The sequence below is a fragment of the Stegostoma tigrinum genome, chromosome 40 (assembly GCF_030684315.1).
Source record: "Stegostoma tigrinum isolate sSteTig4 chromosome 40, sSteTig4.hap1, whole genome shotgun sequence".
Classification (NCBI taxonomy): domain Eukaryota; kingdom Metazoa; phylum Chordata; class Chondrichthyes; order Orectolobiformes; family Stegostomatidae; genus Stegostoma; species Stegostoma tigrinum.
This window is the reverse complement of record NC_081393.1, coordinates 10,055,744-10,119,913: the sequence shown is the minus strand read 5'-3', so window position 1 is coordinate 10,119,913 and position 64,170 is coordinate 10,055,744. Positions and strand designations below refer to the sequence as shown.

The window sequence follows — 64,170 nt, the reverse complement described above, 5'->3', positions numbered from 1 at the left end:
CCATCATAGAGCATCTTCTTAACACTAAAAAGGTAAACAAATTATTGGACTGAGTTCATTTGTCTTGATTTTTAATTGTGAAAGAGTTGTAAATGTGATGAATTTGATGTTTTTTTGGGAGCAATCTTGGGATTGGTTCATGTGATATTTACAGAAGCTGGGCTCAGACTTCTCAGGTGAGGATGTAAACAGAACTGCAGAATGTACTTACACCAAAATGATCTTTCGTTCCTTCTTTCATTTGGAAATTCCTGAGCCTATCCTTAGTATTGAGATCAAGAAGTTACCTTGGAAATTGCCAGAATGCTCTGTGTCTCAACAACAGTTGAGAATCCCTAGGCTGGGGATTTCAAGACCATGGGACCTATTTTTATGGTGAGACGACAAATATTTTAAAAGAAATGAGGGGCAGTTTTTTCACACAGTGATTCATGTGTGGAATGAACTTCGAGGGAATGTGGTGGACGCAAGTAGAGTTAAAATGATTATAAGACTTTAAGCTTGGTGTATGAATCAGAAATGTTCAGAGATGCACTGGCAAATGGGACGAGGTTAGTTTGGGATGATGTTCAGCATCGACTTGTCAGACCGAAGCGTCTGTTTTCGTGCTGCAATGACTGACTCTGTGTCAGCCACGTGTAGCTAATGATGGTGTTTGCGTCTGCCTTCATTTACTCTCTGTGTTACAAACAGCTCATTATCAGCTGTGTACAGGTTAGGGAAGTACCTTTTACTACCACAGGGTAGCACAGGCTGCATGAATTGTTGACGTTGCAGAATAAAGTCAGCAGAAAACTTTGATTTTTTAAATAAAAACCAAAACTGATTTTTTTAAAACTGTTTTTGTCATTGCTTAGTCAGTCTGTGAACAAGCAGTGCGAGCTCTCGTGTTGGTACCTACAAAGGAATTAGGTCAACAGGTGCAGCAGATGATCCGACAACTCACTTCGTATTGTGTTCGAGATGTTCAAGCGGCTGATGTCTCGGGGCAGGTGGATATATCAGCACAAAGGTATGAAATATGAGTGCGTGATCTTGGGGCACTGTTGTCTTCAGCATTACAGCTTGTGCACCTTCTCAGTTATAACACTCTTTCAGGCCTATATTAATGGAGAAACCTGACATAGTAATTGGCACACCCTCCCGAATTCTGCTACATCTGGAACAACACACTCTGAACCTCTCCACCTCACTGGCGATGCTCGTGATTGATGAGGCTGATCTCCTCTTCTCGTTTGGATTTGAAAATGACCTAAAAAACCTGCTGGGGTAAGTTTTTTTTTGCACCTAGAGACATTAACGAGTGAGGAATTGTTGCTATATTTGCAAAGGCTCAGAGTAGGAGGGCATGATTTTGAGGTATAGGCAAAACAATCCAAAATGAAGAGATTTTTTTTACATGTATCGTGAGGCACTGAAATGCATTGCTTGAGACAGTGTGCAATTGAGACTTTGAACATGATGTTCAAAAAGGGAAAAAGAATAAGTGGAGAAAGGGGGGCTTGAGATTCATCAAGTTCCTCTTGTGAGGAGCTAACAAGAGTGTAATGGCCCAAATGGCCTTTTTTTGAAAATTTAAACCAGTGTGCTTGATGAGCTGAGTGGCACTGTGCTAATTGCATTGATCCCACTCCTGTTTCACCGGAGCCTATACTTGCCTGCTGAATTTGTGCAATTCTTATGAGGTCACTCGCTGACCTGTAATTCTTTTTGTTGCAGCATGTGTAACACTGAGGCCTCTTGGGGCTATAGTTGTGCAAAATGGAGTGCTTGTCTTCAAGGCTCATTCTGTCTATTTGCAGGCACCTTCCAAAGATTTACCAGGCGTTCTTGATGTCAGCCACATTTAATGAGGATGTTCAGACACTTAAGGAGTTGGTGCTTCACAATCCAGTAAGAAATATTTTCAATTGTGACAGAGGACTGTATAGCTCATTCATCTCAAACACAAAATTGTTGGTTCCATCTCCAGACGAGATACTGAGCACATACCCTATGCACAGCACAGGATGGAGAGCAGATTGTTCACAGCTCTGATTCACACTTTCACCTGAAGATGTATTTATCTGTTTACCATGTGTATGAAAAGGTTCAATTTTACTTTGTGGTAATCGAATGGGGATTCCTGCTGGTGTCTTGGTCAGCATTCTCCCTTGAGTAATATAAATTTTGACGAGTTAGCCTACTTTAGCAGCCAAGACAAACGAGAGTCATGTCCTCTCTGAAAGCCGTGACTGTTTCTGAGGAAGTAATTCATTTTCTGTGAGCTTGAGGAAACAAAAGCTGTTCTGTGAATCCAATATTTTTTTTGTTGTGTCGATTGTATGATATTCATGTTGTAGAAAGACAGTTTGGCCATGAGCACTGAAGCAACCGTGTTGGGAATGCAACTGGTTTTTCATTCCAATGTGCAATGAGACAGACATTATAAGATTATTATTTTTATGGTTAGTATTTCATTATTTTTACATTGAATGGTATAATATCAGCCATTATCTTGTTGAAATGTGGAGAAGGCATGAGAGGCTGAATGTGGTAATTTCCATGTTACTGGTGTAAACCTAGATGCAAGTGCTTGAATCTGGAATAGGGCATGGCCAGACAGGCAGACCGGTGCCTGTCCTGGTTAATATCCTTGGTGTGTCACTGTCATCTCATATATCCTTTATTCTTTCAGGTGATTCTGAAGTTGAAGGAGTCGCAGCTTCCAGATAGCTCACAGCTGATCCAATACCACATTAAATGCGAGGAGGAGGAGAAATTCCTTCTGATTTACACATTACTCAAACTCTCCCTTGTCCGTGGCAAGACCATAATTTTTGTGAATTCCATTGATAGATGCTACCGGCTGAAACTATTCTTGGAACAGTTCAGCATTTTGTCATGCGTGCTAAACTCGGAATTACCAGTACACTCAAGGTAGTACAATGTTTGGTAGCTGCTGTCAGCTCTATTTCTCTTGTGTACTCATACTCTTTGTCCCATAGTCGCCATAGTTTAATGTTCCTTTCAGTGGTCACAGAAAGAACTGTCAGTTTGAGGGGTAAAAAACATTTGCTCACATCAACATGTGTGAAATGTTAAAAAGAAATAGGTTTTAAAAGGGAAGCTCCTCACTGTCCAATTACGCTTTTTTCATCTGATGAACTCAGAAATAAGTATTTTGAATTGTACACTTAGAAGGTGTGGAACACCACTGCAGACAATTTCTGTGACAGGTATATTTAGGATAGTGGTTGAAAATGGGATTGGATTGAAATGGCCTCAATGCTACCAGCTTAGATTTAGTGAAAAAGATGGTTCTCTGTGCTGAAATGTGGAGAGCTAGGCAAATAATTTTCATTTTTGGTGTGCCTTATTTCCTGTCAGGTGTCATATCATCAGTCAGTTTAATCGGAGTTTGTATGATTATATCATTGCCACGGATGAACATTTTCTCACAGATGCAACTAGCTCAGAGAAGCAAAAGACAAAAAGGCAACGTAGTAAAAAAGCAAAGTAAGTGTGATCAATTTCATTTAACCTTATGAATGGAAGATTATAATCTTCAAAATGATGTGAAATTGTTGTTTACAAGTCTGGATTTCTCACTGTGTTACTTCAGTTTGCTTGAGGCTGTTTGAGCTTGTCTTTTCTCTCTGGGCTTGAAATTTGCTGATTGCATGAGTTTGGCCATCTTCTGGGCATATGTACCTTTGATTTGCGGCCAACTTCAGGATGTTACATATCAGGGTGTTGAAAAATTAAGTGGACTTTGTCTCCAGTGTCCGCTCAGAATCTCTGGCTAGCCCTTACCTAGTCCCAGAACCATGTCAGTATGCTCCATACCCAAGGAAAGGAAGTGATTGGGATTGTGTACCCTTGTCTCCAACTTGATATATAAAAGACACTTTGTTCTTCCCTCTAAGTGGGAGTTCATTCAATGTGTTCAAATGGTCAGAATGTTTATGAACTTGATATTGACCAGGTCCTTCTCTTGTTTCAGAGCCAAGGATCGTGAATATGGGGTTTCACGAGGCGTGGATTTTTATAACGTATCGAATGTTATTAACTTTGACTTCCCACCTTCAGTGGAGTCCTATATACATCGTGTTGGCAGGTGAGATGTAATGTGCACTGAAACGCCAAGCAGCTCTCCCATGCCTCGTGGTCATGTTTGTTCTCTCTTTGCTGCATTGTTTTTGTCTCATCTACTGACAACTTCTCCTTAGATGCAGTTTATCAGTGTCTGGTATCATAGACATGGCTCACCTGGATGGATCAATCCTACTGGCATCATGCTGGCTGTGTTTATTTTAGCTATGATGAGATGCAAAATGATTTAGATCTTTTTTAGTTAAATGCTGTCTCCGTTTGTTCTCATAGGACAGCCCGTGCGGATAATCAGGGAACAGCATTGACATTTGTATCTCATACAGAGTTGCCATTGCTACAGAATGTGGAGGATGCACTTGCTGGAGGTTTGTACAAGTGATACTTATCCCCTGTCTGGCCTGTGTTGCTGCCGTAGATGCTTTGAATGCAATTTGGTCTTGTTTGGGTTCCCTTGGTTTGGTTTGTCCTGTACAAAGTGGTAATGTGAGTCTGTCTTGAGAATTTCCTTGTGAGGTTTTCGCACAAAAGACCAGTGAAACCCATGTAAAAAGGCTGATGCGAAACCTCGAGGCCTTCATGAGGACAGAACTGTTGACTGCATTGATGATCTCGCAGATTGCTGGTATTTCAAGTAGAGAACTGTTTTGTATTTCCAGAGTTGAGTCACAGCTGAAAGGAATTGCATTATGCTGGTATGGTAATGTACTGGTCATAACTGTGGACAAGAAATCCAGAGGCACAAATGCTCTGGATACCAGAGTTCAAATGGCAGGCAACAAGTTACATGTTACCCAGCAACATGTGAGATTTAGGTTCAAGGAAAAATTTTTTAGAGCTGAGTGAGTTCCGGAGGGGAGAAGTGTTAAGAGCAATGAATGCTCTCAGCGCAACCTTGCAAAGTCTACCCTACTGAGTGGTCAGCTTGCCCTCTTAATTGGCACTCCTTCTGCCACCTTCAGTACTCAATCCCTCCTTGACGGGTGCACAGTGGTATTAACATGTGCCACATACAAGATGCACTGCAAGCAACTTTGAATGTCTGAATTGACAGCATCTACCGACAAGACCAGCTTGTGCTGTCTGCCTAAAAGGATCAATAGAAGATAGAAGGCAACATTGTAACCTATACAGTTCCATTCAAGCTGACCCTCAGTTGGAATGAGATCAACTTTGCTGAAGGATCAAAATCCTAGAACCTTCTGTCTAACATAATTCTGGGTGAACTGGCACTGTGGACTGCAGAGTCTCAGGAAGGCAGCTCCTATTACCTTTTGGGGCTGATCAGCAAATCTCAGCATTGAAAGTGAGATTTGCAAAACATCAGAAATATTTTCTGTGTTTCTTGAAAGTGCTCAGCAAAGCCATTGTGACAGTAAAAGATGGAGGGTGTATGGTGCAAGTGTGTTGCTGTGTATCCAACTGTGTTAAAAGCATATTTACCATCCTGGATGATGGCAGGATTTGCAGGAAATTGTAGTGCATGTTGTACCAAAGATGCAACATCATCCTTGTTTTCCCTCGCAAATGCATCTCATGCTTTAATCCACAGTGATAGAGACAAGCTTCTCTCAATATTCAGTAACCCAGTGTGTGTGATGTTTCATATCCTGTCATTGCATTAATGTCCAGTGCTTTGTATTGACAGACAATTTGGATTGTGTTCTGAAGCCATACCAATTTCGCATTGAGGAGATTGAGGGCTTCCGCTATCGGTGTAAGGTATGGTCATCAGAGAGAATATGAAACTTGTTGTGCTACCTCTCCCAGACACACTATGATTTTTGTTGATGACAGCACAGAATTACCCAGTTTGGTCTAAATCTGCTTTCTGCAACACCTTGTCCGAAGACTTCTATTTTTACCATTGTGCCTTTCATCACTATAACATCATCTATAGGCATTTAGACGTGAAAAAGACAATCTTATTTTAAAGCAGTACGATAAATGGATACAGTGCTGTTATGTTCTGAAAGGCATTTCTTGCTCATGAAGTAAATACTGAATGCAAGGTGTCATCACTTCTCAGTATAAAAACATTATCACAGCCTGGAATCTAGTTTCTGACATTTGTACTGTGTTGTTTGATATAAAATGCCAATAATTTGTTCAGATTTTTGTGTTAAAGGCACTGCGCAAATAATGAAGATATCCTTGAGAAAATGATGCTACTGTTGATGTTGAAATTTGTTTTCAGAGTATTGTGTTTGTCCTTGCAGTTAACTTCAGTATATTTTTTTTCTTTGTAGGATGCTATGCGTTCAGTTACAAAACAATCGATTAAAGAGGCTCGCATCAAGGAAATCAAACAGGAACTGCTCAACTCTGAGAAACTGAAGGTGAGAAACTGTGGAGCTCTGTTGTTCCTCATGAGATATTTGAAATAGCATTCTGATATATTGAGAGTTAGCTCCAGGCAAATTAAAATTAAGTGTTAAAATAATTTAATAAAAATAACTTCATGCCTAAGTCATGTTTTGCAGTGAGCATGGTGTTCTTTTCCTGTAGACCTATTTTGAGGACAATCCTCGGGACTTCAATTTGTTGCGACATGATAAACCTCTGCATCCTGCTATTGTGAAGCCACATTTGAAGAATGTACCAGATTACTTGAGTGAGTAGCCTGTCCAGTGACTCCCGGTAGATTGAAATATGCCCGTCCCGCCCTATGTAGATTACTGATCCACCAGAAGAAAGATATTGCCATTCCAACACAGAGACCTGGTGACAGTGATCTGTGCTGGAAGCATGTCATTCAGTGCTTTACTGTAAAAATGTTCTTTGTAAATCAGGTGAATTGAAATTAAGGTACAGGAGCTGCAATGTTCAGATGATAAGCAGAAAGGGTTATGACAGTATTTTAAGAACAGATTTTCTCCCTGTCTGAGGTCAGTGCACACTGGTGATGTGAACTGTAAAGTTACAATGACTTTGGTGATTTATTTTTATTTCATTAAATCCTGGCCAGGAGGATCCCCAAAATTTGAATGGTGCAAAAGCAGTGGGAAACATGTTGAAAGCAAGCCAATGGTCTGAATTTTCATGCTTCAGAAACATTGGTGAACTGATGCCAAGACAGTTTCTTCTTTGGCCAGAATACTATTGTCACACTTAAATAGCAAGGAGATTATTTCTGTCCTTTCAATAGCCAGCTTTGTCTTCAACGGCATGATGTTTCCTTCACAGATGATTCTCAAATGAGCGAAGTCCAGTTTTACACAAAATTAGTCTCAGCAGGACACTGAACATTGTGACTTTCAAGGCACATCTTAGATAGACAATAAATGTAAGGACAGAAAGCAAGTGCAACATGCTATTTACAAAACACCTCACAATATAATTAAAATAACAAGGAAAAAGAAGGATGTTGATATGAAAGATGGGAGAAAAAGAGATAACCTTGGTGTTACTCATCCGTCACATTTCATGTATTTCACTGATGTCGCAAAATCTCAATAGTTGCAATATTAACCTGTACTTAATCGTGCATTGCTTTGAATTGGTCAAATATGCTTTGTTTCCCCCACCAGATTACATGGAATTTTATTCCATGATATTTTGGAAAATAAATTAGAAGAAAGGATGATAAGAAGTGGAATTGTAGAAAAAGAAGTGCTTATTGGTTATACAGCCCAAAGAGGTATTAGTCATCAGTTAGATCTAAGAATTAGTTATACAAATGGCAAATGAATTTTTGTGAAGTACAAAGATTTTAAGTAACTGCAGTATGCACAAAAATCTACAAGGAGGGTTTGAATTCAGTTGTTTGCTGACATTGAGAAAGTGTTTAAAAGTGGATCAATGATAGTGTATAGTTCAATTAAAGTCAAAGGTAAATTTGGGAAAGAATCAGTTTGTATTGAGTAACAGTTATTGGTCAGCGAACCTAAATCTCCCTAAAATGTCAAAGTGGACCTTAACTTGTGTTCGTCGCAAAAATAGGCAGGGCTTACACCTTTTCTCTCTCACTTTGTAATCCTGACAAACTTAGCACACCAGTACCCTGCTCCCTTAAGTTAATTCAGTCTTGCTTTAAATAATGTTATCTGTATAGCTTTTTAGCTGCATGTGTATTCGGTTTGCACTTCATATTGCAACAGTGAAGCAGGCAAGCAATATTTTAATGGAATACAAATGGTGCTGGAGAAACTCAGTATTGCAGAGAGGGGCAGAGTTTGCGAGTTTCCTCATGGTAGTCTGATTAGCAAGGATAGATTACATAGAATGCAAGGAGAACTCCACAGATTCTGAAGCAGTCCGTGTTCACGTTCAACAGTGGGAGTTACCTTTGACCAGAAACTCAACAAGACTCACCACATTAACAGAGTGGCCACAAGACCAGGCCAGAAGCTGGAAATACTGCAGTAAGCAACTCACCTCCTGACTACTTAAAACCTGTTGACCATCTGGAACGCACAAATCAGGAGTGTGATGGAATACTCCCCAATTTCCTGGATGAGTGCAGCCCCAATAACATTCAACAAGCTTGAGACCATCCAGGACAAAGCAGCCCACTTGATTGGCACTACGTCTACAAGCATTCACTCCCTCCACCACTGACGCTCAGGAGCAGCAGTGTGTACTACCTACAAGATGCACTGCAGGAATTCACCAAAGATCCTCAGACAGCACCTTCCAAACCCACGGCCACTTCCATTTAGGAGGACAAGGACAGCAGATATATGGCAACACCATCATCTTCAAGTTCCTCTCCAAGTCACTCACCATCCTGATTTGGAAATATATCAGTGTTCCTTCACTGTCGCTGGATCAAAATCCTGGAATTCCCTCCCTAAGAGCATTGTGGGTCAACAACAGGAGGACTGCAATTCACCATCACCGTCTCAAGGGCAACTAGGGATGGGCAAGAAATACTGGCTAGCCAGTGAAGCCCACATTCCACAAATGAATTTAAATGAAACTATTTGGATATAGAACTGGCTCCAAGGTAGAAGCGAGGTTGGCGGATGGTTGTATTTCAGACTGGAGGCCTGTGACCAGCACTGTGCCACAACGATTGATGCTGGGTCCACTGCTTTGCGTCATTTAAACAAATTATTTGGATTTGAACAAAGTAGGTATGCTTAGTAAGTTTGCAGGTGACACCAAAATTGGAGGTGTAGTGAACAGCAAAGAAGGTTAGCTCAGAGTTCAACGGGATCGTGATCAGGTGGGCCGAGGAGTGGCACATGGAGTTTACTTTAGATAAATGTGAGGTGTTGTGCTTCGGAAAGGCAAATCAGGGCAGGACTTGTACACTTAATAGTAAGGCCCTCCTGAGTGTTACTAAACAAAGAGACCTTGGAGTACAGAACATACTCCCTTGAAAGTGGAGTCGCAGATATATAGGATAGTGAAGAAGGTGTTTGGTATGCGTGTCTTTGTTGGTCAGCGCATTGAGTAAAGGAGTTGGGAGGACGTGTTGCAACTGTACAGGACATTGCTTACGTAATGGTGGAATCCTGCATGCAGTTCTTGTGACCCTGCTATTGGAAGGATATTGTGAAACTTGAAAGGTTTCAGAAAAGATTTACAAGGATGTCTCCTCGGTTGGAGGGTTTGAGCTATAGGGACCTGAATAGCCTGGGGCTGTTTTCCCTGGTGCATTAAAGGCTGAAGAATGACTTTATTGAGGCTTGTGAAATCATGTGGGGCATAGATCGACTAAATAGACAAGGTCTTTTCCCTTGGAGTGGAGGGGAGTCCAAAACTAGAGGACATAGGTTGAAGGTGAGAGGGTAAAGATTTAAAAAGGACCTAAGGGGCAATGTTTTCATGCAGAGGGAATGGTGGACGTGGGTACAGTGAGAACCTTTAAAAGACATCTGGATGGGTACATGAATGGGAAGGGTTTGGAGGGATATTGGCCAATGCTAGCAGATAGCACTAGATTAATGTAAAATATCTTGTCAGCGTGGATGAGGTGGTCTGAAGGGTCTGTTTCTGTGCTGTACATCTCTGCGACTCTCCTGAGTATGGGTTATCCAGGACTTAAACTTTAACTCTGTTTCTTTTTCCACCGATGCTGCCAGAGTTTCTCCAGCAGTTTGTTATTTCATATTCTCAGCATCTGTACTGCTTTGTTTTATTTTACTAAATTCAGGTGTCTGTTTTTGATAGTTGAGTATCTTGTACTTTAATCCTGCCAGTTCCACAAACCCTCAAAGGAATCGCGAACCCCCTCATCAGTAAAAGAAAAAGGTGGAGAAGAAAGGTCACAGGAATATCAACTCAAAAAGGCAGAAAGGTGAGAGACTACAATAGAACCAAACTTCTACTTTTTGCTCACTGAGCAAAACATTTGGCCGTTAATCACTTACCCTGTTATGTTGTGCTATAATCTATCAGGGTTCATTGTCACAACTATTACCTGTAAGATGTAGCTGAAGTGTGTTGGATGCAAATGCGGCATTGCTGTGTTGTGAATTTTTTGTCACAAATGTTGCAGTTGCCCATGATGCTTTGTTGCTGTTGAGGCATTGTTGAGCGTGATGCAGGTGAAGTGGGTGGGTTTGAGAAAGTAATGTGAAGAGCTTGCAGATGCATTCCATGGGGAACGTTGCCAACGCTTGAAATCTGAAATGAAAGAGCAAATGCTGAAGATATTTCAATCGCTGTGGTCACAAATAACTGTCTTTCATGCATCAGGAAGGCATGCCATACTTAACTGATCAGTCACCAGTGTTTCAGCTGTGTCTGTATAGCACGTTCCTCGTGAGAATCGTTTCTGCTTTAACCATAAGACATAGGAGTGGAAGTGAGGTCATTTGGCCCATCGAGTCCTTTCTGCTGTTTAATCATGGCTGATGGGCATTTCAACTCCACATACCTGCACTCTCCCCATAGCCCTTAATTCCTTGCGAGTTCAAGAAATTATCAATCTCTGCCTTGAAGACATTTAACGTCCTGGCCTCCACTGCACTCTGTGGCAATGAATTCCACAGGCCCACCACTCTCTGGCTGAAGAAATGTCTCCTCATTTCCGTTTTAATTTTACCCCCTCTAATTCTAAGGCTGTGCCCACTGGTCCTAGTCTTCCCGCCTTACGGAAACAACCTCCCAGCGTCCACCTTTTCTAAGCCATCTGACTAACGCTGACTAGAGATAATGGGAACTGCAGATGCTGGAGAATCCGAGATAACAAAGCGTAGGACTGGATGAACACAGCAGTCAAGCAGCATCTTAGGAGCACAAAAGCTGACGTTTCGGGCCTAGACCCTTCTCAGCCCGAAACGTCTGCGTTTGTGCTCCTGAAATGCTGCTTGGCCTGCTGTGTTCATCCAGCCCCACACTTTGTTATCTTAACTAAGGCTGACTATATTGTTAGTTCTTGACAGATCTGACTTCATCCAGTCATACTTGAGGAAAAGTCTAAAGAGGATGAATTCTGCTCTTGGTGTTGTGCAAGTTACATACTAACGTTGGCTGTTTTTCCTTTTTTAGCCAAACATGAAGCGCAATCCGCTCAAGCATTTCACATCTCAAGGGAAGAAGCCAAAGGCAAAAAGTGCAAGTTAAAACAGAGCTTGCAGAGGCCATCAAGAACAGCATGTGACTTGGCAGAATTTAAAACTGTTGTGTCTGTGTGCCTTCATTTCAGGCCCAGCTGAATGCAGGAGTATGACTTTGACACCAAAGTTGTTTTGGAGGTGACCGCATGGTGTGTGTTTCTAGTTTGATATCATTGGTAGTAGGCATTAACACTGAAATATTTATCAATTTGGGTGGAGTTACAAGCTTTCTGTATATCATGAATTTTTAAAATTTTATTTTGGTGAGGCATTTTTGAAATGAACATGGTAGTTTAACCCTAACTCAGTTTATTGGAACTGTTGTCCCCTGCAAGTCCAAGAGATTGAAAATGCCATTTGCAAGCATGTCTCTCCTGTTCTCAGCCAGTGCCACTATGCTGCACAGACACTGTGATTGTGCATCGATGCCACATGTGCAATTGGGTGTTCCAGACTGCATAGCAGAAGCAATTTTCTCCCTTGATATCAAATGAGATCACCACACTGATCCCTGGTTTTCACATATAGGTGTACAAACTTGTTAATATGTCAGCTCAAGTTTACGATAAAACCACAGCAAAGATGATTTCTTTGGTTAAATCATATGAAGAGGACCAACGAGCGAGTGTCTTGACATAAATTCTAAAATTTTATGACTGGATTTGTCTTCCTGCTCGATGATTGTCTCAGGCTGAAGAATCTTGCATCTTCCTGCTCTGCTGAATGACAAGTATTCATATTATGTTGGATAATTCTTGACTCTTGGTGGATGGGAGTTTGTGGAGTTGTTCGATGCAATATGACTGAATGGCACTGCCATGGAGTGCCAAGTAGTCAGTTTTTCTTCATTTAAAATGTTTGGATGTTTTGGTTTCTTTCTCTGCTCTGTATCTTCCTACTGAGCATATGTTTTGTTATTTACAGATATTGACTGATGTTCTCTGTGTTTCAAGCAATTGAAATTTTCCAAGATTTTCTAATTTTAACTTGAAAGAGACTTAATATTATTTCAGATTTCTTTTTGTAGAGATGATTGCACTTTCAATCACAGGACAGTATGCAAGGTGGTCTTGAAGCTGGGAAGAGATAAATTGCAAGTTGTAAGCAATGTGAAATTGTAATAAAAGACCATCTGAAAAGTGGTTATTACTCTCTCAGTGCTAAAGGAATCATGTTCAGTAAGGTCAGATGAGACCATCTCTGTTGAAAATACAAGGGAAATGTGAATTTTATGCACGACCTTTATAAAAAATTTTAGTTGTAATTTGTTGATCAACATTGCCCTGTCATGTATTACAAAAGCCATTGCTGGCTATGGTCAGCTAAGAGAACTAATCTATATTTTATGTGAAGCCATGTCTACCTCTGTTGATGAAAGATGGAATTACCAGAGATGTCAGTGTGGTTTTTCCATGTTCTCTACAACAGATGGCATTGTATGCCCCATAGATAAATTTCAGTCATTTGTGGTATTGTATTGAATAGTAAGAATCGTTGCATTCCTAATACCCTCTATCAATTTCTTAGCTGCAGTTGTGAAAATCAGTTAGCTATTTATTGTAAAAGTGTGACTGAGCTTTCCTCGAAGAATAGTTCAGTCAGTGTAAATTAATTCAGTAGCCGGAGCGGCATCTTGCTTTCTTTGAACAGATGTTACAGGTTCTCAGAGAATCTGACAGAAGTCAGAGTTACATGGGCCTATTGGTCCAACTGTCTACACCAACTAGATTTCCTCTTCCCATCCAATCGCATATGCCAGCATTTGGCCTGTTTCCCTCAAAACCCTTCCTATTCACATACCACCCAGATGCTTTTTAAATGTTAAGTGTACGAGCCAAATCCACTTCCTTTGGCAGGTGATTCCATACATGGAGCACCCTCTCCTTGAAAAAGTTGCTGCTCGGGTTCTTTTTTACATCTTTTCCCCTTTTACCTTAAACCTATACGTTTTAGACTACCCCTCTCCAGGGAAAGGACCATGTCTGTTCACCCTATCCATGCCCCACATTATTTTATAAACCTCTAAGGTCACCCTTCAGCCTCTGATTCTTAAGGGGAAAATAGCACTAGTGAGTTCAGCCTCTTCCTGTAGCTCAAACCTTGCAGTGCTGGCAACATCCTCATAAATTCTTTAAAGTTTAATAATTTCTTTTCTATAAAAGGGAAACGAGAACCAAATACATTATTCAAAATGTGGCTTCAATATTGCACTGTATCGTGGCAACATACCATATGAACTATGAACTCTTGTACTGCAATCACAATACTTATACAGAAATTCACAATACATATTAATAATTTGGATGAGGGAACAAAATGTAACATGTCCAAGTTTGCAGATGATACCAAGTTGGTTGGGAGGGTGAACTGTGGTGAGTATGCAGAGATCCTTCATCACGATCTCAACAGTTTGGGTGAGTGGCTAAATCCAATGGCGGATGCAGTATAATTTGGATAAATGTGAGGTTGTTCACTTTGGAAGCAAAAACAAGAAGGCAGATTATTACCTGAATGCCTGTAAATTGGGAGAGGGGAGTGTGCACCAATTTCTGAAGGTAAGCATGTCAATGCAGCGGGCTGTAAAGAATGCAAATGGTATGTTGGCCATCATTTGTGAGAGGTTTTGAGTACAGGAGCTGGCATGTGTTGTTGCAGCTGTACAGGGCCTTGGTAAGACCATACTTCCAGTATTGGGTGCAGTTTTGGTCTTCTTTTCTGCAGAAGGATGCTTTTGCTCTGGAGGGAGTGCTGAAGGTTTACCAGGCTGATTCTGGGAATGGTGGGTCGGATGTATGAGGAGAGATTGACTTGGTTGGGATCCTCGGACAGAAAATCAGATACCTGCACGAGAATTCCTAGAGGTGTGGTTCTCCACCAAGATGGCCATCAACCACCACATAGGGTCTAGTTCGGTGTAGATACCACTCCAAAGGAAAACCAGAAACAAGGTAATCAAATCCGACAGACCCCAGAGTTTAAGTACCAGGCGGGAAAACAACAACTCTTCATTGGAGGCTGCACTGACGATGTTACCCTGCAGGGTAGTGAAACGTCTGCAAACTAGCAAAACAACCACAGCATCCACGACCTTAGCTACAAATCTACTCAAGAATCTGAGAGACCAAGCGTTTGGACTAATGAGGGGGGAATTTTTACAGATTCTTATAAAATGCTCACAGGACTGAACAGGGTACGTGCAGGAAGGATGTTGCCAAGGGTGAGTGTGTCTGAACCAGGGGTCACAGGAGTCGGGGGTAGACTGTTTAGGATGGAGCTGAGGAGATATTTCTTTACCCAGAGTGGGGAGCCTGTGAAATTTGTTATTACAAGAAGTCGTTGCTGCCAAAATATTGAATGCATGTAAGAGGTGACTAGCTATAGCACTTGCGCCAAATGGGATCAAAGGTTAGGGGGAAGACAATAGAATTAGGTTGTTGATTTGGACAATTAATCATTATTGTGGTAAATGGTGTAGCAGCCTCAAACAGTGGACTGGCAGTCTCCTCTTCCTATCTTCTGTGTTTCCGTGCACTGACCAATGCAGGCAAAGGTTCCAAATGCTGCTTTCACCTGTGACTCCACTTTTAAAGAAATATGCATTTGCGTTCTATGGTTTACATTTTGGCATCACTGCCCAGGCTTCTATTATCCATGGTATGGCATCCTGCCCCAAATACAACACTGCATATGTCTCTGAATTTAACTTTATCTGCCACTCTGCAGCCCATCTGATCAAGGTCCCCTTGGACTGAGAGATATAGAGGAAAGTGAGACTGAATAGAAATACCTTGTACAGCCTGATCATGTTATTTAGCTGTGTTGACCTTGGACTCTGAACCACAGTCTAGACAAGTAACAGTTAAGAGTCCGTGTCTTAACGTTTGATATGTAGTGTGGGAGAAGGAGTACGTCAAGGCGAACATTCATCTCTCCCCGCACGACTGTGAGCAGAAAATTGGATTTGTTCTGCAGCAAAGTTGACCTGCTGAGTCTCTCGAGCGACTTTGGCTTTTGTTTCGAATTTACAGAATCTTCAGTTATTTTGAAAACGGAAAGAACTACAGATCACAACCGAAAAGAACCAGGATCATAAACAGAGATAATGGGAACTGCAGATGCTGGAGAATCCAAGATAGGAAGAAGGCTCTAGACCTGAAGCGTCAGCTTTGGTGCCCAAGATGCTGCTTGGCCTGCTGTGTTCATCCAGCTCCACACTTTATCTAGGATCACAAACAGCAGTTGCTTGAAAAGGCCTGGAGTTCTGAATAAGGGTCACTGGACCCGAAACGTTAATACTCCGAGATAACAAGGTGTGGAGCTGGATGAACAAAGCAGGCCAAACAGCATTTTAGGACCAGGAAACCTGACGTTTCGGGCCTCGACCCTTCATTTTTTTTCTGATAAATGGTCTAGGACCGAAACGTCAGCTTTCCTGCTCCTAAGATGCTGCTTTGCCTGCTGCCTTCATCCCACTCCCCACCTTATCTCCGATTCTCCAGCATCTGCAGTTCCTATTATCTCTGATACGTTAAAACTCCCGATTTTTTTTTTCCTTCACCGATGCGAGCAGACCAAGAGATAACAAGGTGTAAAGCTGGATGCAAGTAGCAGGCCAAGCAGCATCAGAGAAGCAGGAAGTCTGACGTTCCGGTCCTAGACCCTGACGAGCTTTTTCCAGCAACTTTTACTTTGGTTCCGCAGTTATTTTGAATGATCTTCGTACATCTAGTTATGCTTGGAAGTCTGGGGAAAAAAAGAAGCGGTTGGATTTCGCGCTGACACAACTTTAAAACCTGGGGATTAAAAGTAATTGTAAACCGTGACCGAGGAGACAGGGCCTGGCACTGACTGGAGCAGATGAGAGACGGTTATTTCTGTTCTTTTCCGCGCGCGCCCCCAAACTTCAAACTGGAGCACGTGATCCGGGCCGCCAACGGTCGCCTTTGTCAAGCTTCTCTCCCACTGGTTGGAGCCGTCCTCACGTGGTCTTTTTGCTTGCGCTAGCGCCCCCCCCCCCCCGCCCCGTCTCATTGGCTTGTTTCGAATCCCGCCGGCCCTGTCCCAATATTTTCCTTTCTCGAGTCGTGAAGTGAATGGGAATCGCTTTTCCCCCCCAGCTGGGGATTGGAAATGAGAAGGGTTCGTGGTCCACGGTGGGTATTTCTTTGCTCCACGGAAATGTAACGGCTGGCGGCGTGGTCAGGGTAGGCGTGGCCGTCAATGGATGCCGTTTGCATCGATCAAAGCGTTTATTTCCAATCTTGTGAGGATTAGTAAATACCGCGCCAGTTAGAAATTTGAAATCATACTTAAAGAAACAATTAGATTGGAAAAATGTAGCGGGTCTGGCGGCGAGAAAAGTAAGCGCTTACGACTCAACACCCCCAAAATTGATTGTGCTTGTACCAGACCGGCTGCTTAGTTGCAGCCTTCGTTTCGCTTTCTACTGAAGCTGTTCTTCTCTGAGATTTTTTCAGTGTTTGGTTCCGAGCAAGAGGAATAATGGGGTGTAATGTTAAACTTTGTTTCTCTTCACAGACACTGCCGGAGCTGCTGAATTTACCCAATGTTTGTTTTAGATCGCCGAGTGCCTGCTGTTCTGATTCTGACTGCATTCCCCTGAACCTTGTGTCTCCGGGCTTTGATGATAAGCCCTGGTATTCCTTTTCTCTTCAGATAATGCTTTGGTCCATTGTTTCAAATGTGACGCGAGATGGTTTGAAGGACCTTGCTGAGGTTAAACGGATGTCGTTTTGTGGTCCAATCTCTGGAACAGGACTTAAGTGACTGCGTTAGAATCGTTAGGCTATCTCCAGATGATCAATCCACAGACCTAGGTCATGGTTTTGGGTAGTGGGGTTCGAATGTGAAATGAAGTTGAATTCATTTAAAAATCATTAATTTCCAAATCTAATTATGACTATGGATCAATATTCAATGTCAAAAAAAGCTACCTGTTTCATTCATGTCTTTTAAGGAAGGAAATGGCAGTTATCTCCCTGGTCTGGTCGAGATGTGACTGCAGTCCCACGGCAATGTCGTTGATTCTTGCAGTCAGTAATGGGTGTTAAATGCTGGCCTGCCCAAAGATGTGTCTCTCCTGTGAATGAACATCAAACAAATGAATCAGTTGCAGTATATATCCCTGATGCCACTGTTCCACATTCGTAGGTTCAAATCTTGGATGTAACAGCTTGCAGAGCTAATGGTCCTGTTAGAATGACATGATGTTTCAAAGGGCCTTAAATGGACATTGTATCAATTGCTGTTGATGGCCTCTGTTGTCATTACAATTTCTTTTTATTTATCAAGCAGTAGCCTGTTTGTGTTTGTTTTTAAGAGTCAAGGCAAATATGGAGCATAGCAGGTGTTCAAGTTGGATTGAAAGCTATCAGGATGAGTTTGTCTCTACATTGGAGTCAAAGCCATTATTTAGAAGGTTTGTAAATTATGCTTAATTGATTGTGTTGTTGACCACATTAAACACCCTCAAAATATGTTAAAAACGTAGTCTACGCCATAACTCTTTGTTATTTTAATGGTGATTGGAAGATGTGTGTTCTAGATAGAGTTTGATTTTGTGAAACTACCAGGCTTCAAAGAAAACATACGTTATTCATACACTATAAATAAAATACAGACAATATAAAGGGAAAAGAAGTTGTTTCACTCTAACTCTATCAAAATGCTGAACCAAATGAGATATATGAACTACTACCAAATTGTTTCAAAGTAGGGTGGCACGGTGCCTCCGTGGTTGGCACTGCTCCCTCACTGTGCTAGGGACTTGAATTCGCTTCCACCCTCTGGCAACCTGTCCGTGTGGAGTTTGCACATTCTCCCTGTTTCTGCGTGGGTTTCCTCCCGGTGCTCCGGTTTCCTTCCACAGTCCAAAGATGTGCACGTTAGGTGGATTGGCAGTTCTAAATTGTCCGTAGTGTTCAGGGATGTATAGATGAGGTGAGTTATAGGGGTATGGGTGTGGGTGGGATGCTCCAAGGGTTCGTGTAGATCTGTTGGGCTAAAAGGCCTGTTCCAACACTGTCGGGATTCGAAGATAAAGCCAATGATTCTAGTCACATCCCATAAATGCATTATTTGGTAAAGGCAAATTCGGGAAAATGCATTGTCTCAGAGCAATTCTAGCAGCAGAAAGAGAACACCAGCTTTTAGCAGCAAAAGAGGGCGGAATAAGCACTTCCACATTGATCTTCAAGACCCAAACACTGCTGCTGAAAGCTAAATCTTCAAAAGATCCAAGTTTTGTAGCAGCTTGACTCCACCCATTCAGACTGCTTTTGTTATTGCAACTTTCTAAAAAGAACCCAAGGTCTCAAGTTGTTTATTGGCTTTGGAACAGACTGCTCGCCACCTTTGTCTCAACCTTTTTTCATTAAGAGGGCAAAATACGACACTTAAAGCCATCGTATCAAATGTGTTGTGAAACTTGAAAGCGTTTGGAAAAGATTGACAAGGATGTTGCCAGAGTTGGAGGGCTTGAGTTGCAGGAGAGAGGCTGAATAATGTGGGGTTATTTTCCCACGAGCTTCGGTGGCTGAAGGGTGACCTGACAGAGGTTTAAAAAACTCATGAGGGGCATGGATAGGGTGAACAGTCAAGGTCTTTTGCCCAGGATAGGGTAATCTAAAATTAGAGGGCATAGGTTTAAAGTGACAGTGAAAAGATTTTAAAAAGACCTAATCGGCAACATTTTCTTGGAGAGGGTGGTGTGTGTATGGAAGGAGTTGCCAGAGGAAGAGATGAGTTTAAGTTTGTTTTTCCCTTTCGTTGGTTTTCCTCACCACCTGCCCCAGAACTGGTCCTGCTGTTATGTCTTTTAGAACCAGAATAGCTCCAGCAGCAATACTGCTGCTGAGCTGCTCTTAAAATCCCTCAACCAGAGTACATTCTGTGCCCTTGATCCTTCCTCCAAGTGTTGTTCAATGTGGAGATCTACTGATTCATCAGCTGAGGGAGCACGGTAAATGGTAATCAAGCAGGAGATTACTGTAGCCATGTTTAACCTGAAGCCAAGAGAGTGAATGGGGTCTGAAGTCAATGTTTATTATACATGGGTGAAGCCCTCCTGACTGCATACTACTGCTTTGCTGCATCTGCTGTGTCTGTCCTGCCAGTGGGACAGTGATGTGGATCACACTTGACAGATAATTTTCAGGCTGTTGTTTGACTTGCCTGTGAGTCAGCTCTTTCCATTTAGGCATGAGCCTCCAGGTATTCGACAGTGCTGTGTTTTGCTGGTGTCATTTCTGGTGCCAAGGTCAATGGCAGGTTATCTTTCCAATTTGATTTGTTTAGAGACTTTGTCGTAATCTTTACAATTGAGTAGCTTACTGAGCCCCTTTAGAGGAGAGTTGGCGACGTTCGTGTTGCTTTGGAGGTGCTGAAATGCCTGAATTGCTAAAATGTTTTGCAGAACGTAGAATTTTGAGACAGAAATAAAAAACTTGTCCGAGAGATTGTAGGAACTGCAGATGCTGGAGAATCTGGAGAAGGGTCTAGGCCCGAAACGTCAGCCTTCCTGCACCTTTGCTGCTTGGCCTGCTGTGTTCATCCAGTTCTACACCTTGTTATAGAACATAGAACATTACAGCACAGTACAGGCCATTCGGCCCTTGATGTTGTGCCGACCTGTCATACCAATCTCAAGCCCATCTAACCTACACTATTCCATGTGCGTCCATATGCTTATCCAATGACGACTTAAATGTACCTAAAGTTGGCGAATCTACAACCGTTGCAGGCAAAGGGTTCCATTCCCTTACTACTCCCTGAGTAAAGAAACCACCTCTGACATCTGTCCTATATCTTTCACCCCTCAATTTAAAGCTATGCCCCCTTGTGCTCACCATCACCATCCCAGGAAAAAGGCTCTCCCTATCCACCCTATTTAAGAATTTTTCCTTTTTGTTTTGGAATTAGGGTGAGTGATTGATTATTGTAATGGTCTGATTTTGACTGTATGGCTTTGTGTGACTTCATCCACAGGATTGAGAACCAGGATGTAGAAGCCTTCACTTCAGCGTCTGCCAGGGATGCAAAAACGCAAGTATGTTGTTTTAATACTGTCAACGGTTCTTTTACTGTGAATAAGATTTGAGATACAGCTGCGCAACAGTCATGGTATGGAGCCAGGATGACTGGTGCTTGGTGCACGAGCTGTTTGGGCCAAGGACACAGAGGTGATGCAGCAATAGATTTCTGACATAGGCTATTGAGTGAAAAATGACTTGTCCGTTGACCACTCCATGAATAGCTTTTAAAAGGTTGTTTGAGTGTTACCAAATTAGGGTGTGTTTAGGTTTGGCTTTGATTTTATTTTTCTTTTGTCAAACTGCTTGGTCATGTTCATGACATGAGTGCTTAGTAATTTGCTGCTGTACTGCTCAGTAAGAGTCTGTGACAAAAGAAACAATACATGTCAAGTGCCCCTGCACAATTGATTCAGTGATGTCAATGTACACTTATACAGCAGGTGTGATAGTGTCCCTAACTGGTTACAATCACTGCACCACAAGAGACCCCAGTTTTGTCCCTTGATTGTAACCGCCTAATTCGAGGGTAGGATAGATGGTTCAACCACTGTCGTTCTCGTCACCAAACAGAAGCCATTATACTCTACCTCGTGCGTGGTGGTCTTATTTATGATATGCAGACCTCAGCAGAGGAGGAAAAAGTGGTTGATGGACAGTCAGCTGTGGGACAATGACCAGGGTTGGGAGAGTTGCAGTGAGTATGAGATGTGAAGAAGAGAGGCTGGTGAGACGTTACATTGAGCAAAGTGTTTCCTGCTTGGTTATGTGCTCATTGGCCTCCAGTGTGCTGCTGTAACTTATGATTGAAGTTGTACAGTCTTTGCATTGAAATTGAATGAGGAGATTTGGTTAGTTTGGCCCATTCCAATAAGTTCTAGTGGTGCTGAAGTGAAATGCATTGAGAATACCCTTGAAATCAGCAATGTGCTTATGTGACTAAGAATGGCCTATAACATTGTCATCCTGCTACATTTTAGTTGTGTTCAACATGATCATTAAACATGGTCACTTGTGCTGGCCTGCTTTGATTTAAAGCAGCTCAGAAGCACAATTATACTCCTTGAAACAAAGTAAATATATAACTTGAGAGCAATTACACAGACTATATTTGGAGCTGGGGTAACATGGGAATTGGAATGATGTCATGACTTCAAGATCACCCTGCATACTTCCCAAATTCAAAAACAGAGTTAAAAACACATTTACATTTCATGAGAGGCAAGGATGTTCTGAGTTTGTTCGTTTCGTTTTCACCCCTTTTTTTTTGGAATGCCCCTGGGTTGGAGATTACCACTGATTTTGGTTTTTTTTGCATCTTCCCATGAAGAAGTTGTATTTCACTGCAGTTAGTTATTGGCTTAATACTATTGAGTCATTGAACTCTCTCCCCTCCCTCAGCTCCTGTTTTAATGCTTGAAAGGTTTTACATTGCAATGGTTTTGTGACTTTGACCAGTCTGAAGTGAACAATAATGTTTGGGAAATCATAGTGTCTGCTGCCAACTGGAACAATCTTCTTGAGTTCAATCAGTGAATCTCTGGCCATTTTACTGACTGACTAGCTGCCTCAATGGGTTTTTGCTTGAGTTGTGTCTGGTTTACTTTCAGTATTGAATTGAATAAATTCTGACCTGCAATAAAAACGAAGACCAAATGAAGCTTTAAGCACTGTGCCATGGCTTTATCCTTGAGACTGCTTTTGAGGACAATTATGTTCATTGTGTGCACAATTGCCTGAGGGTGAGACATTTAATTTAGTATTTTTCAGCGTGCCTCAAAAACTTAAAATTTCTCAAACACAAATTAATATGTTGCAACAGCCTTATTGTCAACACATAGAGTCCTGTGTTGTGATTCAAGCTGATTTCGAGTTCAGTAGATTTCGGGCCAATGCCACTGGACTACTTGGTTTCTGTGCACTTTGCATCTTTTCTAGACAGAAGCAAAGAACCACAGTGGTCCAATGGTAATGGCCTTTACCTCTGAACCTGCAGACTCAGGTTGAAGTCCCTCCTAACCATGGCATGTTTGGCCAGGTTTATTGGGGAAAAATAAATTTTAAAGTTGCTCCAAAAGGTGAATAAGTATCGTTTAACAGATGTGATCACATTAGTGGTTGTTTCAAAAGAAGGCCAAGTTAAACTCCACAGTTCAGGGCTCTTGAGATACAGTGGCAGTCTCCCTATTTTTGGACCAAGACATCTAGACATCTGCTTGAGGTGTATGTCAGAACAACTCTGGACAGGTCAATTGTAAAATTTCAAAAACCCAATAGTTGGGGGCTGGATGGCACAGTGGCACTGAACTATGAAGCCCAGGTTCATTCCCACCACCTGAATCAGAAGTGATGTGTAATATTACTGAAATAAATAAAACCCAACAGTATTTGTTGAAACATGAGGTTTATTTAATTCTGAATGTTTGTTTTGGTGTGCATCTTTACATCTGAATTACTGTCATAATAGGAGGATCTTTCATTGAAAAGTCATCAACCGAAGAAGGCAAGGAGGAATGCATCTGGTATAGTACAAAGCTTACTAATTTTGAACACTTACTTTTATACAGTGCTGTATCAAGTCTCTAGTGCTGTGAATTATTTTTGGATCATCGTGATAATGTACTCAGTTCCTGATGTAGTCATTCATTTCAGTTCATAATGTTTCAATAGTGCCAAATATTTGCCAGCGGAACATGAGGCATTTATTTTCTTCTTCGACCTGAAAAATGACATTGCTGAGGTGCTGTGATTTTTCAGTCCTGAACTGGGATGGGAGGAAATTTTGTGCACACTTATGCCATTATCAAAAAGATTCCATGTAGTTGCTGTACTGAGGTTCAGCAATGTGGATGTTTCAGTATGCAACAGATGTTGGACATGATTACGTGGATTTGTGGGGACTTCGAAGAGAAGTTCATATCATGTGGGTTTTGAAATATCATGTACGGACAATAACTGAATCTTTTATGTTTGTTTCATTTCAGATACCATGTGTAGTTAGTACACGAGGAGGCTGTGTGGGTGGGTGGGGGGGTGGGGGAGGAGGGAAGGGAAACTAGTTGTTGCAGTACAGGGAGAAGGGATGTACTTAGGCTGACTCCACCACACCCTCAGTTCTTCGAAAATTTTATCATGTTAACTGTGATGTTAAATTTAGCTTTTTATAATACTCCTCTGAGGTTTGCTGGCATATTTTAGGAAGCTAAAGGTACCACATAAACTTGGGTTGTTGCACATTGTGCAACATTTGAGAAAGCCTAAAACTTGAACAAACATTTGAGATGGGTCAGAATCTTTAAGGTGAATCCAAGAGGGTTTCTTAAAGCTACATGTCGATAGTGCAGTGATGCAACGGGCCACATTAAACTTTGGGGAGTCACTGTGGCCAGGTGTTCCAAGTTTCAGTGTGGTAACTTTTTGTAAACTGTAGTCAGAATTCTGTTAAGTTTTAAGATTGTTATGGATAAAGATACGACTGGTTCTTGGGTAAAAGTGTGAAATTGGAGGAGGGCTAGTTGTAACAGTTGGTACTGGCAAAATTAGATTGAGGGTGGCTGTTTGAGGATACTTCACATCTGATAGATTGGAGATTTCTAAAGGTTAGTTGGGCAGAGTTCACGACCAGCATCTTGCTGTGAAGATGAAAAATAACAATGGTGAGTGGCAACCCTGGTTGATGAGAGAGGTTCAGAGTTTAGTCAAAAGAAAAAGTTGTGCAGGTTTTAGGAAACAGATATCCTTGAGGAATATGACAGAAGCAGAAATGGCCTTAAACATGGCACTAGGATAGCTAAAAGGGCCCACAAATTATTTGTGGCGAGTATGATTAAGGAGAATCCCATGGTGTTTCATTTGGATATTAAGAGCACAGTGAGGTAACAGTTGGACCATTCAAGGTCAAAAGAGGGAATTTATGCATCAAGCCAAAGGAAGTGGATGAGGCCCTTAATGAGTATGTGGCATTCGTATTCGCCAAGGAGAAGGACATGGATGGTGCTCAGTTGGGAGAGTGGTATGTTGATGCTCTGGGGCATGTCAATATTAAGAAGTAGGTCTTGGGTGCCTTGATAAACGTAAAGGTTGATATGTCTGCAAGGCCTAGTGGATCTATGCCACAGTACTGAGGGAGGCAATGGAGCAGATTGCTGGGGTCCTGATGGAGATATTTGGATCCTGTTTTGTCACCGGCTGGAGAACAACCAATATTATTGCTTAGGTTTAAGAAAGGCAGGAAATGAAATGCCACTGAGCATGTGATCAATAGGAGGGAAATGGTTAGAAGAAGTTTAGGGGCAGGGTTTAGTCACATTTGGAAAAGAATTAGCCTTGTTCAGGAAAGTATCTTTTTCTGGCGGAGGTCTTGTCTCAGAAATTTGATTGAAGGTCAGGCATTGAATGTTTGTAGTGTGGATGGGCCAGTCTCGTATGGGAGGCTGGTCCAGAAGATTAAGTCAGATCAGATGCACGGTGAGTTGCACCTCAGGATTTGGACACAGACAGGGCAGATGTGGAGGGCTCTTTTTCTGACTCAAGGTCAGTGACCACTGGTATGCTGGAACCTTTGCTTCTAATATATGTTCAGGACTTGGATGGAAGTGTTGATGGTCTGATGTGTCAGTTTGACAATGACAAAGTTGGAATTGTGGACATTGAGGAAGATTTTCAATGATAGAGCAGAACATAGGTGAGTTAGAAAGTTGGGTGGTAAAGTGGCTGATGGAATTGAATCTGGAAAAGAATGAGGTGATCTGGTTTAGCAAGTCCAAAGCAAGAGGAAAGCATGGAATAAATGGCAGGACCTTCAGAGCATGGATATACAGATGGAACATGGGCCAAGTCCATGGTTCCCTGAAAGTGGCAACACTGGTGGACAAAGCACTAAAGAAGGCATACAGTATGCATGTTATTTTCATTTGAAGCATCAAGTTTGAAAGTTAGCAAGTAATTTTTAGTTCGGCCAACTTCAGAGTATTGCGTAAAGTTCTGGTCACCGCACTATAGGAATGATATAGAGGTTTTCGAGAGGGCACAGAGGAGAAGTACCAGGATAACAAGGTGTAGAGCTGGATGAACACAGAAGGGCCTAGGCCCGAAACATCAGCTTTCCTGCTATGTTCATCCAGCCCTACACCTTGTTATATTGGATTCTCCAGCATCTGCAGTTCCTGTTATCTCAGATCTACCATTATATTTGCTTGGAATGGAGTGTTTTAGTCATTTGGAGAGATTGAACACTTTAGATTGTTTTCAGTAGAGCTTGAGATGTTGAGGGGTGATGAGAAGTATATAAAATGGTTAGAACCTTAGATAAGGTGAATAGCTGAAGTTTTTGTTCGGGTGGATGTTTCAAATAATAGGGGGTTGATTTCAGAAGTGAGGGGGATAACGTTTAAAGGACGTGAGGTAAGATTCTTATGCAGAGGATGATGGATGCCTGGAATTGCTTCCAGGGAGGTGGAGGACACAGGATAGGAACACTAATCATGAACAGGCAGAGGATGATGTGATGTGAACCATGTGCAGACAAATCAGACCAGTTCAGAATGGCCACATAGTTTTCAAAAACATGGTGGCTGATGAGTCTTTTTCTGAGCTGCATTGTTCTGTGTTCTTTAAGTGGGACTAACTTTCTCTAATGGCAGTTTGTGACGTGAAAAAATATTTTCTTTCCGATGAACAAGCAGAACTAAATTGAGGCATGAACCTTTGTGTGAAATAACAACATCAACAGTTGAAAATCGACATCAAAACACTAGGCACCTATTTTATGGAAAACCATTAAAAGCTGGCATTAGACTGTTTACCATGAACTTTCGAAGAAAAAGAAATATTGAAACTTGGCACTTCAATGAAGTGTTCGTCCCAAATTTGGCAACCACTGATTTGATTGAGGGATTGTTTGCAACCTCTTCGAGGACCCTTGTAGATAATCCAATTTTAAAAAAACATCATTACCGTTAGATCTCCTTGCCATGGCGACCCATTCCTTGAGAAAATCAAGGTAGTGTGGGTGTATTAGAGTTGCTGTTTTGAGTTGATTCACTTAACTTTTTATCAACAGTGTTAAAATGAAACAATCGTATCTGTTTAATGTTCTCAAAAATTGTGTGCTGTGGCCTGCCTGCTTTCATGACGTTTTCTCTTTGTTCCTGCTCCCACTGTTGCTCCCCTGACCAGTTTTCTATTTTGGTCTCTGCTGGAATCTTCCTGCACCAGTCCCTGATCAGATGTCTCCTTGAAAAGCTCAGGGTCATTTCCATTTTGGCTGCAATTTTGGATTTGTAGTTAAGCTCTTGGCTCAACAGTGTGGCAAAGGTCATTCTGCTTGCATGCAGCAGCTGCTGCCACAAGAGGGAGCCTGGTTGATTTAAAATTGATAAGGTCAGTGTAATTTTAACATATTCTGACACAGTGGTAATGTCTCTCCTGCCTGAAGTCCTGTCTCTTCCAGAGGAGTGGAAGGTCATTTGAACAGGTTCATGAGAAAATGTATCTGCAGAACCAGTAATAGTTTCTATCTTGTCTTTCCCTTTGATTGAACCTTCTGCTTTCAAAGTTTTCATAGTTACGCGTGTAAGTGGTGAGGAATCAACACCATGTTAACTTAACGTTTGTGTTGAAAGTTGACAAATGTCAAGGATTACCTTAAGTCACCTTATTCATTTTAATTTGATACATTTTATTTTTTAAGCAATTTTGGGCAGGAGTACAGACAAAAGATGCAGTACCTCAGTCAATTTGTACATTGGTTATTCCCAAAGTCAAATAAATGTCTGCAGGAACCTAGTTCTGGGTTTAACGTGGATTCCTGTGGAAATTGTGTTTGCCTTGAAGTTTCTTTCACTCAAACTTGTTCTTCAGGAATACAACCCCCTATTTAAGTGAGGACGTTGTGGATTCAAACACTTTCTTAAAATAAAGTGCCATCATGTACAGGTGCAAGCAACCTTCAGTGCAGACTACAAGAATGAATCAAAACAATATTTGGGAAAATTCATCGTTTTATGTTTCAAAAAGTAATTTGCTAACCTTTGTTCTTTTTGTGGCTTGCAGCTTCATGTCCGTCATCAGCCCTCCACCATATTAGCTAATTTACCAATGATTCTGTAAATTAACATCACATGGTAATGAACAAAGTCACAGTTGAATATAAATGTGTCTGTACTGAAACTGCGACACTTAACAGAGTGGCAAGAATGCTTAGTCGCAGGAACAGTGCGACTGGGTTTGGGATGGTCGTTGAGAGCAGTTGAAACTTGCACCTGGTTCAAACCTGTGATCGAGCCTAAGCATTGAAACATAGTTGTTATTGAAGTTTGCATTGCTGCTTCAAAGTTGATTGTATTTCTTATTTAATGTAGGAGGGCCAACAGTTCAAACATTGAAGAGAGTTGACAAGGAGAATTCTTTTCAAGCAACACAGAATGATTATTTTCTGCACAGCGTACTTGTCGGAGAGAATAGTGCAAATAAACAAATCGATGGCCTGATAACAGAGGACAAGGAACAATCCCCTGCTGAGTTCTCAATTTCTACAGAAACATCCTCCACTCTAATGTGTTCTTCAGTGGCCACTGAAAATCAACTGCGAGCCACAGCAGAAATATTGAGCCTAAAGTCAGCAGGTAATGGAACTGAGCTAAGTGGTGAAATGTCGTATGTCTGGCTGTTAACGGTGTTTTGCGAATTGCCACACTTGGCTTTGCTTCCCCTGATCTCCAGAGCAAGAAAATTAACTTGGGTACTTGCTCTTTTTGATAGTGACAACCTCTGGAAATCTATACCTTTTACAGTCGCAGTAAGACTATCCCACTGATAAGTAAACCCCTTTGAAATAAGAAAGCAAAGAACTGCAGATGCTGTAAATCAGGAACTAAAACAGAAGTTGCTGGAAAAGCTCAGCAGGATTGGCAACTTCTGTGAAGACAAAAATCAAAGTTAATGCTTTGGTTCCTCAGAAGAAATGGTAGCTGGGAAAACATCAGCTTATATGCAGAAAATGGGGTGGGGGACCAACTGTGTTTCCTCCTCCCTTTAGGCTCTATACTATCATTTACTCCCTACTCCATCCCCCTCCCTCTTTTCTGTCTTGAACCTGACGTTATCCCAACTACCATCAGTTCTGAGGAAGGGTCACCAGACCCAAGACGTGAACTCTGATTTTTTTTTTCACAGATGCTGCTAGCCCTGCTGATCTGTTCAGCAACTTCTGTTTTTGTCCCTTGACGTAAGGGCCAGAGTTCCATTCACATGCCTGCTGCATCTGTGTGTCAGCTTTCAATGTTTGGTGCGCATTTACTCCCAAGTCCTTGGTGTTGGAGTTGTCTGCAGTTTTTCTTTAATTGTAAATAATATTCTGTTCTTTTGTTTACAACTTCACGTTTTCTTAATGTTATAACCCCCTTGCAATGCCCATGGGGCCTGCCTATCTGCCCAGCTTGTAGAGATTCTCTTGTGGCACAGTGGTCATGTCTACCGCTAGATCAGAAGGCCTCAGTTCAAGTCCTACCTGCTTCAGAGGTGTGTAATTACACGTCTGTGAGACACATGGTAATACATTTAAGCAAGCTGATGAAAAATATCTGCGTAGCTATTGGAAGATGAATAAGCAGTTACTTCAAAAAGATCATCAAGTAGACTTGGGAAGAGCTGTTCTGATGGAGTGTTAGTGTTCCTACCTCCTGGGCTGTTGAGGCCCTGTTTGAGTTGCATGTGTTCCAGATGTATTTGTTATGGACCAAACCAAACTCCCTTCAATTATATCGAGGAAATAGCAACGATCCTAACTTTTCTTTCTTAAAGACAAGCGTAGTGTGCCATCTTCCAGATGTAATTCGTTGGTTGCACTGCTTGGCTTTATGCAGAACCACTGTATTCTTGGTCTACAGTCAAATAAAAACTGCTTAGGAAAACTTAACACAATAACAGATTGTCTCATGAATAAACAGCAACTGTTCCAATGTAGTAGCATCGCGTAAACACAGTCTTGGCAAATTAAGTAAAATAGATTGTCTCACATGCGGTTCTGGGAACAGGAAGAGAATCCAATCTTGTGGCTATAACAAAGACACAGATGTAGCAGCTAAACGACCAGCTTCAAAACGCAGCTATTGAAAGTAAACTAAAATCCGAACTCTGAGGGCTTCTCACCACCCGTTCAGGTTTGTTCTGTTGTTGCCACTTTGGAAAAGGAAACGCAACGCTTGATAAGCTGTTAATTTTATTGGCTTGGAACAGACTGCTCTTCACCTCTGTCTTGAGCTGTAGCAACAAGAAAATAGAACAGAAAACTAGGATAGAATACAGCTCTTACTGCCATAGTCTCATCACAGTGTGTAATATCAAGCTTGAACAGGTTAGCTAGGTAAATATCTTAAGTTCTTATTGTTTGACTGTTGTGTGTCAGAGGTCAGCATAGAGCCGTACAGCACAGGGCCTTTTGGCCCATTTATGATACTCCAGTTGAAGAACAGCAGGATGACCCAGAACTGGAATAACAGGTGGGACAGTGGGGAAAACCCAGTGATTTCTGCAGGAGTTTTGTTCTGGCATGTCAGCATCCTAGTTCAAATCCACATCTGTCCTGGACCAGACATGTTCTCTTCAGTCGGAGGTAAGATTTAAAGAAGTCTCAGTAATTCGATAGTGGGGAAAGCCATTCATTTGCGTCTAAGAGCACTTTTAGACATAAGTAAAATAAAGCAGAACCAGGGATTCGTGCGCAGAACTCTGTCCCAGGCTGGGACTAGCCTGCGTATGCCACAACTAGCGGATCTTATTCTGGTGTTCAGCAAGAAACAAGGTTTGTTTCCAGTCAGGTTTTCTAGTTATTGCACTCATGTTATACTCCATTTGGCTACCTTCTGCCCACTTACCTTACCTGTCCCAACTCTCAGTACATTGTTTGTCTCTCACCTTGTCGCTTGCCTTCCTTTTTGAATAATACTTTCCTTTGAAACTTAATGCTTTCTTCAACTTCTTTAGTTTAACCACAGTTAGTTTATCCTCTCATATAGCTTTATTTCCACAATGGGATATAATTTTTCTGCAAGCCATGAATTACCTTCTTAAATGTCTGCCAATGCTTGCTAACTGCTTATTTTTGCTCCTCTATCTGCCTAATTTACTTTAGCCAACTCTATTCTTGCTTAATTGTCGTCCTCCTCTTGAAATTAAGAGGAAACGTGATGTGACAGCGTAGTTTGCAAAATATGCAATATAAAACAACACACTAACAAAATAATTGAGCTTAGTCACATAAGGATTGTCAACTGAGAAGTAATGTCTGATTTGCTGTCCTATCATCGTGGCTACAACACAAGGTGTTTACTCAAATCATGCCATCTACACCTGGCATCAGTGAACGGCGTTCAACTATTCCCAATGAGCTGTTCAAAATTTGGAGGGGTGTGGACAGAGTGGATAGGGCAAAATGGCTCTCCTCCAGGGACTGGAGTACAAGGAGGACAAACTTGAAATAATTCGCAAAATATCTGACTCAACTTGATGAAAGGCAGCTTTTTTTTAAACAACCAGTGCCAGTACCAGTACCTGGAATTCTCTCTTCCAGAAGAGAACTGGACAATGATCTAAAAATAAGAGATTTGGAAGACTGAGGAAAGGCAAGTCAATGATTTAGTTACTTTCTTTAATCTGTTGTGTTTGTATATTACTTTGTCAGATCATGGCTTGTCCAGATGAAAAGAAGGGACTACAGTGGTCAGTACTTTTCCCCACACAGTGATAATATTAAAATGGTCTCAATGTAATGACAGTATAAAAGTAGAGCTTCTCTGAGGTGAAAGACTGAAATTTACTTTTTTCTTTGTGACAATGCCCGTCAGTTGCTGGACCAAAGTAAGTTTGTCACTAAAAATGCCGATTTTTAAATAATTGAACTGTGGCAATCCTTCACTTCACCAGTGATGGTGCTTTTGCATTTAGCTGCCTGAGTTGTGAGGTGAATATTAAAATTTCCTTCAACTTGTATTGCAGATAAGCCTTCAGCAGCAGGAAAGCGGTTTTCTCGGCGCACATCTTCTGTTGGAGCCAGAGGATCTCCGGAAACCAATAGTCTTATCTGCTACATAGCCAAACGGAGAATGCAGTCGCAGGTATAACTGGCACTGCTGAATTGACACCATATGTTTGTCCTGAATATTTGTCAGAAAAATGTCCGATGGGACATCGCTCTTTAAACAGTGGCCTCCACTTGTTGAACTGATCTGAGCTAGAACAGAATTTGGGTGCTAAATTTATGTTTGGTATTGCAATTGATCTCTGGTCTGATGTGGACCAGGTGAGCGTCTCAGTTTATGGTTCTCACTCCTGGTAGCTTTGCTCAAACCGCGGTTGATTGCTGAAAATGTGTTGCCTTGCTCATTGTTAATGGTTTGAACAGAAACATCCAGTTCAGCAAAGAGAGAAATTATTGTTCTTGTGTTCATTGAGGAGTGGTTTTTCCATGTTGTGGAATTGAAAGAGTTTTCTCCTCAATATTGTGCAAAATGCCTTATGAAAGTTCATGCGCACAAGATAAACAGTCCCCTCGTCAAGCTTTTAGGTTACCTCCTCTAAAATCTCCAGCAAGTCAAATAAAACATAATTTTCCCTTTAGAAATTCATTGTTGAGTCTTTGGAATCAACCCTCCTTTTTTTGGTGCAACTCTAAATTCGATTCTGAAAAATATTTTGTGAAGCTTCCCCAAAACAAGTGAATCTGACTGGTCTAGATTACATTCAGACAATAAATAGAGAATCAAGAACCTGTTGTCGTACTTGGTTGTCCAATACATGCACATTGTCTGACTGTAATGACTTGGAAATTTTCATGGATCTGATAAACCACCACAAATAATGAAATGTCTGATTTCTTCATAGGGATCCCAGAAAATTGCCCTGCTGAAGAGCAAGATGATTGGATTCATGGATGTGCTTCAAATTTCAGATCATGTTGAGAGGAAAATGTCTACCCCAGAGCTCCTGCATCCCCCTCTACAGCAAGATGGTAGGTGTAGAATTCATACCATGTCATAAGCACGGTTTGCAGTGGATGTTCTTTTGGTCTGAATAAAGGCCTTGATAACATGGAAAAAACACTTCATTAGTGATGTTGATGTTGACTGTTAACTTATTTAGCTGAGACACTGATGCATAAAGATAAAGCAAGCCAGGATTATGTTTTGTTGGTGCTGTTTGCTGTTGTATTTAGAGCATGTTCAGCATCATGAGTATGTAAAGGAGAGAAAACCCTTTCTGTGCAGTGTATGTGCACATATAAACAGAAAAACAAATAACCTGGCACCCAACTTCACAATTCCCACCGTGCCTTGAGCAATCACTCACCTAAATGTCACAACCTTTCTCTTGCTGAGAATTTTTAGATTTCAAATTTAACTTAGTTTTTGAGGCAGATCCAAGGTTAAACAGAAGCTGAACTGAAAAAGGAATCAGACTATACAAAAAGGAATAAAACTGACTCTCTGGTCTTTGAAAGGAGCTGAGGTTTGTAAACCAAAACTTGAGGAAAATCTGGCTCATTTGGAAAATGTAACAAGGTTGTTGATCAGACTAAGATGGGTACGAGCAGCTGAATTGCAGTCGAAGGAAGCTGAAGAACCAGTCCAACTCCATACTTCATGCCAAGTTGAGTAGGCTCTGCAGTCATTGATCATTTGTGGTTTAGAATACACCTCTGACACTGTGCTTTATGCCATTCCATTGACTGGCAATCAGCAATCATTTCAGTGACCGCTTTTAATTTGTAGAAAGGAACCGGTAGATTGTCAAATGTACTCGCTGTGCCTTCCACCACTGTTTACACTCTAATTTCAATGGAACGGATGTGTGGGTTGGTGGAAATTTGGCACAAAATCAGTAGTTCTCCAATTTACTGGAATTAGTAGGAGATCAAGTTTTGAAGAACTTGGACTCTGTGATCACCAAAGTATGACTGGATGGTGTGAATTATGACCTGTCTTTGCGGCTTCTGCAATTTAAGTTGCAATATTCATCTGCAATTTTCCTATTAATTCATGTTAATTCTGTACGGTGCATTATAGGTTGGATAGTCTTTGTTTGCGTCTTGTTATTTCTTGTGTATAAAAACTGATCTATTTGAAAGTGTAATCTCATGGATTCAGTTTTTCAGTGAATGATGTGGATTTCATTTTCTTAAGACCACAATTCATACTCTTGGCTGAGCTGTTAACCTGGACTGAGAGTGTTAAATTACAACATTTTTACAGATTGGTTTGATATTGAAGCTTACAAGCATCACTATTCCAGGATATGGTTTTCATATTTGTTTTCTTAATTGTCTGCTTATTCATCATTAATCACAGTTTCTGACCTGCATACCACAATACTTCGTTCTTGATTTTGAATTGATGGATAACCATCCCGCAAAGAAACAAAGTAATTGGCATTGTTATTGAATCCTACAGTACAGAAGAGGTCCACCAGGTACTGCCAAAAAACACATGACTTGCGAGGGCAATGGCCGTGCGTGGTCTGACACTTCAAGAGGTCGTGAAAGAATTTTTTCTAAACGTTGATGTTTCCTGCCTCAACTACCCTCAGACAGTGCATTCCAGAAACCCCCCCCCCCCCCCCCCCCCCCCGACCCTCTGGGGTAAAAGAGGTTTTCCTCAAGTTGCCTCCAAATCTCTTACCTTTCACTTGAAAGTTATGCTTCCTGTTATTGAGGAAGCAGCTGCTTTCTATTCATCCTGTCCATACCTTCAATAACTGCATGCACCTTTTTTGAAGTGCCCCCCTCAACCTTATCTGCTGCAAGGAAACAGCCCAATCCTTTTCGGTCACAGCTGAAATGCTCCATTTCCTTTGCACCCCCTCCAGTTGTATGGTGAGCAAAAATGCAGACAGTACTCCAGCTGTGGTCTAACCAGAGTTGTCAGTCAAAGAGGCATAGAGTCCCTACAATGTGGCAACAGGTCCTTTGGCCCAACAAGTCCGCACTGACCCTCAGAGCATCTGACCCAGACCCATTCCCCTTTAACCCACTTTGGACTGTGGGAGGAAACCAGAGCACCTGAAGGAAACCCAGGCAGATACATGGAGAATATGCATACTCCACACAGATAGTCGCCCAAGGGTGGAATTGAACCTGGGTCCCTGGCACTGTGAGGCAGCAGTGCTAACCACTGAGCTACAGTGTTGGCCTGATTATGTGTAACTCCAGCATGACCGGCAATGCTGTTGCAATCTATGAGATGACTGATGAAGGCAAGCTTCCCATATGCTGCCTTAAATACTATATTGACCTGTATTATCACTTGGAGGGATTTGTGGACAAACTTCCCAAGATCCCTTTGTTCCTTTGTGACTTGCCCTGCATTGAGTACTCTCTTGGCTTGTTCCCTCTTCCATAATGTCCTGTTGCACTCCCATGCAATGTTGTACAATGGAGGTTGTGTTAAATTTGCATCAGTCCACATGTATGTTTCACAGAGCAATGATACACTGGTTAAAGGTGTGCCCAGTGTGTTAGACGCATAACTTTTAATCATGAAAAGGACCAAGTCATCGGGTACTAAAAACAGAAAGTTAGCAATAGAAACAGCAAAACAGTGGTGATGCACAGCAGGCAGCATGAGAGACATGTGAAATTTTTAGCTTGGCGACCTTGAGCCAGTGTAGCATTATTTTGATGAGAAATTCATGAGTACGCTTCCAATGAAATTTTAATCTTGTCTGGTTGAGCAGTTAATCAGCTTGCGTAAATCCCCAAAAAATTCAAGTGGTCTTTTTATTTCAGTTACAAGTTCTCCGGCACAGCGTGATAGCCTCTGTTTGAGTGAAAGTAAAGCATCACTGAAGAAAAAGGTGACTTTTGGAGAAGAGCTGAGTCCGGAAGTGTTTGATAAAAGGCTACCATCTAACACTCCTTTGCGTAAAGGAGAAACGCCAGTGTGTCGGAAGGGCTTATTAAGTGAAGGTCCTACATCAGCTCTAAAGCAAGTGTCTGTGGTCCAAATCAATTTGGGAGATGAAACGGTAAATTTGACTGTTGCCTAGGTCTTGTTCAAAATCAGAGAATTTGTTTGTATAATTTGAAGTTTTCTAGAGCAACAATAAAATGGAAAAGTGAAAACTTTTTTTTCAATGGAGTACATATTCTGACAAGATACTGCCTTTAGCTGAGTTTGGGTTCATGTAAAGTGTGCATAATTACATGCTGAAGTAAAAACTGATCATATCGCATGCTGCAAGAACTGTGTGAAATGTCTAAAGCAAAGGGAAAAACAGATCTTGGGTGAGGAATTTTAGGGAGGAAGGCTGATGCCAAGTAGGGCTTGGTAAATGTGAAATATTCAGGAGCAAGCCATTGGCAGTGAGAATCTGTCTAGTAAATAAAAAATGCACTTAGGTACTTCGAGTTAGTCTGAAATACAACTTTTAAAAAATGGGGAACAAAATCACCAAAGAAGTTGAGTGATGTGAAGGAAGCTCTTTGTTTAAAGACAAATGAAAATGTGCAGGAAGCTGGCAGGTAGAGCAGATTACTGTGTACTTCGTTTTTACTTGATGGATGAAACTGGTCTGCACGACCTCTATCGTGCAGCTCTCGACATAGTGTCATTTTACTGAAATATGTTTACGTTTAAACATTAGTCACATGTTTTGGTTTAATTTTAGAAATAGGTCTTTTGAAACTTTTGTGTTGTGTATCGAAAGCTTTCAGATCAGGTATTGTACTTTGATTCAGATCTTCACATATTGTCTTGGAAATAGATATACAGGCCTTGGTTTCACATTTGATCTCCTACCCACATGTTTGCTGCAATTCAATTGATTCAGTGTTGGCGTGTTACATTTTGCTGCTCACACTTTTGACCTTATTGACTAAATGGAGTGCAATTATCTAAATTTTTGATAAATGTCTGTGATATTCTCAGCTAGTTAAAAAGGTATAAATATGTAATGTTTCCACTTTGAATTCTGTTTTATTAGAACCCATTCAGTAACATGGCTTGCAGTGGCAATGCTTCTGTCAATGAGAAATGCAACAACATATCACTAAAATTAGTGACAAAGTTAACAGGTAAGTCACATGAATTTTAATAGTTGCATGTGAATTTGTTTGAAGGCAATAAAACTGAATTGAGGTTATCTGGTCAGCATGGATGAGTTGGATTGAAAGGCCTGTTTCCATGCCGTACAACTATGAATCTATGACCCTGAAATAGCTTCAGATGGATGTTTAAAACTGATGACTTGTCAGCAGGCATCACCTGGAGCAAGAAATACAAATGTGTGCAGGCATACATCATTTGGAGTATCCCAGATATTCCTGTCCTACAGAACTTGAAAATTTGAAACAAGTTGCAGAAGCCACAAATGAAATCTGGTTAGCCTTGTTCACCACTGTGGTACGCAGTGCAATTCTTCCTGAAACAGCAAGACGTGGTGTGGGGGACACTTCATGTGGGGTTAAAAAGTCTGGGAGTTGGAGCTGAAGGATCCAAACATTGCAGCCATCCCTTCTCTTGCAAAGCTTCATGGTAATTTCTCTTTGAGTATTGGGTGATGCGAAGTGACTGATGATCAGTCGGTTTCAGAAACTGTCTTATTCAACCAACACTGATCTCAGAGCAGTAGCCTGCAGTAATGTGGAGTACTTTACTTAAACAGTACAGGTTCAGTTTATACTTTTGGCAAAAAGAAGTATGATTTTGTAAACAGTGATTGTCAAGAACAAATTTGACTGCGGTGAAGTATAATACAATTAGTTTAAATAAACTAATATGCTTGATCTTTTGTTCTGTAAACAGAAATTGAAGTCTTCTTCCATCTCAGCAGTGACAAACTTTGTAGAAGAGAGCTGCAAATGCAGAAATAAGAAGAAAATAGTGTGTTTTGTTTCCCTCTGTCTTGTATTTTGGTTTGGACCACTAGGCATGTTGCAAGTGTACGTAACCTCTTATCTTTTTGTGCATGGATTGGGGGCATCACTGGCCAGAACAGCACTTACTGCCCTTACTGAAATGCCTTTGAGAAGGTCATGGTGAGTTGTTGTCTTGAACTGCTGCAATCCCTTTGTAGGTAGACCTGCAATTGCGTGAGGGAGGGAGTTCCAGGATTTTGATCCAGTGACACTGAAGCAGTAGGAATAGATTTTTTCCAAGTGAATGGTGATTGGCTTGAACTAGAACTTGGGACTGAAGATGTTGCCAAGTATTTGCTGCTTTCATCCTTGTGGATGTTACTGTTCGTGAATTCGCCATGTGCTGTCTTCGGCAGGATATTTGATGATTTGATGTGGTGCACACTGTTGCTGAGGTATGGTGGTGTGGAAGTGAATGTTTGCCCATGTGTCAGTCAAGCAGGCTTGCACCCTGTCAGTGCACCCTGAAGAGGCAAATGGATAGTATCAAGCTGCTTCACTTGATGGGTCTGGATTTGTCCAGCAAATGTGGTTTATTCCAACCCCCTCCTGGCTTGTATCTTATAAATGGTGAACTAACTTTGAATAGTGAGGAGGTGAGTTATTTTATGCAGAAGTTTTGCTCTTATACCTCTTCTGTGTCAATTGTGGATTCAGTTCAGTTCAGTTATGTGGTCTGAGGCATGGCACGGGTGAGTTGTGATAACTGAATTTCAGAGCTTTGGATTTGGGAGAAACTCGTTGATTATGTCCACCGGGTTTAGGTCGAGAAGTTAGGTACGTTGGGACTCTGACCTGTCTAAAAATAGAATGACTTGCTGATATTCTTTTGTCAACTCACACAGTGAATTACAAGACTGTGTCATTTTTTTTGTGTACTTCATCTCCAGGCTTGATTATGAACCATGCGGGCAGCCTCAGTCAAGGTAGGGGGGAAATTTGGGCAAAAATTACTTGTTAATCATTCAAGTTTTATTTTATTATGTAGATAACATGGAAAATGCTGAAACTCATCTTGGTAATGAACAGAGAGATTGTTCTGGACCCATTAATGTTGAACTTCAGTCTTCAGTATCAGAATGCAAGCTTGATTCAAAACTTGAGAAGAAATCCCGTAAAAATTATGAGTACCCCTGTGATGTCTTGGAAATGCATGTTGAAGAAATTGAACAAGTCATGCAGGATCATCCACCTAGGCACTCTAGAAAGGAGAATCAAGTTGGGGATAACAATGTGGTTTGTCGAGATGTGCCGGGCGCAAAGCAAACCGATTCTGTAAATGAATCCAAATTGTCAAGACGAATTGAGCCCAAGTATTTTGGATCAATTAGTGACTTGGGATCTTCTGAAGGTAAAGCAGCATCCACTATTGAGCCTAATGTGCAACAAGTGACTTGCATGTGTGATGAAAAGTTGAAAAATGGTGACATTCAGTTCAGTGATTTGTCCATAAACGGATCTATCAATGACCAGGAGCAAAACAGGTCGTGTGCTGAAGATGCATGCCTTGAGATTCAGAATGTCACTGATGATGCAATGTGTCTTACTATGTCTTCAGTGCCATCTCTCAGCCGAAGTGTGGAAGTAAGCCCAAAATCTAATCTAGAGGTTAAAATTGAAAACCTGACACAAACGCCCAAAAATGAGGAACCCCGCAGATCGAGTCGGATCAAGAACAAGGTTAACACCGCTTCAGAGAATTCCACTGTGGTATGCAAATTTCTGTTAAATGGTGAAGAGTTTTGGTTAGCTAATCAGGCCGTTGTAAAGGTCTATCTTTTTGTGGGCAAAGCACTCGAAACCTATCTAAGTTGACGCTAAACTGGTCGTGCTGCTAAATTGGACTACTGTTTTCTTTGCTCACTTGTTAAGCCCAACCTCTTGCTGCTGCTTTTGTCAATTGAGTATTGTGTGTTCATCTTCAGAGGAATTAGACCGACTGACTTCCAGTTGAAACATAGTTTGAAGCTACTGACGAACTGTATGATTTGATGTGCTGGCGTACAAAGAGCATTGAAATACATCATACTCCAGGCAGTGATACAAAGTACATCTATTGTCCAAATTCTTGAGCTAGTAAAGAGAAAAATACTCTAAAGATTCTTTTAGATCCCATAAATCCACCCAAGAAATGATGTGGACCAAGCATTAAGCTGTGAAAATCTAAATTTGTTTGTGACACAGATTGATCCATTTGCCTCTTCAGGGTGCACTGAGTGAACGCCCATTTCACAAGTCAGTGAAACATTGTTGATACTTGGTCGCGCTATCTTGCCCACGCTATTCCTAATTTTGCATCGTCCTGCGCAATTGATTGAATCAGAATATCAGTCAATGGGGATTGTGTTGCCCTTGATTTATTTTATGGGCCACTCCTCTGATCACGATTGGGTAGACTAAATGGGCCAAAGTTGTTGTCCTTATGAGGGCTGATGTTCTTTTCATATATAACTATTCTTATAGCTGTACTTTTGCTCTTTTGCAAGACTGTTCTTTCGGCCAACCCATTCTTAGGGATTTGAAACTTGGCGCATTCGTCTGAACGAAGTTCACACATTGTGCTGTGGAGAGTTGAAGTACAAACATTTAATTCGGGCAAAATTTATTTGACTATTTTGAGAAGCCTCTTGGATTCAGCTACAGTTTCTCAACATGGCACATGAAGATTGGTTTGTACTGTGTATGCCTCGGTCCTTGTTGATTCTCGAAGCCATGTTGTGATGTTAACTCCAAATTCTGTCAGTTTCATTTTGTTCCCTCCATGGGCCATGTTTTAAAATATAATTTCAAAGGTGTGGCTGTGTGTACCTGCATAGGTCCTAGTTATATGATAATAAAATGTGAGGCTGGATGAACACAGCAGGCCAAACAGCATCTCAGGAGCACAAAAGCTGACGTTTCGGGCCTAGACCCTTCATCAGAGAGGGGGATGGGGGGAGGGAACTGGAATAAATAGGGAGAGAGGGGGAGGCGGACCGAAGATGGAGAGTAAAGAAGATAGGTGGAGAGGGTGTAGGTGGGGAGGTAGGGAGGGGATAGGTCAGTCCAGGGAAGACGGACAGGTCAAGGAGGTGGGATGAGGTTAGTAGGTAGCTGGGGGTGCGGCTTGGGGTGGGAGGAAGGGATGGGTGAGAGGAAGAACCGGTTAGGGAGGCAGAGACAGGTTGGACTGGTTTTGGGATGCAGTGGGTGGGGGGGAAGAGCTGGGCTGGTTGTGTGGTGCAGTGGGGGGAGGGGATGAACTGGGCTGGTTTAGGGATGCAGTGGGGGAAGGGGAGATTTTGAAACTGGTGAAGTCCACATTGATACCATATGGCTGCAGGGTTCCCAGGCGGAATATGAGTTGCTGTTCCTGCAACCTTCGGGTGGCATCATTGTGGCAGTGCAGGAGGCCCATGATGGACATGTCATCAAGAGAATGGGAGGGGGAGTGGAAATGGTTTGCGACTGGGAGGTGCAGTTGTTTGTTGCGAACTGAGCGGAGGTGTTCTGCAAAGCGGTCCCCAAGCCTCCGCTTGGTTTCCCCAATGTAGAGAAAGCCGCACCGGGTACAGTGGATACAGTATACCACATTGGCAGATGTGCAGGTGAACCTCTGCTTAATGTGGAATGTCATCTTGGGGCCTGGGATGGGGGTGAGGGAGGAGGTGTGGGGACAAGTGTAGCATTTCCTGCGGTTGCAGGGGAAGGTGCCGGGTGTGGTGGGGTTGGAGGGCAGTGTGGAGCGAACAAGGGAGTCACGGAGAGAGTGGTCTCTCCGGAAAGCAGACAGGGGTGGGGATGGAAAAATGTCTTGGGTGGTGGGGTCGGATTGTAAATGGCGGAAGTGTCGGAGGATAATGCGTTGTATCCGGAGGTTGGTAGGGTGGTGTGTGAGAACGAGGGGGATCCTCTTGGGGCGGTTGTGGCGGGGGCGGGGTGTGAGGGATGTGTCGCGGGAAATGCGGGAGACGCGGTCAAGGGCGTTCTCAATCACCGTGGGGGGGAAGTTGCGGTCCTTAAAGAACTTGGACATCTGGGATGTGCGGGAGTGGAATGTCTTATCGTGGGAGCAGATGCGGCGGAGGCGGAGGAATTGGGAATAGGGGATGGAATTTTTGCAGGAGGGTGGGTGGGAGGAGGTGTATTCTAGGTAGCTGTGGGAGTCGGTGGGCTTGAAATGGACATCAGTTACAAGCTGGTTGCCTGAGATGGAGACTGAGAGGTCCAGCAAGTTGAGGGATGTGCTGGAGATGGCCCAGGTGAACTGAAGGTTGGGGTGGAAGGTGTTGGTGAAGTGGATGAACTGTTCGAGCTCCTCTGGGGAGCAAGAGGCGGCGCCGATACAGTCATCAATGTACCGGAGGAAGAGGTGGGGTTTGGGGCCTGTGTAGGTGCGGAAGATGGACTGTTCCACGTTACCTACAAAGAGGCAGGCATAGCTGGGGCCCATGCGGGTGCCCATGGCCACCCCCTTAGTCTGTAGGAAGTGGGAGGAGTCAAAAGAGAAGTTGTTGAGTGTGAGGACGAGTTCCGCTAGGCGGATGAGAGTGTCGGTGGAGGGGGCCTGGTCGGGCCTGCGGGACAGGAAGAAGCGGAGGGCCTTGAGGCCATCTCCATGCGGAATGCAGGTGTACAGGGACTGGACGTCCATGGTGAATATGAGGTGTTGGGGGCATTATCCTCCGACACTTCCGCCATTTACAATCCGACCCCACCACCCAAGACATTTTTCCATCCCCACCCCTGTCTGCTTTCCGGAGAGACCACTCTCTCCGTGACTCCCTTGTTCGCTCCACACTGCCCTCCAACCCCACCACACCCGGCACCTTCCCCTGCAACCGCAGGAAATGCTACACTTGTCCCCACACCTCCTCCCTCACCCCCATCCCAGGCCCCAAGATGACATTCCACATTAAGCAGAGGTTCACCTGCACATCTGCCAATGTGGTATACTGTATCCACTGTACCCGGTGCGGCTTTCTCTACATTGGGGAAACCAAGCGGAGGCTTGGGGACCGCTTTGCAGAACACCTCCGCTCAGTTCGCAACAAACAACTGCACCTCCCAGTCGCAAACCATTTCCACTCCCCCTCCCATTCTCTTGATGACATGTCCAACATGGGCCTCTTGCACTGCCACAATGATGCCACCCGAAGGTTGCAGGAACAGCAACTCATATTCCGCCTGGGAACCCTGCAGCCATATGGTATCAATGTGGACTTCACCAGTTTCAAAATCTCCCCTTCCCCCACTGCATCCCTAAACCAGCCCAGTTCATCCCCTCCCCCCACTGCACCACACAACCAGCCCAGCTCTTCCCCCCCACCCACTGCATCCCAAAACCAGTCCAACCTGTCTCTGCCTCCCTAACCGGTTCTTCCTCTCACCCATCCCTTCCTCCCACCCCAAGCCGCACCCCCAGCTACCTACTAACCTCATCCCACCTCCTTGACCTGTCCGTCTTCCCTGGACTGACCTATCCCCTCCCTACCTCCCCACCTACACCCTCTCCACCTATCTTCTTTACTCTCCATCTTCGGTCCGCCTCCCCCTCTCTCCCTATTTATTCCAGTTCCCTCCCCCCATCCCCCTCTCTGATGAAGGGTCTAGGCCCGAAACGTCAGCTTTTGTGCTCCTGAGATGCTGTTTGGCCTGCTGTGTTCATCCAGCCTCACATTTTATTATCTTGGAATCTCCAGCATCTGCAGTTCCCATTATCTCTAGGTCCTAGTTATGCCTGTTTGTCTCTGTAGAATAGACGGAACATGTCTACTTTCTGTTCTTTGGAACATCAGGTCTTTGGCACATCAGTGATGTCATTGGTGCTCCTTCCTGCTATCATTTGGGTTTCAAAAAAGTCATCCCTTTGCAGACTTCTTTGTCTGCAATAATTTGGGATGCTCACCAATATCCATCAGAAACCCGCTGATTCCCAGAGTTATGTTGACTACACCTCCGCTCCTGCAAGCACTCCATTCCAGTCTTCAAGTATCTCCATCTCTTTCTTAGTGGTTCTAATGATCCTGCCTTTGGCTGCAGTGCTGCCATCATGTTCTCCTTTTTCCTTTAACTGAGGACTCCGCCATCATAGGGCATTCAACTATGTCTGACCCCCCCCCCCCCCCCCCCCCCCCCCCCCGCAACACTTAATTCTCTCGCCCATCAACTCCTCTCCAGAAGAACATCAGGGGTCCTCTTGATCTGAGCAAGGGTTACTGGATCTGAAGTGTTAACTCTGATTTCTCTCCACAAATGCTGTGAGACCTGCTGAGCTTTTCATCAATTGCTATTTTTGATTCTGATTTATAACATGCATAGTTCTTTAGGTTTTACTAAGAGTCTTGGAGTTACAGAGCAGTACAGTATGGAAACAGACCCTTTGGTCCAACTCCTTCATGCTGACCAGGCATCCTCAATTAATCTTGTTCCATTTGCTGGCATTTGGCCCATATTCCTGTTAAACCCTTCCTCGTCATCTACCATTCAGATGCTGGTATAATTCCAATATTGGAATTATACCAGCTTCCGTCACTACTTCTGGCAGCTTATTGCGTATGCGCGCCACCCTCTGCGTGGGGAATAAGTTGTCCCTCAAGTCTCTCTTAAATCTTTCTCCTCTCCCTTTAATCCTGTGCCCTCTAGTTTTGAACTCCCCCACCCCAGGGAAAGGACCTTGGCTATTCACCCTATCCGTGCCTCTCATAATTTTTATAAACCTCTAAAAGATGACTGCACAGCTTGTGACACTCCAGGGAAAATAGCCCCTGCCAGTTCAGCCTCGACCCATGCCTCAAAACCTGCAAACCTGACCACTTTGTTGTAAATCTTTTCTGAACTTTTTCAAGTTTCACAACATCCTTCCTATAATTGGAAGACCAGAACTGAATGCCTGTTCCAAAGTGGCTTACCAAGGCCCTGCACAGCCACGACATGAGCTCTCAACTCATGTATTCAATGCACTGACTAGTAAAGGCAAGCGTATCAACATCTTCACTATCTTGTCTATCTGCATCTCCAGTTTCAAGGAACTATGAACCTGCACTTAAAGGTCTCCTTTGTTCAGCAACACTCCCCAGGATCTTATCATTGAGTGTACAATTCCTGCTCTGATTTGCCTTTCCAAAATGCAGCATCTTGCATTTATCTAAATTAAAATCCACCTGCCATTCATTGGCCCATCTGCTCCGGGTCCTGTTGTATTCTGAGGTAACCTTCTTTGCTGTCCACCGCACCTCTAATTTTGGTGTCATCTGCAAATTTACAAATGATACCTCGTATGTTCCCATCCATATCAGTTAGATAAATGATGAAAAGCAATGGACCCAGCACCAATTCTTGTGGCATACCATGAGTCACAGACTACCACCACCCTCTGTCTTTGTTACAGCTAGTTCTGTATCCCAATGGCTTGTTCTCTGTTTGAATTCAATGTGATCGATCCTTGCTAACTAGTCTACCATGCAGAGCCTTGTCCAATGCCTTAATGAAGTCCATTTAGATTATGATGACTATTTGCTTTCATCAATCCTGTGATTTTGTTTTTTGAAGAAGCAACAATCAAGTTCATGAGTTACGATTTTTCTTGCACAAAACCATGTTGACTATTCCTAATCTGTCCTTGTGTTTTCAAATTCAAGTAAAGCTTGTCCCACAAGAACTTGCCTACTACTGATGTCAGGCTGACCATGGGATTTCCCTTCTCAGTTCACGCTCCACTCGTCTGCGTACTCAAAAGATCTTCAACTATTATTCCCCCACCTCCAGCAAGACAACACCACTAATGCATCTTGCCCTCCCCTCCACTGACAATATGACATGAGAATTTCTCTGCTACACCCTCTTTAACTTCACTGCTCTGAACACACATTTCCTCCTCCCTGTCCTTGCTCATGGCAATTTCATACAGTTGCCGGAAGTGTAACACTTGCCCATTCACCACCTCCCTCCTGACTGTGGAACGTCCCAACCAGACCTGCCAGTGGTGAAATTTGATGTGTCCACCTTTTAATCTCATTGCTGATCTCATCGTGATCTGTGTTACATTGGTGAGACCAGATACTAACTTGGTGACTGCTTTGTGGAACTTCAGTCTTGTCTGAAGAAATGATTCTGACCTTCAGATTGGTTTCCATTTTATTAAGCTACCTTGTATTAACGTTGTCATGTTGACTCAAAAACTTGCGGACCCCACAAAAGTTCCATTAACCTCTGTTTTTAGCTTAACCGGCGAGAGTTCCGGACTCAACACTGGAGTAACAGTCAAGCTCTTACTTGGTGTACTCTCGTCGAACGTCTGTGTATAGCATAAAAGCAGTACAGTTTGTAGCCCTGTTATCACATCTCGTACTATTCACATGAGTCCTAAGCAGTACAGCTAACAATGTTCCATTGAATAGAGGAAGAAGCCCCAGCTATGGGAAGAAACGCTGCAACCTTCAGCTTGTTACAAACACAGACGTACGTTTCAAAATTTATAGTACACTGTTATTTCAGCAAAACTTTTAACTGTTGCTTCCCCAATACTTTATCAGTCATGCTGGGCCCGCTTCATGTTTTTGGATGAATCTCAACTGCAGTTAGGGCAATCAATTGTTTTTTGGTTTGTCGCTTGATAGTCTTCAGAATGCAGTATTGAATTTTGTTACTTTAGAGCCTGATCTCTGTCATTCATTTTTGTGAAGGCAGGGAATTGCCTTATGTCTATCTGAGTTTGCTGTCAATTGAGTGGAGCTGTTATCTCCAATTTCAGACCTGTCATTTGCACCCATTTTACATTTCTAACCCTTTTTTACCAGGATGTTTGTCATTTGTTCTGGCACTCTCTCAGGTTGCCTAACGCACTATTCCACCTCTCTGCCTCCCCCCCCACCACCCACCTCTCTTTTTCTGACTGCAGCATGAAATGCACCATTTTCCAGCCCTTTTTAGTTCTGAAGACTGGAAGCATCATTTTTTTTTCTGTCTCCACAGATGCTACCAGAATTGTGCTTTTGGTTCATGATACAACATTGATCTCAATTGAAATAATTATTAAGTAGACTGTGATTAAGAATTCCATTTTGCTCGAGGTTATGGAGCATTTAAAATTTAGGCTAAGCTTTTTACATGATTTTATTGTAACTTCATGGCCTGCTGCATTGAATATCTGCTATGTAAGAACCAGTTCCTTGACTTTGACAAACAAGGAAGAATTCATACAGGGTTTTTCTTTTGATTTGATTTTATCAGGCTATTTTGAATCTGGTAATGTGTAATGAGGCACGTTTTAATAAAGGAACTGAGACCAAAAAAATCCCTGAGAAAAGTGACACCACAACATTGTAAAATTTACCAAGCATCTTTGAGAGGGAGATTCTTGGGTTGGGAACAACTGTGCTAAAAGGGTCATCATATCGGAACAAGAGCAGAGCTAGTTGGAGCTGATTGAGGAAAGAAGTTCAGCCAAGATGATTGAGAGAAAATGACAGGGTTTAGAAAATAGTATCTGTTGTTCCTGACAAAGATATGACACATAGAGAAAGGAGGATTCTTGAAAGGATGTAAGGGTCATGGCTAACCAAGGCCGTTAAGGATAACATGAAACTGAAAAAAAAGGTGATTATTACTGAAGAGCCAGAGCATGCAGTAAAGTATCAGCATCAACAAAAGATGGCCAAAAAAAATCAGAGGGTGGACTGAAATAAACTTGGAGGGTAATCTAGCAAGTCATATCATTATGGAACAGCAACAGATTGTTCAAATATAAAATGGCAAAAGGGAAGAGAGAAACCAAAATGAACCTTGGGGGAAGTGATGATCTTGCGGTATTTTGGCTGGCCTTTTAATCCAGAGACCCAGATCATATTTTGAGTACTAGGGTTTGAGTCCAGCCACGGGAGAATTAGACTTCATCTGCCATCAGGACAATTAGCGATGAGCAAAAATGCTGGTCTAGTCAGTGATGCCTGCATCTGGGAATGAAGGAAAAAATATAACCTCTTTAAGAACAGAGGTTGGGGGGATAATCATGCGGAGCCAAGAAATAGCTGTGAAGTTAAATATAAAGTTTGCGTTCTCACTATGAGTTGAGATGCAAATGGCATTCTGAGAATACAAACTAACAAGCAAATCTGGGAGGAGGAGTAACAATTGCAAATGCAGAGACAAGTAAAGGTGGAAAAAACAAGTGAGCTAAAGAAAGACAAGTCCCTTGGACCTGATGGGACTCATCCCAGGATATTAAAGGAGGTAGTTAATAAGATAGTGGATGTAGTAATTGTCATCTTTGTAGCATCCTTCGATTCTGGTAACTGTAAACCAGAAAGCTTAACATCGATCATTGGGGAATATTTTGGAATCTAGAAATACATAATTTTTGAAAATACAGAATTTAAAAGAACATAGTAGAATCAAGCAGAGTCAGCACGGTTTCTTGAAGGGAAAATCATGCCTCAGAATTTTTTTGGAATTCTTTGCAAGGGTAACGAACAACGTAGGTGAAGGGAGAACAATGGATGTGACACATTTCCTGCAGGTATTTGATAAGGTGCCGCTTGAGGTAAGAGTTCCTATAGTGTTGGTAGTAGTATTTTCACCTGGATATAAGATTGGCAGCTGAATTAAAACAAAATTAAAATCAGTTTAAGCAGAGAACTTTGTCAAGATGGCACTCTCACAGTTGAACTGCTCTAGGATCAGGGCTGGCACTGCCATAATTTAGAATATATATTAATGACAGACATGAGGCATGTGAATGTACCGCCTACAAGTTGTCGAATAACACAGAATTAGGAAGGCAAATGGTGAGGCTGACGGAGAATCTCGAGGGATGTAGATGAAGTGAGTAGGCAAAACTTTGGCAGATAGAGCATAATGTATGAAGATTTGAGTTAGCATTTGTCGGGTAGAATAGGAGCCGACTATTGGTGAAATTGAGAAAGACCGCTGCAAGTTATATGACTTGGGAGTCTTTTGTGCATCAATCGTCAAAAACTAGTCTTTTAATTCCGAGGGTAGGAGGGCAGGCAAAGGTAATGTTTGCCTTAAATTGAAAGGCGGAGGTAACGAGCAACGTAGGTGACGGGAGAACAATGGATGTAACACATTTCTAGAAGGTATTTGATAAGACACTGCTTGAGATAAAAATATGGTGGTCTCGCTAAAACTTATACAAGGCACCACTCAGTCAACAAGTGGGATATTGTGAACAAAGATGATGGCCTTGCTGCAGCAGAGATGCACTGGCATTGTCAGCTGTCCAGTGACTGTTCACTAGGTTGATTATGGAAATGGAGGGACTGTCTTCTGAGGAGAGATGGAATCAATGGGGTCTGTCCTCATTGGAGTTTAGAAGAATCTGAGTTTACTTGCAGACGGTGGTTGCAGAGAGCTTGTGTGGAAGTCGAGGAGCAGATGGCTTACTCTCAGAATATGATCCAGTTTGGACAGAGATGCTCAGGAATTTGTTCACTGACAGTTGTGATTCTGTGTGATATAATGCCCATACAGGGGGTTAGAAATGTGATCATGACATATATTCAAGTTTTGAGAGATGAAGGGAATCAAAAGTCAGGGAGAAGGCAGCCAAGTGGAGTGAAGGATTAACAGATTAGCCGTGATTTCTGAATGATGGAGCAGATTTGTTGGGCTTGTTGTTTCTTGAAAGTTAAGGAAAATTATTTTCAACTTGTGCTGAATTGCATTACAAGTTTAACAAGGCGGATTAGATTGTCACTTTGTATTGTAAAAGTTGATAAATGACCAAATGGAATTTCATGAAGAACTTTTCAAAATAAAGCTATTATTAAATGTTTAAGATTTGCTCAGTTGGTAAATATCAAAATTAAGACATCAGCAAAGCTGTGTACTTAAACATGTGCTTGTTTGCCTTGGTTATTTCACATCACTATCAATGCACAATGTCATTCCGAAACAGGGGCACCCAAAGCCAGAATAATGATGCTTTACACCAGCAAGAGTGAAAACAACATTAGGGCTGTGAGGTTTGAAGGAGAGGTTAAAACTTGTTGCCATCTGTATTATTTAGATTTCAAGTTAATATTTCAAAGTGGCATGGGAATTCTTAATTGGAGAGAACAAGCAGGATGGACCCATATGGAGATTGCATAGTTAAAGATGAAACCTGTTGTCATGAACTAAATTGTTTGCTGTGCTAAAACTGCTCAGATGCCTTTAACTGAAACCATAAATCTGCTGAACCAATCTGGTGCCGAGATAAGCCAATCACGAACAATATGAAGATAATAAAATGTGAGGCTGGATGAACACAGCAGGCCAAGCAGCATCTCAGGAGCACAAAAGCTGACGTTTCGGGCCTAGACCCTTCATCAGAGAGGGGGATGGGGGGAGGGAACTGGAATAAATAGGGAGAGAGGGGGAGGCGGACCGAAGATGGAGAGTAAAGAAGATAGGTGGAGAGGGTGTAGGTGGGGAGGTAGGGAGGGGATAGGTCAGTCCAGGGAAGACGGACAGGTCAAGGAGGTGGGATGAGGTTAGTAGGTAGCTGGGGGTGCGGCTTGGGGTGGGAGGAAGGGATGGGTGAGAGGAAGAACCGGTTAGGGAGGCAGAGACAGGTTGGACTGGTTTTGGGATGCAGTGGGTGGGGGGGAAGAGCTGGGCTGGTTGTGTGGTGCAGTGGGGGGAGGGGATGAACTGGGCTGGTTTAGGGATGCAGTGGGGGAAGGGGAGATTTTGAAACTGGTGAAGTCCACATTGATACCATATGGCTGCAGGGTTCCCAGGCGGAATATGAGTTGCTGTTCCTGCAACCTTCGGGTGGCATCATTGTGGCAGTGCAAGAGGCCCATGTTGGACATGTCATCAAGAGAATGGGAGGGGGAGTGGAAATGGTTTGCGACTGGGAGGTGCAGTTGTTTGTTGCGAACTGAGCGGAGGTGTTCTGCAAAGCGGTCCCCAAGCTTCCGCTTGGTTTCCCCAATGTAGAGGAAGCCGCACCGGGTACAGTGGATGCAGTATACCACATTGGCAGATGTGCAGGTGAACCTCTGCTTAATGTGGAATGTCATCTTGGGGCCTGGGATGGGGGTGAGGGAGGAGGTGTGGGGACAAGTGTAGCATTTCCTGCGGTTGCAGGGGAAGGTGCCGGGTGTGGTGGGGTTGGAGGGCAGTGTGGAGCGAACAAGGGAGTCACGGAGAGAGTGGTCTCTCCGGAAAGCAGACAGGGGAGGGGATGGAAAAATGTCTTGGGTGGTGGGGTCGGATTGTAAATGGCGGAAGTGTCGGAGGATAATGCATTGTTTCCGGAGGTTGGTAGGGTGGTTCACCTGCACATCTGCCAATGTGGTATACTGCATCCACTGTACCCGGTGCGGCTTCCTCTACATTGGGGAAACCAAGCGGAGGCTTGGGGACCGCTTTGCAGAACACCTCCGCTCAGTTCGCAACAAACAACTGCACCTCCCAGTCGCAAACCATTTCCACTCCCCCTCCCATTCTCTTGATGACATGTCCATCATGGGCCTCCTGCACTGCCACAATGATGCCACCCGAAGGTTGCAGGAACAGCAACTCATATTCCGCTTGGGAACCCTGCAGCCATATGGTATCAATGTGGACTTCACCAGTTTCAAAATCTCCCCTTCCCCCACTGCATCCCTAAACCAGCCCAGTTCATCCCCTCCCCCCACTGCACCACACAACCAGCCCAGCTCTTCCCCCCCCACCCACTGCATCCCAAAACCAGTCCAACCTGTCTCTGCCTCCCTAACCGGTTCTTCCTCTCACCCATCCCTTCCTCCCACCCCAAGCCGCACCCCCAGCTACCTACTAACCTCATCCCACCTCCTTGACCTGTCCGTCTTCCCTGGACTGACCTATCCCCTCCCTACCTCCCCACCTACACCCTCTCCACCTATCTTCTTTACTCTCCATCTTCGGTCCGCCTCCCCCTCTCTCCCTATTTATTCCAGTTCCCTCCCCCCATCCCTCTCTCTGATGAAGGGTCTAGGCCCGAAACGTCAGCTTTTGTGCTCCTGAGATGCTGCTTGGCCTGCTGTGTTCATCCAGCCTCACATTTTATTATCTTGGAATCTCCAGCATCTGCAGTTCCCATTATCTCACGAACAATATGAAACCTTGTTGGTGACATTGAGTTTTTTTATGATTAGTACTCAGTTCCAAAGCAACTGAAGCGAATGCTTGCCAATGTGAGGCAGACCTAAACGTTATGAAGAACTAGTCATTGGCAAACATTAATAACCCAATTGAGCCTTGCAAAGTATTAGGCAAGGTGACCTAATACTTGGTTGGTGAAGTCAGCTTTTAGAGGCATTTTGGATGAGGACCAACAAGTTTAAGAGAGATTTCCAGAGCTTAAAATGTAGAAAAGTGAGGACACCACCACCAATAGAAGGGTATTCAGGAATGCACGAGAGGCCACAGTTGGAGGATCAGTGAGTTCTTTGCTCCAAGTTGCGGTGTTGACCATGCAAAGCCAAGGAGGGATTTAAGGAGAAGATTGAAAAATTGACATGAGGGAAGGCAGGAATCTGTATTTGATGGATTGCACAACACTTTTTTTTCAGAATATCTCCAAGTGCATCATGGCCAATATATTCCTTTCAGAGAGCAGTTATTATTCGTGAGCAGTTTATGGCTCTAATTTTAGTCCAAGTGGTAATAAAATGCCCATCCCTTCAAATGTTCAGTCCATCACATTGCAAGATCATGCAGGTAGTATATTGAAGTATACTGCAGTGAAATGATTGCTGAATTTTTGATATAATTAAGGGATGCCTACCTTTCAAACAGTACATGAAGGAAAACACAACTGATGGCAGCAAAACTGTTTTTCAGGTAACAAAAGGCAAATATAGAAAGAAGGTGCAAAAGGAACTTTATGGAAAACGTGAATATGCTTCCAAGAAACCATTATTGAGTCCGATCACTGAGGTCTTTGATATGCTGTCTGAGCCAGCAGATTTTCCTGATTGTGATGGAAAGGCAGAATGTAAACCTTCAGCGATGAGTGTTCATCTTCCTCTTGAGGGTAAGGAATCTTGGAAATACTAATTTTGTGTCTTAAGGGGCTATTGACTGAATAATTCCAAATGCTGGAAGGAAGTGCTTAAAGAAGTTGACTATCAGAGGTATGTTTGATAAACGTAAGAATGTAATTGTCCTCTGTTTATTTTAAAAAAGAGCCCATGTTTTTTGGAAGCAGTAATAATACCCCATTTGACAAGGCCAATTTTGTGATGCCAAATGTAAGGGATAACAGAGAGGACCGATGTAAAACAATGGCTAGCGTGTGTCTTTTAAGTGGGCTGAGAAATGTGCTTAAAGCAAGAGAGTAGTTGGTTGATTGCTGAGTATCACTCAGTCTAATTTTATAGTTGCACCTGATGCTGTTTATTGTTGACAAGTTTGAAATAAGTGGAATATTGAAGCAAATTTGCGCAAAGGGAGGAAGATCTGTCACTAGATCAGATGTCAGCAGTTGTTGCTGCTGCCACTGAATCCTAAGATGACTCTTTGATTTTTGGACAAGCATAGAGGCCCGTAGCACAGAAAATCACTCTTTGTCCCATACCAATTGTGCTTGTCAAAAACAACCACCAAACTGAACTAGTTCCATTGTGTAGCACTTGACCCATAGCCTTGTATGCCTTGGCATATAAATTCATTAATTGTTTCTTGATTCACATCTTGTATGAATCTATAATGGTGTGACATGCAAGTTATTCATTTCTGACTGGTCGAATGTTCTCTTTCATTTGATGAAAAGTCCACTTGTATTGTTTAGCAAGGAAGGTGAATAATTGACTCCGATTCAGTTCGTTGTTGTTCCTGAATGAATTCTGCTTGAAATTTTGTGTGTTTGGACAGAGGTGCAGACAAGAACCTACATACAGAAGTTTGCCTATTGAGATTGGTTTGCTGTTCAGTGACCTGCTGGTTGATTTGTGACCGAACCCAAATACATGCCTTTGGCCTATAATCCTTAGTTATTGCTTAACAAAAAAATCTGAATGTCAAACTTAAAATTAACAGCTGGTCTAACATCACCTGACTTTTTGAGAAGCAGAAAAGCTTCCCAGCATCTGAGAGGGTGCGCTATAATTCTGAAATCCCAAACTGGTGGAAATGATTTATCTTTAGCTGCCCTGCCATTTTTCTTCCACTTTTGCCCTGAAATCATCTAAACTCTGGAGAAAATAAGTGTAAACTATGTAACCTCATAAAGTAACTCCTTAAGTCCATCTTTCATTCTTAGAAACTTACATTGCCATCCCTCTCCCAAGGTCAATAACTTGGGAAAGTCTGGTTCCCACATATGCAGTCAGTTCTCCAAGTAGGGTCTAACCAGGATTTTATTGTAGCTGCAGCGTAACATGAATTTCATTTCTCTAGATATGAAGGCCTGCATTCCGTTAGCTTTCTTCAGTATTTTCACCGGAGGCGCACTGATGATGTTACCTAGCCGGGAGATGAGATGTTTGCAACTGAACCCACCGGCTCAGCGAGTGTGCCTGCACCCTCTTTATTAAAAGTTTTCTGAAACTTTATCAAGTGCTTTCTGTCAGTCCATGCAACAATGTGCATAGATATTGCTCTGTATACTCCCATTGTCACTCTTAAAACTTTCATTGAGCTCAGTCACACACATGCTACCAGTCCTGTTGGCTCTTCTTGATTACCCCTGTGCAAATGTTAGGCCAATTGGTCTGTAATTCCTTTCATTTTGCTCTTCCATCTTTGTTGAATGGCAGAATGGTATGCGCAGTTTTCCATTGCAGAGTGACAATTCTTGCATCGAAGGAACTCTGCAAGATTACTTTTAGGGACATCGACAGTGTGCACCTCTCCTTGCTTTGACCCTTGGATGGAACCGGTCCAGGTTCCGGGGATCGATCTTTCTTGTATTAATTTTCTCTGTTTTTAGTTAGGTTAATTTTATTCACTCCCTGTCTCTGATCCACTATTAATTTTCTGGGAATTTTCTTGGGATTGCTGACAAGCTTTCCTCCCCTTCTATTGTAAATAGTGCAGCTAAGTGCCCACCACTTCCCAATAGTCATTGATGATATCTCCGCTTCGTGTTTTAGTGGGCCAGCATTGGTTCTGACCACTTGCTTTCCTTTTTATGTAACACTGAAATTTCTTCTTATTGATATTGATCTCCCTTGCAACTTTGTTTTCATTATCCCTTTTTTGGTTGCTGTTGAAGACTGCTTTGTTTTGCTTTGCTTGTCTCTACGCCTTTTCCTATTTGGTAGGATCTGTACTTGCGCATTTTAAAATTTTATGCTGTATCTTAACTCTGAGTAGCCTATGCCTTTTAGTCCTTTTGATGTGGAGCTTTTCCATCTTGGCTGGTTTTGTGATGTATTAAATGTTTGTTTCAACCTCCCCACTGTACTTGAGGTGTCGTCTCATCTCCTTGAAGTCAGCCTCAGCTCAATCTCGAGTTCAATGAGCTGATTTATGCTTTTAAAATGCTGCTTTGAACTCTATCATGTCATGATCACTGTTCGGTGAAGATTCAGATACAGTTAGGTGATTAATTAAATCCAACATGGTGCTCATTACTAAATCCAATATTGCACGTCCCCTTGTGTTGTGGACACGTTATTCAAAACAATCCACGTTTATGTTAAAGTCCCCATTAATATAACACAACCTTTGCTACAAAGTTGCCTAATTTCTGTGTTTATACAATGCGACACTTCAGATCTTGATAGCACCTCGGTATGTAATACTTATTAAAGTTTTAGATCCTTTTTAATGTTCCTCAGTTCTGCACATGCATTCTCTACTGGATATTTATCCCTTGTTTTATTCTATCTCTCATCATTGAAATGATTTTATTCCTAATCATTAAGGGTTCCTTCTTCCTGCTGCCATTTCCCTTGTGTCTCTCTTGTAACTGTCTTGTAAAACTGATAACAATATAGTATGTTTAGTTCCCGGTCCTGACCATCGTGCAGCCATGTCTGAGGTGTGGCAACAATATCATTCTCACTGATTTGAATTTGTGTCTGCAGCTCACTTATTTCTTACACACTATTATATATCGAGCTATTATTTGGGCCATGCAGTTGAACCTGTCACTCAGCACGAATGTTTTATTCCTATGTTTTATTTATCTCATTTGGGTTTAATCACTGCTTTAGTATGGTTTTGCCATTACCTACCTTACCTGTAGTAGGATTCCTGGCTGTTTCTTGGTTCTGTCCTGTTTTAGAAACTGTATTGATTTCCCTTAAGGCTTCCAATATCCTTTTAATGTCATGTGAATATATTTGCCACCCTGACACCAGGTAGGCAGCATCCCATGGAGGACTTCAGATCCTCCACTGCCATATTCATGATCACTTTACCTACCTCCCATTTTGTCACACCCTCCTGTCCCTGACTGCTGTCCATATTTGAAGTGCTTAACCTACAGAGTGTGACACCGTGAAACACCAGCGTGATATGTGTTGCAGTGCCTAGCTCATCACTTCTGAGGTGGAGTTCCTCCAGCAACCAAAATGGATTGCGGATAGGAACCGTATTGGGGTCCACCAGCTCTCCTTTTGGCATGCAGGTCCACTATATCACTGAGCCCCAAGTCTCTTTTTTTTTAGTTTCTTAGTTTCTAATATTGATTTTCTTTTTCACTGTCTTCAAGATGGATCAGTCTCAGCCTCAGGTTGTCTCCTGGAGTATTAGTCCTATACTTTCTGCATCTTTGTTCTCTTCCTCAACAAAGGGTTTTAAGGCGTATCCTTGAGAAAATGCAATTGTTTGTTTTGATTCGTACTCAAATAAAAATAGAAGACAGATCTTGTTTTTGTTCAAGAGTCTGTGTAGTTATGCTTGCTTTCTCACAAGGCATACTTTTTCTAGCTTCGCACTGCATTACAAATAGCAAGCACAAGTACAGAATGTTTTGTAATTGTCTTGTTTCATTGTCAAGCAGGTAGTCTTATTGGAGAACAAAGGCAACACAGCACCTCTGACTCTGAATGGTCAGCTGATGGACACACTGCTTTGCGTGCAGCTTCCAGACATGTAAGGGAAAAAATACGAAGACCAACAAGGTCGCATAAGAGGAGTTTCCATGACTTGGAGGGGGAGTCAAGTGGATGGAAATCTAGTGAAACTGACAGTGAGCAAAGAACCATCTTGGCTGACAATGTTAGTGTTCATCGGTGTGAGCCGGAGAAACTGAAGAATAATTTAAGCTGTGGTCTCTCGAGTCGTGCTGATGAATCATCCACATTTTTGCATGCAAAGTTTCATAAGTTGGAAGCTTTGGATAGTTTGGGTGCTCAAAATCTTGAGGATGATGAAAATAAGCCTATTTGCATGAGAGAGACATATTCAAACAGTATTATGAGGAAGCATCTTGTACAAGAGTTCACAATGGTGAAAAATAATGAGAAAGGAATTGATAGAGTGCAGATCCTACTTGAGAGACAATGCCCAAGTGAAACCAAACTTGAACAATGTATCAAGGAAGCAGTTCAGACTGCTGATTACAAATGCAGATGTTGCCTGGAATCTGAATCAAATGTTGTTCAAGATCGTGATCAGCAACTGAAAGCACAGCCAGCAAAAATGGAAGAATTGACTGTTGCTTATAATTTCACTAGAAGCAAAGAATCCCGAAAAACAGCAACTGAGCCATCCAATGCAATTCATGAGCAAAAGGTGAGTCATTTACCCTGCGCAACTCAGATATTTCAAAGCAGAACATGTCGCAGAAAGAGCAAATTATTCAGAGCAGCAGAGCTGGCATGCGAAAAGCAGGTAGATGAGCCAATTGTTGTCCATTCTGGAGGACAAGAAACATTTACAAATGATAACAAAGCTGAGAATGTTTCACAAGCTGAAAGCCTTGTAAACAGCATGATTGGCCAAGGAATTGTTCCCAAGTGTAAAAATAACATTGAGTTTGATGAGATCCAAGTAAAAACCAACGTTGGAACACTGTTTGATAATTCAGGCCACTTTTGTTCATCAGAACAGATGAATATGAATACCTTAGAAACTGCTGACCAGTTGGAAATGGGAATCAAATGTTTAGGTACTTCAAGAGAAAACTCAATCCTCGAAAAGAAGAAGGTGAGGCGGAGTGCCCGTCTGTCTGGTGTGGTAAATGTGGCAGGATTGAGCTGGGTTGAGTTATCCAGCACTGAACCAGTAGAGGAAAAGATGATGATGAGTAAGCTTCCCAGAAGATCTTCCCGGCTCTCCAAACCATGGACAAAAATTTATTATGCAGAAGAGGCTGGAAGTAAAACTGAATCCCAAGCAAGAATTAGAATGCTCCGGCGACGGTCACTTTCGTGTCTCAGAAATACTGCTCTTGATGATTTGGAGGAATCTCCAAGACAAAGCGTGGTTGAACTAAGTTGACCTTCAAAAATACTCAGGTATTTTAACATATCGAGAGGGGTGGGAGCATGGCTGTTATCATGTTTGGCTTTTTGAAGTGTGTGAAATTTTCATATTCTGTACACTTCAGAAGCAAACAGCAGTAAAATCACAACTTCCGGTGCAAAACTTGGGTCATGTCTGAAGCCCATGGTCTAAATTCATTAAATATAGAGATACATGAGTCTGCTACTGCCTACAGATTTAACTTTAAAGGATGAATTTGTTCAGTGCACAAGATGCAGTCGTGCGCTTAGCTTTCACTTGACATAACCCCACAAGGTAAAGCAAATGACTAGGAGTGAAGTGACCATGAAATACGCGCACAAAACAAATGGAAGGTTGCACGGATCAGCCACAAGTTGAAAGGATGTTAATTGTGCTTTTGCAACTAAATGAGCAGTGCCCCAGAGACTAACAACTCTCCAATGGAGTAAATGGAAAGCAGTGAGAACAGATTGCTCCAGTAAAATGGGTCATAAAACATATATTAAACACTTCATTCCTGTTCGGACTCTTCATATTTTCTTTGCCAACTCCTTTTTGCTTTGACCTTTACGAATTCTGTTGGTGTTGGGCATGGAACAGAACCGTACCAAAATTTTGGTGACTTATACAGGCAAAAAGATTGCAACGGAAGTGTGCTTTTGTCTTACCCCAAACCTCACTGGCAATATGACATAGTTGGCTTCCCTCATTCCCCTTTCTCTGTCCTTCCTGTCCAGTTGTATTCCAGGGTACCGAGTTAACGACCCAGACTAAAATGAACGACCAGTAGGTGGCATGGTGGTGCAGTGGTTAACACTGATGCCTCACAGTGCCGGAGCTTAAGTTCAAGTCCGTCCTTGGGCCTGTGTGGAGTTTTGGCATTCTGCACATGTCTCCGTGGGTTTCCTCTAGGTGCTCCAGTTTCTTCCTGTAGTCCAAAGATATGCAGGTTAGGTGATTGTTCAAACTGAGTAGTCCTGTCGTGTCCAGGGATATGCAGGCTATGTAGACTAGCGGTGATTAATATGGACTTAGGCGAATAGGACAAGATGCTGTTCAGAGGGTTGGTGCAGGCTCAATCGGCCAAGCAGATTCTATCTGCACTGCAGGCATTATTTAACAAATTCAATTCAATGAGTAATCCAAGCCCCCTGTTGAACCCTAGACTTCGTTACAAGTCACCTGGGATCAGTAGGTTTGACAGAATCACCTTAAATTTTTGTCTTATTAATTTTTTGAATCAAATAAAGTTCTTTGGTTTTCTTTAAGGAATTGAAGAAACGAGAGGTTCTCTAACAGACTTGCCTGACAGTTGAATGAAGATGATTTACAGTGCGACAAGTGCAAAGAAGTGAAAACCCAAGTTTCCTTTTATTTAGATGATGTTGGCATTCCTTGCATATCTCTGCCACTGTACCAGTGTGAAAGATGGAGCAGGTACTGAATCTGTTCAATAGCAGATCCACAGTTATATCATTGAATTCGAGAGATTTCGGTTCTGCTGTACACCATGCAAACTGTTATGTGACGCATTTTCTATTGAAGCATCTGGAAAAAATTTTGGAGATAGTTTGTGAAATAATTTTGACTCTTGCTTTGTCATTTAAAAAGCATTGTTCAGCTCATTCATATGAAATAAAGAGTCACACATGGTGAATTTTCCTCCAGTCTATATTCTGTTGCACGTCAGCATTCAAGTGGTGCTGATGTTTTCTGCTTCAGATGTGACCAGGTATGTTTCTTGCATTCATCACCTTCTGACTATTCAGTGTTGTGTGATGTCATCACTTGATTGACTGAACTTGTTTAAGATACTTGAGTTTTTGTTCCCTCAAAGTGTGATAATTGCAGTTCTAAATTTAGTGATTTCATTGTGTTCATGAAAGATGTGTGCCATGTGGACAAAATTAGAGAACCGATGAAATGTGAGTGATACTTAGGTTGCGTGTACTGTAATGTTAATCAACTAATACTTTGTTCACTCCCATTTCCCTCAACTAACATCAGAAAATGGCCCCAGTGAGTGCTTGGCTTTTGGTGAAAGGCTTGTATTTCATGTGTGTTAATGCAGTCCAAATGCTTCATTTTATACACAGGAACCAAAAGCAGAAGTTGCTTTTGGAAATTCTCAGCAGGTCTGTCAGCATCTATGACGAAATTAAATCAGAGTTGACATTTCGGGTCCAGTGCCCCTTCCTCAGAACATCACTTAATATGATGTTGCACAGCAAATTTGAGTATGACCATAGGACCAATTGGTTTTTGACTAGTTTCCTCCAACTGTTCTTCAAATAAATAATGAGAATAACATTTTTGTTCCTTCATCCTTCATTTACAGCCTCGTAAATGCAGCTATGATCTTGGTGTTCTATTTGACATGAATGATGTAGTCTAATGAGTATCATGGAAGACGTTGTCCAAAATTTCTGACTAAGTTTATTTATAAGTGCTCATGACTCCGTGTTCTGGTCTGGGCTGCACCTTTTGAATGCTTTTCCCATGAAACAGTTGAAAAAACTTTTAAAAACGTGCACAATCTGTATTTTAATCAGAAATGGGGTCAGGCAATATGCAATTATCTATCGACTCCGTTTGCTTGTTGACTGCTGCCACCAGATGGCAACATTATACCATTCATGCAACGTCTGAAAATTTTGAAATCTTATGAAAAAACTTTGCCTGGACAATCAACGTGGGTGTCATGCCACAGTGTGAAGGATGTGACAGTTGTGAATCTGTCTGGTTGTGAAAAGCAAGATTAGTTTTGCTTTGACTCAGTGGGTGGGGACACTTTTTAAAGCGAACCTGGGCAATCTCTAAAATTGTTGAATCTCCTCCTGGTACCCTGAATTACGTAATTACCGATGTTCTGTTGCTATTTACGGAACTTGGTGCATTGCGAGGTGTGTAACTGGTGTTGTACTAGTTCAGGGAACAGTGTTGGTCACACACCCACATTTGGAAGTTTAGATCAAATAGTGACAGCAATTTAATACTCATTGAAAAGTTTAACTGTCTTAGTAGTGATCACTGTCATGGCATTTTTGTGACAAATTGCATCATACTGTTGACTAATGAGTTTAGCACTCCATAACTTGAAAGCTACTTTTGTAATGTTATGTAACATTGAAAATGTGTCGATTCCAAGGCTATCATAAAGAATACAGAAAATGCTGCATCTTGTTCACTTTGCTGTCAGCAGAGTGGACCAATATTTTATTTTTATCACCTATTATTTACAACTACTTTACATATCAATCTCTTCTGTGTGACCCTTAGCACTGAGACACCCTAGCCATCTGTTTCACTTGTTTGTCATCTTTGACAGCAGTTTTAAAAAAAAATTTTTTAGCCCCTTTGACTCCAGACATGCCAGATTTGAAATTGTCTTCCTTTCTCAACAGCTGCTGCCAGACTTGCTGGATATTTCGTGTATCGTGCATTTATTTCAAATTTTCAAAATATCACTTTTATTGAAGGCTACTTCAGACTCATTCATCGATGGGTCCGTGGGTGCTTGCAACAAAATCATCCAAGATGAACAGCCACATGTTAAACCAGAAAAATTGGGAAAGTACTGAGCAAGCTGGGCTCAGTGATTCGTGGGAAACGAAATAAGGGACACTATTTGATTCAGTGATGTTCTGTCAAAACTGGGTTAACTTTGAAGAGCTTGATGAGGACAGTTCTGTTACTCAGAGATTAGTGATGAGCAAGAGCTCTGTATTGGTGGAAAGGTCAAGAATACAATGTAAAGCAATTGTAAAAAGAACCCTAAGAGACATGAGAAACCTTGGTGTTCAGAGTAGTTGTGGTCAAAAACGCAGTCCCTGAGAGTGGTGGATGCTATTCGATGGAGGCTCTTCTGTGATTAATGAAGTCCAACATTAAACCACATAGAGAAACAAGGGCAGTCTTGGCAGAGGTAAAAAATGAAGCCCATGGTTCAGTGGAAGGAAGTAATGGAAAGGTGATAGTGCTAGTACAACACAGTGATGATTACTTGACCCAGGACCAAGAAATAGATCCGGAGGATGTAAAAATGGAAATTGCATTACCAGCGATGACTTCAAGAATAACTAGGAGCAGATGCAAGTGGCAGACAATTAGTTATCCGAGTCAGAATGTATCATTTGCCAAATCCAAAGATATTCCGAGGAGGGGTCAGTCCACCTGAACAATTAAACTCTGATTTCTCTCCAGAGTTGCTTCCAGACCTCCTGAGCTTTACCGGCAATTTTTATTTTTGACAACACATAGCCGTTGCTGCAGAGATGCAGCAGCACTTGCTCAATCAAACCAGCTTAAGCCAGTAGATCATTTCCATAATTATAACAGAAACTAACCAAACTAAAACAGTTGACTTGCCCCCTCAGTCGATGCTGCATGGCCACAAACTAAACGTCAGGCTGATCTGTAGCTGAGGGTTGTGAGCAGAAAATTGTTCAAATGCTTGAAGATGGGCATTGGAATTTCCCTAAGATGCTGATTTACAGTGCAAAATCACTTTGTGACTCAAAATTACAGAAGTGTATTTTTTTCGCATGGAAGAAAATGTAATGAATCTGCCCCAAATGTGAAATGCTTACTGAAGAGACAATTGTTGGTGATCTCTGCTGACTGGAAAACTTTGATGCAAGGCTATGTCAAGATTGGAGATGAGGGTAAGGGAGGTGAGTGTGTGGAGGGGGTGGGAGTCAGGATTGGTATGTGAGAGATATGGTGTAGTAAGTGTACAAAAGTTCCCTTCGTGAAGCTACTTTCATTAAAAGATTCATTTCTTCATGCTGCTGATGTATTGTGCCCAAGTGAGGGACGATGAGAGGTCAGATCACGTTTGGTATTTTTAATATGTTGAAGAAAATCTGGGCTGAATGGCACTTTGAAAACCCTGGATGGCTTTTGTGTGTCAAACTAAACAGGACATTGGAATTGCACGTGGCTCAGAAGGTTTCCTGTCTGTTAACCAGTGTGAAGCTAACTGTTATTGTTTTTTAAACAAAATGTTCTTGATTCTTAGCCACACTTGTGCAGATCTTCAGGGAGAGGGTGAAGTACTTTTTTAGTCATGACACTTCAATATTGAGTGGCCTTTACATGGACAGATTTGTTTTCACTTTGGATCGGGCCATTGAGTCTAAAAATTGTGAGGTCATTGTGTAGCTGTGTAAAACTTTAGTTAGGCCGCATTTGAAGTATTGTGTGCAGTTCTGGTCTCCACAGTGTAGGAAGCATGTGAAACTTTTGGAGAAGATGCCAGAGAGGTTTACCAGGATGTTGTTTAGATTGGAGTGTATTAGCTATATCAAGAGTTTGGACAGGTTGGATTGCTATTGCGAATGTTTTGGAGGCTGAGGGATATCCTGATAGAAATATACGAAATTATGACGGACATGGATAGTTCAAGTCTTTTCCCAGGGTGGCACTGTCAAATACTAGAGATTATCACCTGCATGATGTGAGAGGCAGAAAGTTTTTAAAGGAGATGAGAGAAAATGTACTTTACACATCGTAGCAGTTGCTTAGAATGTGCTGCTGGGGAAGTGGCAGAACCAGTTATAGTAAACATGTTTAAGAGGTATTTGGACAGACAAACAAACTGGCATGGAATAGACTGATATAGACCATCTGCGGCTAGATATGTTACTTTGGAATCACAGGATGTTTGGCACAGAGGTGGTGGCCAAAGGTCAATGCTGAAATGCACATTGAACAGAACGTGGTGTGGTCTGCTTTTCCAGTTGAAAGCTGTTGTTTTAATGACTATTACACTTGACAACTGTGTGCTTTTTTGTAACACAGAGCAATTGAAATACATGACTTGGTGATACGTACAAAATGTTTCATGGATTCAAAGATGTACACTTGCTCAACGATATAATTGTACATAGATTTCTACGTTGCTATCTCTGTCAGAATGAATACAAACAATCAGCATTAAATATGTATGTAAAGGAATTCTTGTTTTGGTAAGTAAAAACACTGCCACAATCTCTCTAACTTGTGTATAGAAATCATTGACATCAAGCATCCTGTTCATCCACCCCCTCATAATGACTGTTTGAAGGACCACACAACAGTATGAGCTAAGGTTTGGAATCTTTTCAGTTTACCAAGATGCAGTGTGAAAGGGTTTGCTTCTGGTTCACCTGATTTGTAGTCAGAGATGATGGGAACTGCAGATGCTGGAGAATCCGAGATAACAAAGTGTGAAGCTAGATGAACACAGCAAGCCAAGCAGCATCTTAGGAGC

At 42.2% G+C, this 64,170-nt stretch overlaps 2 protein-coding genes across 6 annotated transcripts in view; both read left to right on the top strand.

Annotated features, from left to right (window-relative positions):
• The window catches only part of ddx56 (DEAD (Asp-Glu-Ala-Asp) box helicase 56), a 16,867-nt gene extending 4,110 nt beyond the window's left edge, over nucleotides 1–12,757 (top strand). Inside the window, exons 2-14 of the mRNA XM_048523180.2 lie at nucleotides 1–32; nucleotides 858–1,012; nucleotides 1,099–1,269; nucleotides 1,803–1,893; nucleotides 2,678–2,919; nucleotides 3,370–3,498; nucleotides 3,986–4,099; nucleotides 4,366–4,460; nucleotides 5,741–5,814; nucleotides 6,342–6,431; nucleotides 6,601–6,706; nucleotides 10,242–10,339; nucleotides 11,536–12,757. The exon at nucleotides 1–32 is cut by the window's left edge and continues 130 nt beyond it. Coding sequence (XP_048379137.1) covers nucleotides 1–32; nucleotides 858–1,012; nucleotides 1,099–1,269; nucleotides 1,803–1,893; nucleotides 2,678–2,919; nucleotides 3,370–3,498; nucleotides 3,986–4,099; nucleotides 4,366–4,460; nucleotides 5,741–5,814; nucleotides 6,342–6,431; nucleotides 6,601–6,706; nucleotides 10,242–10,339; nucleotides 11,536–11,610 — 1,472 coding nt within the window. The 3' untranslated portion in view covers nucleotides 11,611–12,757. The remainder of the gene's footprint in view (nucleotides 33–857; nucleotides 1,013–1,098; nucleotides 1,270–1,802; nucleotides 1,894–2,677; nucleotides 2,920–3,369; nucleotides 3,499–3,985; nucleotides 4,100–4,365; nucleotides 4,461–5,740; nucleotides 5,815–6,341; nucleotides 6,432–6,600; nucleotides 6,707–10,241; nucleotides 10,340–11,535) is intronic.
• A 3,869-nt stretch (nucleotides 12,758–16,626) lies between these two features.
• cdca2 (cell division cycle associated 2) lies at nucleotides 16,627–63,866 on the top strand. 5 transcript variants are annotated; one of them, XM_048523073.2, is made up of 14 exons: nucleotides 16,647–16,756; nucleotides 17,142–17,260; nucleotides 17,922–18,042; nucleotides 20,610–20,670; nucleotides 23,121–23,175; nucleotides 28,015–28,278; nucleotides 31,649–31,767; nucleotides 32,534–32,660; nucleotides 35,433–35,671; nucleotides 36,629–36,719; nucleotides 38,551–39,272; nucleotides 52,359–52,551; nucleotides 56,467–57,928; nucleotides 59,187–63,866. In XM_048523073.2, the coding sequence occupies exons 2-13, from the start codon at nucleotides 17,248–17,250 to the stop codon at nucleotides 57,909–57,911; spliced, it is 3,450 nt and encodes a 1,149-aa protein (XP_048379030.1). In that variant the 5' UTR covers nucleotides 16,647–16,756; nucleotides 17,142–17,247; the 3' UTR covers nucleotides 57,912–57,928; nucleotides 59,187–63,866. The 5 variants fall into 5 exon arrangements, with proteins under 5 accessions (XP_048379032.1, XP_048379030.1, XP_059497090.1 ...); XM_059641107.1 differs by lacking the exon at nucleotides 16,647–16,756 and adding an exon at nucleotides 16,776–16,963 and having other exon boundaries at nucleotides 17,944–18,042; XM_048523075.2 differs by lacking the exon at nucleotides 17,142–17,260 and having other exon boundaries at nucleotides 16,627–16,756; nucleotides 17,944–18,042.
• The last annotated feature ends 304 nt before the right edge of the window (nucleotides 63,867–64,170 follow it).

Bases quoted from the DNA above. Each gene is read 5' to 3' on its own strand.
- cdca2 (XM_048523073.2), top strand. The intron at 28,279-31,648 runs GTAATGGAACTG...CTTGTATTGCAG, and splicing joins ATTGAGCCTAAAGTCAGCAG to ATAAGCCTTCAGCAGCAGGA. The intron at 32,661-35,432 runs GTAGGTGTAGAA...TTTTTATTTCAG, and splicing joins TCCCCCTCTACAGCAAGATG to TTACAAGTTCTCCGGCACAG.